At 46.2% G+C, this 72,089-nt stretch overlaps 1 protein-coding gene and 1 long non-coding RNA gene across 2 annotated transcripts; one reads left to right on the plus strand and one right to left on the minus strand.

The window, feature by feature from the left end:
* The first annotated feature begins 4,979 nt into the window (after nucleotides 1–4,979).
* agpat2 (1-acylglycerol-3-phosphate O-acyltransferase 2 (lysophosphatidic acid acyltransferase, beta)) lies at nucleotides 4,980–28,571 on the plus strand. Its single transcript, XM_070862810.1, is given in 7 exon segments — nucleotides 4,980–5,511; nucleotides 5,514–5,544; nucleotides 9,431–9,564; nucleotides 12,783–12,958; nucleotides 23,810–23,905; nucleotides 25,805–25,877; nucleotides 26,804–28,571. Coding segments are annotated over 7 exon segments (804 nt in total). The 5' UTR covers nucleotides 4,980–5,369; the 3' UTR covers nucleotides 26,956–28,571.
* Nucleotides 28,572–52,922: 24,351 nt separating this feature from the next.
* Nucleotides 52,923–64,165, minus strand: LOC139232502 (uncharacterized). Its single transcript, XR_011588020.1, has 3 exons — nucleotides 64,101–64,165; nucleotides 59,361–59,529; nucleotides 52,923–53,499 (listed from the first exon to the last, which is right to left on the minus strand). It is a non-coding gene; the product is annotated as an uncharacterized lncRNA (long non-coding RNA).
* Nucleotides 64,166–72,089: the final 7,924 nt, after the last annotated feature.

Raw genomic sequence — 72,089 nt, forward strand, 5'->3', positions numbered from 1 at the left:
TCCCAAGTCTCTCTCTCTGCCCCACTCTCCTCCCAGTTTCTCTCTCTCCCCCATTCTCTCTCTTCCAATCTCTCTCCAATCCCTGGCTCTCCCCCACTCTCCCCATCTCACTCTCTCCCCAGTCTCTCTCTCTCCCCCCACTCCCTCTATCTCGCTCTCTCCCCAGTCTCTCTCTCTCTCCCCCCCACTCCCTCTCTCTCTCCCCGCCCCCCCCCTCCAGTCTCTCTCTCCCCAGTCTCTCTCGCTCTCCCAGTCTCTCGCTCTCCCAGTCTCCCTCTCTCCACCCACTCTCTCTCTCTCCCCAGTATCTCTCTCTCCCATTCTCTCCCCCGTCTCTCCCCCAGTCTCTCTCTCTCCCCCCAGTCTCTCTTCCCCACTCTAATTCTCCCCCAGTATCGCTCTCCCCAGTCTCTCTCTCACCCCCACTCTCCCTCTTTCTCCCCCACTCTCTCTCTACCCCAGTCTCTCTCTCTCCCTCAGTCCCTCTCTCTTTCCCCAACTCCCCCACTCTCTCTCCTCCAGTCTTTTCCTCTCCCCAGTCTCTCTCTCCCCCAGTATCTCTCTCCCCAGTCTCTCTCTCTCTCGACCTCATTCTATCTCTCCCCAGTCTCTCTCTCTCTCTCTCTCTCCCCCCCGACTCTCCCTCTCTCTCTCCCGTCTCTTTCTCGCTCCCCCACTCTCCTTCTCTCCCCCACTCTCCTTCTCTCCCTGCATTGGTGATCATTTTCCAACAGTCTATCGACTCTGGATCAGTTCCTATGGACTGGAGGGTAGCTAATGTAACACCACTTTTTAAGAAAGGAGGGAGAGAAAGCGGGTAATTATAGACTGGTTAACCTGACATCAGTAGTGGGGAAAATGTTGGAATCAATTATTAAAGATGAAATAGCAGCGCATTTGGAAAGCAGTGACAGGATCGGTCCAAGTCAGCATGGATTTATAAAAGGGAAATCATGCTTGACAAATCTTCTAGAATTTTTTGAGGATGTAACTAGTAGAGTGGACAAAGGAGAACCAGTGAATGTGGTGCAATTGGACTTTCAAAAGGCTTTTGACAAGGTCCTACATAAGAAATTGGTGTGCAAAATTAAAGCACATGGTATTGGGGGTAATGTACTGACGTGGATAGAGAACTGGTTGGCAGACAGGAAACAGAGAGTCAGGATAAACGGGTCTTTTTCAGAATGGCAGGCAGTGACTAGTGGGGTGCTGCAGGGCTCAGTGCTGAGACCCCAGCTATTTACAATATACATTAATGATTTAGATGAAGAAATTGAGTGTAATATCTCCAAGTTTGCAGATGACAATAAGCTGGGTGGCGGTGTGCGCTGTGAGGAGGATGCTAAGAGGCTGCAGGGTAACTTGGACAGGTTAGGCAAGTGGGCAAACGCATGGCAGATGCAGTATAATGTGGATAAATGTGAGGTTATCCACTTTGGTGGCAAAAACACGAAGGCAGAATACTATCTGAATAATGGCAGATTAGGAAAAGGGGAGGCGCAACGAGACCTGGGTGTCATGGTACATCAGTCATTGAAAGTTGGCATGCAAGTACAACAGGCGGTGAAGAGTGCAAATGGTATCTTGGCCTTCATAGCGAGGAGATTTGAGTATAGGAGCAGGGAGGTCTTACTGCAGTTGTACAGGGCCTTAGTGAGGCCTCACCTGGAATATTGTGTTCAGTTTTGGTCTCCTAATCTGAGGAAGGACGTTCTTGCTATTGAGGGAGTGCAGCGAAGGTTCACCAGACTGATTCCCAGGATGGTAGGACTGACATATGAGGAGAAACTGGATCGACTGGGCCTGTATTCACTGGAGTTTCGAAGGATGAGAGGGGATCTCATAGGAATATATAAAATTCTGACGGGACTGGACAGGTTAAATGCAGGAAGAATGTTCCCGATGTTGGGGAAGTCCAGAACTGGGGGACATAGTCTAAGGATAAGGGGTAAGCCATTTAGGACTGAGATGAGGAGAAACTTCTTCACTCAGAGAGTTGTTAACCTGTGGAATTCCCTGCCGCAGAGAGTTGTTGATGCCAGTTCATTGGATATATTCAAGAGGGAGTTAGATGTGGCCCTTACGGCTAAAGGGACCAAGGGGTATGGAGAGAAAGCTGGAAAGTGGTACTGAGGTGAATGATCAGCCATGATCTTATTGAATGGTGGTGCAGGCTCGAAGGGCAGAATGGCCTACTCCTGCAAGTATTTTCTATGTTTCTACGTTTTTCCCACTCTCTCCCACCTCCGATTTCCTCTCGTTCAGAAGTCCGCGAAAATGTTTGTGTAGATAATCACAGCGATATTCTCGGCAAATATCCTGGAGATAATCCAAAAGCCTTGGAAGCAGCTCCAGTTCCAGGCTCGAGCAACAATGAGCTCCACGCAGATCGTGGTTCGGCCACACTTCCGGCTCCCTCCCTCTATGCCCATCCCTCCCTTTCTTTCTTCCCTCTCTCCCTCCCTCCTTCTCTCCCTCCGCCCTCTTTCCTCCCTCCCTTCCGTCTCTCCCCTCCCCTCACTCCTCCCTCCATCCCTCTCTTTCCTCCCTCCCTCTCCTATCCCCTCCCACACTCGACATATATGTAATACACAGATCCCTCCAGGCTGCAGAAAATGCAGGTGGGCTGGGAGTCCGTGAAATGACTTAAAATCTTATTGCACGGTACTTCCCCATACAATACCTTCCAAGGCCAAGTCCCCAATAAGTAAAGGGAATACTCCCGCATAGGGAGCCCTCCATTTGAGAGCACACCTCCTCCGGATGGCAATATGGTGCGCCAAGGTGTGTCTGGACGGCAGACGAGGATGGCAAACTGGAGGGTGTGCAAGAGCAGCCCATAAAGGAATCCCCTCCATGCAGAATGGGAAGGCACAGAAGATATTTTCCGTATGCAGCGCAAATTGTGAGATGCCAGCTCCCGAGGCTAAGGTTGTACTGAGATTGTGGCGGATAGCATGCTGTGGGATGGGGTTCAGGACACTCGTGTTGAAGGCAGAGTCTCGGTTAAGGAGATCTTCGAAGTGCTCCTTCCAGCGAGCACTGACTGTCTCTCTGTCCTTAATGAGTGTCTCCCCGTTCTTGGCTAGGAGTAGGGTGGGGCCTTGGGTGCTTGGGCCGTAGGTGGTCTTAACTGCGCTGAAGAATCCTGGGGCCAATATTTATCCCTCAATCTACATAAGAAAAACAGATTATCTGGTCATTGTCACATTGCTGTTTGAGGGAGCTTGCTGTGCGCAAATTGGCTTCATTGGCTGTAAAGCGCTTTGGGACATACGATGATCATGGAGGATGCTGTAGAAATGCAAGTCTGCAGCTTTCTTCTTCATTATCAACCACACTGCCTATTTTTGTATTATCTACAAACTTATTAATCATACCCCCTATATTCAAGTCTAGATCATTGATGTATACCACAAAAAACAAGGGACCTAGCACTGAGCTCTGCAGAACCCCACTGGAAACATCCTTCCAGTCACAAAAACACCCTCAACCATTACCCTTTGCTTCCTACCTCTGAGCCAATTTTGGATCCAACTTGCCACTTTGCCTTGGATCACATGGGCTTTTACTTTTGTGATCAGTCTGCCATGTGGGACCTTAATCAAAAGGTTTGCTAAAATCCATATACACTACATCATATGCACTGCCCTCATCAACCCTCCTGGTTGCCTCCTCGAAAAATTCAATCAAATTAGTCAGACACAACCTTCCCTTAACAAATCCGTGTTGACTGTCCCTGATTAACCCTTGTCTTTCTCAATGTAGATTTATTCTGTCCTTCAGGATTTTTTCCCACAATAATTTTCCCACAACTGAGGTTAGGTTGACTAGCCTGTAATTATTCGGCCTATCCCTTTCTCCCTTCTTAAACAAAGGTACCACATTAGCAGTCCTCCAGTCCTGCGGCACCACACCTGAAGCCAGAGAGGTTTGGAAAATGATGGTCAAAACCTCTGTTATTTCCTCTTTTGCTTTGCTTAACAACCTGGGATTCATTTCATCTGGGCCTGGGGACTTATCCACTTTCAAAGCTGCTAAACCTCCTCTCTCACTATGTTTATTTCATCTAATAGTTCACACCCCTCCTCCTCGATAGCAGTGTCTGCATGGCCCCTCTCTTTTGTGAAAACAGACGCAAAGTATTCATTAAGAACCATACCCTCATCTTCCGCCTCCACATAGATTAACCTCATGGTATCTAATAGGCCCTACCTTTTCCTTAGTTATCCTCTTGCTCTTAATATATTTACTGAACATCTTTGGGTTTTCCTTGATTTTACTTGCCAAGAATTTTTCATGCTCTCGCTTTGCTTTCCTAATATTCCTTTTGATCTCACCCCTGGACTTCTTACACTCTAGAGATTCTGCAGTATTTAGCCCTCGACATATGTCATAAGCTTCCCTTTTGGGGTTCGACATTTATTATTCCCATCCTTTTTGTTTAAGGGCACGTTTGGCCTGAACCCTCCGGACCTCCTCCTTGAATGCCTCCCACTGCTTTGACTAATTTACCTTCAAGTAGCTGTTTCCAGCCCACTTTAGCTAAATCACCCAATTGAGAACTTTTATTCCTGGTCTATCTTTGTCCTTTTCCATAACTACCATAAATCTAATGGAACTTTGGTCTCTAGCACCAAAATGCTCTCCCACTGATACCCTTTCCACCTGCTCAACTTCAACTATTTTAAATAAACTGTGAATGAACTGACAAATTAACAAATTAAACTTTAGACATTAGACAGTCAAATGAAAATTTGGTTGCCAGGGTGACGACGCACTCCAGTCCCTGCGCGCCCACCTGTTACGGAAGTCCGCGAGCGTGCCGGTGGCCGCTCCCGTCTCCAGGGACACCACGCGCTACGTCCAACTTCGTTCCCGCGCTGGGAACGTTCTGTCAGCCCTGGGCCACGTGACCTGCGCCCGTTAACTGTGAGCCACGTGGTCGCCGCGCCTCCTGCCCGTGATTGATAGGTGGATCCGCGCATGCGCGGCAGCCACTCCCGGAAGGAACCTCAAGCGGCGGCGGCGGTGGCAGAGGTAGACCAGGAGAGAGAGAAAGGCGGCGGCGGCGGCGGCGGCGGCGGAGAACGGCTCCAGGAGAGGCCGAGACTCCGGGACAAGCCCAGGCCCCGCGACCGAGAGAGCGGATAGCGGCTCCGGAACAGGCCCAGGCCCAGGCCCAGGCCCCGCGACCGGGAGAGCGGACAGCGGCTCCGGGACAGGCCGAGGCTCCGGGTCCAGGGAGAGCGGACCCCGGGACAGGGACAGGGAGAGGCCGAGGCTCCGGGACAGGCCCAGGCGGCGGGCCTGAGTTACGGGAGGCGCTTCCCCTGCGGAGGGTCCCGGACCGAGGCCCAGGCCCGGCCATGGCCCCGCTCTGGCTGCTGCTCCCCATCCCGCTGCTGTTGCCCCTCCTCTGGCTGTTGAGCGCCGGCTTCCGCTATTATTGCAAGATGGGCTTCTACTACTCGTGGATCATGGCGCTGGCCGTGCCCGTTATCCCGCTCTGCCTGCGGAAGGCCGCGATGTGGACACAATGAAGTGGTGGGGGAAGAGAGAAGGAAGGATTGGGGAGGGAGAGTAGGGAGGAAGGATTGGGGGGAGGGGGAAGAGATAGGGAGGAAGGATTGGGGGGGAAGAGATAGGGGAGGAAGGATTGGGGGGGGAAGAGGTAGGGGAGGAAGGATTGGGGGGGGAAGAGATAGGGGAGAAGGATTGGGGGGGAAGAGATAGGGAGAAAGGATTGGGGGGGGAAGAGATAGGGGAGAAAGGATTGGGGGGGAAGAGATAGGGGAGAAAGGATTGGGGGGGGAAGAGATAGGGGAGAAAGGATTGGGGGGGGGAAGAGATAGGGGAGAAAGGATTGGGGGGGGAAGAGATAGGGGAGAAAGGATTGGGGGGGGAAGAGATAGGGGAGAAAGGATTGGGGGGGGAAGAGATAGGGGAGAAAGGATTGGGGGGGGAAGAGATAGGGGAGAAAGGATTGGGGGGGGAAGAGATAGGGGAGAAAGGATTGGGGGGGGAAGAGATAGGGGGAGGAAGGATGGGGGGAGGAAGGATGGGGGGGGAAGAGATAGGGGAGGAAGGATTGGGGGGGGAAGAGATGGGGGAGGAAGGATTGGGGGGGGGAAGAGATAGGGGAGGAAGGATTGGGGGGAAGGATTGGGGGGGGAAGAGATAGGGGAGGAAGGATTGGGGGGGAAGGGATAGGGGAGGAAGGATTGGGGGGGAAGGGATAGGGGAGGAAGGATTGGGGGGGAAGGGATAGGGGAGGAAGGATTGGGGGGGGAAGAGATAGGGGAGGAAGGATTGGGGGGGGAAGAGATAGGGGAGGAAGGATTGGGGGGGGAAGAGATAGGGGAGGAAGGATTGGGGGGGGAAGAGATAGGGGAGGAAGGATTGGGGGGGGAAAGAGATAGGGGAGGAAGGATTGGGGGGGGAAGAGATAGGGGAGGAAGGATTGGGGGGGATAGAGGAGGAAGGATTGGTGGTGGGTGGGGGAAGGATTGGTGGTGGGTGGGGGAAATAGAGGAGGAAGGATTGGTGGTGGGTGGGGGAAATAGAGGAGGAAGGATTGGTGGTGGTGGGGGGGTGGAGGAGGAAGAGATCCTGGGTTAGGGTCCTGTATCCGAGCAGTTCGGGCTCTGGACCAGTGACGAGCCATTCAGTGTAAATCCCACTGTGGGTAAGTTGGTAATTTAAATTGACTAAATCTGGTCACCAATGGGCTGGCACCAGGTGAACTAAGCTGGATTGCTGTTAAAACCAAACTGGTTCACTGATGTCCTCCAGGGAGGTGCCTGCCAGCCTTGCCCGGTCTGGGTCTTAAGTGACTCCAGTTTCACGCTGCACGGTTGACTAGGGAGGGCCAGTAACTGTGGCGTTACCAATGATACATCACAAGAACAAATCAAAAAAAGATAATGAGGTCAAAAATGTTGATGAATAAAGAAATCTCATGGTGCAGACAGTAGAGCTAGAGACAGTGCACAAGCATTGTTGGTTAGAGTAGTGAGTCATGAAGACACTCGGCCCTGGCTGAGATTGGAGAAAGTTAAATACAGTGAAATTCACAGCAAGGATAGAGTGGCGAGTGAAGGGTGATATTATTCTCCTTTGAGAGTCGCAGGACATTCAGACTGATCAACCAGTGACTAGTCATTCCTAAATGGCCAAAGTGAACATTAAACTCATCCTCAACATTAGTTCCAGGAAGCCCCCATACGTATGATGTATTAGCAAGTATTAAAATGAAGATCAATCTTTGATTAACTTGACCTATTGTACAAATTGAACCTAAAGGGTAGCGCAGTCTGTGGTATGTACATTACACAATCCCTTCGGTATTATAAAAGCAAAATAAAAACTGAAAATACTTAGCAGGTCAAGTAGCATCTGTGGAGAAACAGAGTTAATGTTTCAGGCCGATGACTTTTGTCAGATCTGGTATTGGTCTTCCACTGTGTCGACAAAAAGAGACATGCATTTCTATAGCGTCTTTCGTGACCACTGAACGTGCCAAAATGCTTTATAGCCAATGCAGTATTTTTGGAGTGCAGTCACTGTTGTAATGTAGGAAACGCAGCAGCCAATTTGCGCACAGCCAGCTCCCACAAACAGCAATGTTATAATGATCAGATAACCTGTTTCTGTTTAGATTTGAGATATAAATATCGGCCCCAGGATACTGGGGACAACTGCCCTGCTCTTACTTGGGGTTCCATGGGATCTTTTACATCAAACCCAAGAGCCCTGTCTGCTCTTTTGGGTGAACGTCCCATCTGAAAGATGGCACCTCTGACGGTGCAGTGCTCCTTTAGCACTGCACTGGAGTGTCGGCCTAGATTTTTTTTTGGTGTGCGTTTAAGTTCCTGGAGTGAGACTTGAACCCACAATCTTCTGACACAACTGGCACACTGTTGGTCAGTATCTGTCAGGTAACATGGGCAGTTGCTGTCACATGATAAAGGTGACTCATGCTGTAAATCAGCTGATTGCACATTTTGAAGTTGAGCTCTTCCAGACTTCTCTCCCGATTCAATATTCACTTGGCATACTACATTTTTTTCTCTTTGTATTCTGTAGCTTGAGATAAGGGAAGGAATAAACAGCTGGGAGATGGAACCAATTATTGCTCTTCTCCCATCCCAAGAATAATCATAACCGCCCACAATCAGGAATGATGGGATGCTGGCCTGTGCATCTTAAAATGAATGCTTGATGTCAAATGAGGGGCTTTGATATTTATTCAGTCAGTGGATTCCCCGTGATCGGCAGCCTGTCATTCTGACCATCTGCCCTAGCTGCTCCTCTTTCTCACTCACTCTCTTTCCTATCCCCCGACCTGGGTCGACCCCCCCAGCTCGGGTTGATCCCGGCCCGGGACGTCCCCCCTCTCTTCCCCCCCCCTCCCCGGTCCGGGTCGACCTCGCCCGGCCCCGGGTCAACTGCCCCTCCCTCCCCGGCCCGGGTCGCCCCTGCTCCTCCTCCCCAGGCCCGGGTTGACCTCACCCGGCCCAGGTCGACCTCGCCGGTCCGGGTCGAACCCCCCCCCCCCCCCCCCCCCCTGCCGGTGTCACACCACCTCCCTCCCTTCCCCCCAGGTCCTCCCTCCCCTTCCCCCGGGTTAAACCCCCTCCCTCCCCTGGGTCAGCGCTCCCTCCCTCCCCCGGGTCAGTGCCCCCCTCCCCCAATAACACTGTACTTTCCCTTGATCTGTGCTCCACTATTGGTTGTTTGATCAGTCACTGTGCTCTTGTACTTCATAGCTCTGCCTAGCTCCTCTGCTCTACTTTTAAATCTCTTTGCATCACCCCTTCCAACCGCTCGGTTTTCTCTGGCTAATGTAAAATGCTTCAAGAAGCTTTCCTGCATATGGACAAATGTTATAGAAAATTAAATCCAGCAAAGATTTGTCTCCTCTTGTGTTCAGATGTAGGCAGCAGCAGTGAAACACTGCACTAACCTTACTTCGCTCTCATTTTATATATTTGTCTTTAATCTAATTGAAAGTACAGTCAAGTTGTTTGCCATTTTTTTTTAAGGGATTTACTTTTTGTTGCACTCAATGTATTGAATCTGTTATGTGAACACAACCATTTGCAGTGTCCAGTGATGCTGTTATCTTTATAAGTTGTTTTTTGTGCCAGTCAGCAATTAAATGAGACCTCACTAAGAACATAATTAAAATTCATAAATGTCATTGTTATGTTTGTCAAAACATTAGTCAGTGTTTGCATTACCCTGAGAAGCTCCTGTTTAATCGGGGTGAGGGTTACTTGCAGTGTAATTGGAGAGTTGTCTATTGACAGGGTTATCCACTGTCTGACTGTAGAATTGGTTTGGGATTTCCCTTCAATCTGGCAATTTGATACGTTCCATGGCAAGTTGAAATTCTGTTAACCATATTCCTTGCTTTTTATTCTAGGATAGTCCGTAGTGTGTTGCAACACATCAAGAATTTGTATGGCATTAAACTTGAAGTGAAGGGGTTGGAGAATCTGGATGTCAAGGGTCCATATGTCGTCATCTCCAATCACCAGAGCTCTCTGGATCTGATGGGTAAGGGTAGACAGTGCGAGCGAGTAGCCTGTCTCCATCGCGGAGTATCATTGCTCAATGTCAGTGTGTTTGGTGTTGGCAGTGGGGTGTTTGCAACAGTAGTGCTGGATAAAGAAGGCTGCTTCAAATGGATCGTTGTGGCTGGTGTAAAATCCAGCCTTTGGCTGTCCTGAAGTAGCCTATTTGTATTGTATCTGTCTTTTCGTAAACTAGAGACCATCCAAAAGTCGGCTGCCCGTGTCCTAACTTGCACCAAGTCCCGCTCACCCATCACCCCTGTGCTCGCTGACCTACATTGGCTCCGGTTAAGCAGCGCCTCGATTTCAAAATTCTCATCCTTGTTTTCAAATCTCTCCATGTCCTTGCCCCTCTCTATCTCTGTAATCTCCTCCAACCCCACAACTCCCGAGATGTCTGCGCTCCTCTAATTCTGCCCTCTTGCATCCCTGATTATAATCGCTTAACCATCGCTGGCTGTGCCTTCTGTTGCCTAGGCCCTAAGATCTGGAATTCCCTGCCTAAACCCCTCCTCCTTTAAGACACTCCTTAAAATCGACCTCTTTGACCAAGCTTTTGGTCAGTGCCCTAATTTCTCCTTTATGTGGCTAGGTCTCACATTTTGTTCTATAACACTCCTGTGAAGTGCCTTGGGATGTTTTACGGCGTTAAAGGTGCCATATAAACACAAGTTGTTAAATGTTCCCTCAATCATGAGTTGATTAATATGGAACTGTTTCTGGCTAATTGGTCATTTGTCACATGTAAACCTAAACTGACAAGCTGTTCAGCTTTAGGTGGCAGTACTGTTGTGCCTGATCCTGTCCTCATTGGATAAAACTGAGGAGCAAGAACCCTGGCTGATTCCCCTTCTCCCCCCATCAAGCCCAGGCATGTTGTTCAGTGCCACTTCAACTGAGATCAGCCAGCTAGGTGAAGAGCAGAAAAGTTAAGCCTTTGACCCACCTGTCTGAATGGTGCATTTACACACTGAGACATTTAGAAAGCTCCAAAATATCCCTCTTAAACTTCCTTCAAGGGGAGTGGGACTAACTGGATTGCTCTTTAAAAGAGCCGGTGCACACTGTGGGCCGAATGGCCTCCTTCTGTGCTGTACTATTCTATGATTCTGATTTAGCCTGCCTGAGACTCTGAAGCAATGGGCCTCTGCGGTGGCGATAAGCACATGAAGGACAGCAATCCTGGTTAGTCCCTGCTCAATCCTATATCTGTCTATTTGTAAACCAGTGTTCTGGTACAACAGTAGGTTCAGAGTTCAGACCAAATGTAATGTTTGTAAGTGAAGATTTGAAATGGGCCTGGACAGTTTTTGCAAGTAGCAGAATGGTCAACTGCTTCTGGAGTTGCAGAAAAGTTCATCTTCCTTAGTTTTTAGTGAAGGTGCATCTTGCCAAGACTTCTTCGGCAGCAGCTTCCAAACCGACAACCTCTGCCACCTAGAATGACAATGGCAGCAGGCGCATGGGAACACCATCACCTGCAAATTGCACACCATCCTGACTTGGAAATATATCGGCCGTTCCTTCATCGTCGCTGGGTCACAATCTGGGAATTCCCTAAGTGGGAGCACCTTCACCACACGGACTGCAGCGGTTCAGGAAGGCGGCTTACCACCACCAATTAGGGATGGGCAAGAATAAATGCTGGGCTTGGCCAGCGATGACTACATCCCATGAATGAATAAAATAAATAAAAAGGTGAGACTTTAAGGGTATCTGTGGCGATGAGGAAGAACCATTATTATAGATAAAAATTCTAAAGGATACCTATTTTTAAATGAGATTTAAAAAGTGGGATGATGTGCCTCTCAAAACTGAAGGAGGTTAGGGAGTCACAAACCATAATTATCTAAAGCATTGGAAATAAGAATTGTGCGGAGGATTGGAGGTGACAATTTTTTCACTGCATTTAGCAGAGGAATCAGCTGGGAAATGCTGGACTATCTCGCTTGTGTGTAAACGTAGAGTCCATAATGGGGATGAATGAACATTTGAAAAGGCATGGATTAATTGAGAGCATTTAGCCTGCGTTTGTAGAGAGCATGTTGTGCGTGAGGAGCCCAATCAAATTTGATTGTGACTGGATAAGGGGCACGCGATGGACGTCTTTCAGAAAGCCATTGACAAGGTGCCACATAGGCCTATGAAAATTGAAGGCATGTCGTGAATGAATATAGTCGCGTGTTTGGAGGGATAGCCAGAGCAGAGAGAAAGCGTGGGGTAAATGGGTGCTTTTCAGATGAGCAGAATGTGTGTGCTGTTTGGCCCCAATCATCTGTTAGAGCTGCTTATGTTTCCAATGTCTATAAATAATTTGTGCATGGGCACAAGAGGTATGATATTGGTTTATAAATGATGCCAAATTAGGAGAGCTGGTATACTGAGGAAGGCTGCGAAGGATTTCTGGTGGGACATGGACTGCTTAGCGGAGTAGGCAGAGAGCAGTGCCACATTACGGAGTAGGTGAGGGGGAATTTACTCAACACTAAAGCTCTTGCAGCAGATTGGGAGGTACAGATTTTTAAAGTAGGGCCGCAGATCGAAAAGCGCATTGATTTATACACAAGAACAGAATATAAAAATAAAGTGTTCTTGAGTTTGTACAAGGTATTATTTAGGCCACAGTTGAAGTGTTATGCAGTTCTGCGCATTCAATTATAGGAAGGATGTTACAGTCCTGGTGAGTATTCACCAAAATTCTAGCAGGAATGAGAGATTCTAGCTTTGAAGAGCAGCACAAATATTTGGGCTTGTTTCACTGGAATAGAGATGGTTGAGGGGAAATCCAATAAGAGGCATCCAAAATAAAAGGTTTTGAACAGCCAATAGTGAAAGATCGTTTCCACTGGCTCGTCGATCAGGAACAAGGAGGCATAAACTATCGTAACAAAGGGAAAAGCTGGAATGTTTCCTCATGCAGGCAAACAAGAACATGGAATGCTTTTCTACAAGTGGCTACAGCAGAGACTTTAATAGCATTGAAGGGTATTGTAGAAGCAGAAACAGGGAAATGGGATTAGAATAGACAGCACCGGCTGCTGAGTAACATGGGTGTTTGGCTGGCTGGCCACCTCCTGTGCGGCAATTTCTATGATTAAGGCTTATTTATTTCTTGCTGTACTGTAAAATGCCACCTGCCCATCACCTGATATCTAGTCTCCTGATGTAAAGAAATAATCGTGATAACTCTTTATTTCCAAGGTATGATGGAAATCCTTCCTGATCGTTGTGTGGCGATTGCGAAGAAGGAGCTGATGTACGCTGGCACTGTCGGATTGGTATGCTGGCTCACTGGCGTTATCTTCATCAACAGGCAGAAAAAGAGTGATGCTAAAAGTGTGATGGCTGAGGCTGCTCAGACCATGCTGAAAGAGAATGTGAGTGAATAAGACAACTTGTTAAATTGTCTCGTCCTTGCATTGCTTTGCTTGATTCCAATTGTATAGTGAGAACCACCACAAGCACATTAAACCTGCCTGTGTTTCAAAGGTAAACTCGCCGTGAACAATTCACAGATGTGGATGACCTGCTTGAAGTCAATGATTGCAACTGAATTACAACAAAAGAAAATGGAACGGTTTAAAAGTGAAAGGGACCATTGGACATAAAAGCTTTTTGCCTTTGCAATTCCTTCCACTGTTGTGCCATCGATATACTAACCATCCAGTACAGACTCGTCATGCCTTATGTCAGTACATTCCTCACAGGGACCGTTCATGGTGCAGCTATTCCCCACTGGCACACACACCTTCCTCCCACCTGCCCCCATATCCCAACCTAAACCCAGCAGAAGGCAACGTTCACATTTAAAGTTAAAGTATTTACAGCACAGAAACAGGCCGCTCGGCCCAACGGGCCCATGCTGGTGTTTATGCTCCACACGAGCTTCCTCCCACCCTTCAGTGAACCGAATCAGCATATCCTTCTATTTCTTTCTCCCTCGTGCTTTTCTAGCTTTCCCTTAAAGAGGGCTTGTTGAGCTACTGAATGAGAACTTTGCATCTGTCTTTACCAAGGAAAATGATGTTGCCAAAGTCGTAGTGAAAGAGGAGATACTGGATGGGATAAAAATTGATTAAAAGGAGGTACTAGAAAGACTGGCTGTACTTAAAGTAGATAAGTCACTGGGACCAGATGGGATGCATCCTCGGATGCTGAGGGAAGTAAAGGTGGAAATTGCGGAGGCGCTGGCCATAATCTTCCAATCCGCCTTGTATATCGGGGGTGGGGGGGACGGGGTGGTGTGGTGTCAGAGGACTGGAGAACTGCAAATGTTACACCCTTATTCAAAAAAATGATGTAAGGATAAGCCAAGCAACTACAGGCCAATCTGTTTAACCTTGGTACTATTCCAAATATTCCAAAGCACCCTTAGCTGGCCTCCCATATTCTACCCTATGTAAACTTGAGATCATCCAAAACTTGGCAAGCCGTGTCCTAACTCGTCACAAGTCCTGACATCCATCACCCCCGTGCTCGCTGACCTCCATTGGCTTCCGGTTAAGCACCTCCTCGATTTCAAAATTCTCATCCTTGTTTTCAAATCCCACCATGGCCTCACACTTCCCTATCTCTGTAACCTGCTTCAGCCCCACAACCACCCCACCCCCCCACCCCCCCCCCGAGATGTCCGTACACCTAAGATTCTGCCCTCTTGAGCATCCCTAATTATAATTGTTCAACTGTCGTTGGCCATGCCTTCAGCTGCCTGGGCACCAAACCCTGGAATTCCCTTCTTAAACCTCTCCACATCTCTCCCTTACTCCTTGAAGACACTCCTTACAACCTACCTCTTGAGTGTAATGGTAACAAAGTGGTGATATTGGACTAGTAATCCATAGGCCTGGAATAATGATGATGAAGGCCCCAAGAGGCCTTTAGGGAACAGTGACCATAATATGATAGAATTTTATATTGAGTTTGAAAGTGATTTAGTTAAATTCCTAAACTAGGGTCTTAAATCTAAACAAAGCATACTATGTAGGGATGAGAGGCGATTTGGCTACGGTAGATTGGGAAACTTCTTTTAAAAGGTATGACAGTAGACAAGCAATGGCGAGCATTTAAAGAATGAATACATAATTTACAACAAACATACATTCCTTTAAGGCACAAACCCCACAGGAAAAGTAATCCAACTGTGGCTAACAAGAGACGTTAAAGTTAGTATTAGGTCAAAGCAAGAGGCTTGCCAAAAAAGAAAAATAGAAACATAGAAAATAGGTGCAGGAGTAGGCCATTCGGCCCTTCTAGCCTGCACCGCCATTCAATGAGTTCATGGCTGAACATACAACTTCAGTACCCCATTCCTGCTTTCTCGCCATACCCCTTGATCCCCCTAATAGTAAGGACTTCATCTAACTCCTTTTTGAATATATTTAGTGAATTGGCCTCAACAACTTTCTGTGGTAGAGAATTCCACAGGTTCACCACTCTGAGTGAAGAAGTTTCTCCTCATCTCGGTCCTAAATGGCTTACCCCTTATCCTTAGACTGTGACCCCTGGTTCTGGACTTCCCCAACATTGGGAACATTCTTCCTGCACCTAACCTGTCTGAACCCATCAGAATTTTAAACGTTTCTATGAGGTACCCTCTCATTCTTCTGAACTCCAGTGAATACAAGCCCAGTTGATCCAGTCTTTCTTGATCGGTCAGTCCCGCCATCCCGGGAATCAGTCTAGTGAACCTTCGCTGCACTCTCTCAATAGCAAGAATGTCCTTCCTCAAGTTAGGAGACCAAAACTGTACACAATACTCCAGGTGTGGCCTCACCAAGGCCCTGTACAACTGTAGCAACACCTCCCTGCCCCTGTACTCAAATCCCCTCACTATGAAGGTCAACATGCCATTTGCTTTCTTAACCGTCTACTATACATACATGCCAACCTTCAATGACTGATGGACCATGGCACCCAGGTCTCGTTGCACCTCCCTTTTCCTAATCTGTCACCATTCAGATAATAGTCTGTCTCTCTGTTTTTACCAACAACGTGGATAACCTCACATTTATCCACATTATACTTCATCTGCCATGCATTTGCCCACTCACCTAACCTATCCAAGTCGCTCTGCAGCCTCATAGCATCCTTCTCGCAGCTCACACTGCCACCCAACTTAGTGTCATCCGCAAATTTGGAGATACTACATTTAATCCCCTCATCTAAATCATTAATGTACAGTGTAAACAGCTGAGGCCCCAGCACAGAACCTTGCGGTACCCCACTAGTCACTGCCTGCCATTCTGAAAAGTATCCATTTACTCCTACTCTTTGCTTCCTGTCTGACAACCAGTTCTCAATCCATGTCGGCACACTACCCCCAATCCCATGTGCTTTAACTTTGCACATTAATCTCTTGTGTGGGACCTTGTCGAAAGCCTTCTGAAAGTCCAAATATACCACATCAACTGGTTCTCCCTTGTCCACTCTACTGGAAACATCTTCAAAATATTCCAGAAGATTTGTCAAGCATGATTTCCCTTTCACAAATCCATGCTGACTTGGACCTATAATGTCACCTCTTTCCAAATGCGCTGCTATGACATCCTTAATAATTGATTCCATCATTTTACCCACTACTGAGATCAGGCTGACCAGTCTATAATTCCCTGTTTTCTCTCCCTCCTTTTTTTAAAAAGTGGGGTTACATTGGCTACCCTCCACTCAATGGAATGTTGGAAAATGACTCAATGCATCCGCTATTTCCAAGGCCACCTCAAGTTCTCTGGGATGCAGTCCATCAGGTCCTGGGGATTTATCGGCCTTCAATCCCATCAATTTCCCCAACACAATTTCCCGACTAATAAGGATTTCCCTCAGTTCCTCCTCCTTACTAGTTCCTCCTCCTCTGACCCCTTTTATATCCGGAAGGTTGTTTGTGTCCTCCTTAGTGAATACCAAACCAAAGTACTTGTTCAATTGGTCTGCCATTTCTTTGTTCCCCGTTATGACTTCCCCTGATTCTGACTGCAGGGGACCTACGTTTGTCTTTACTAACCTTTTTCTCTTTACATATCTATAGAAACTTTTGCAATCCGTCTTAATGTTCCCTGCAAGCTTCTTCTCGTACTCCATTTTTCCTGCCCTAATCAAACCCTTTGTCCTCCTCTGCTGAGTTCTAAATTTCTCCCAGTCCCTGGGTTCGCTGCTATTTCTGGCCAATTTGTATGCCACTTCCTTGGCTTTAATACTATCCCTGATTTCCCTTGATAGCCACGGTTGAGCCACCTTCCCTTTTTTATTTTTACGCCAGACAGGAATGTACAATTGTTGTAGTTCATCCATGCGGTCTCTAAATGTCTGCCATTGCCCATCCACAGTCAACCCCTTAAGTATCATTCGCCAATCTATCCTAGCCAATTCATGCCTCATACCTTCAAAGTTACCCTTCTTTAAGTTCTGGACCATGGTCTCTGAATTAACTGTTTCATTCTCCATCCTAATGCAGAATTCCACCATATTATGGTCACTCTTCCCCAAGGGGCCTCGCACAACGAGATTGCTAATTAATCCTCTCTCATTACACAACACTCAGTCTAAGATAGCCTCCCCCCTAGTTGGTTCCTCGACATATTGGTCTAGAAAACCATCCCTTATGCACTACAGGAAATCCTCCTCCACTGTATTGCTTCCAGTTTGGCTAGCCCAATCTATGTGCATATTAAGTCACCCATTATAACTGCTGCACCTTTATTGCATGCACCCCTAATTTCCTGTTTGATGCCCTCCCTAACATCACTACTACTGTTTGGAGGTCTGTACACAACTCCCACTAATGTTTTTTGCCCTTTGGTGTTCTGCAGCTCTACCCATATAGATTCCACATCATCCAAGCTAATGTCCTTCCTAACTATTGCATTAATCTCCTCTTTAACCAGCAATGCTACCCCACCTCCTTTTCCTTTTATTCTATCCTTCCTGAATGTTGAATACCCCTGGATGTTGAGTTCCCAGCCCTGATCATCTTGGAGCCACGTCTCTAATCCCAATCACATCATATTTGTTAACATCTATTTTCACAGTTAATTCATCCACCTTATTACGGATACTCCTTGCATTAAGACACAAAGCCTTCAGGCTTGTTTTTTAACACCTTTTGTCCTTTTAGAATTTTGCCGTACAGTGGCCCTTTTTGTTCTTTGCCTTGGGTTTCTCTGCCCTCCCTTTTCCTCATCTCCTTTCTGTCTTTTGCTTTTGTCTCCTTTTTGTTTCCCTCTGTCTCCCTGCATTGGTTCCCATCCCCTTGCCATATTAGTTTAACTCCTCCCCAACAGCACTAGCAAACACTCCCTCGAGGACATTGGTTCCGGTCCTGCCCAGGTGCAGACCGTCCGGTTTGTACTGGTCCTACCTCCCCCAGAACCATTTCCAATGCCCCAGGAATTTGAATCCCTCCCTGCTGCACCACTGCTGAAGCCACGTATTCATCTGCGCTATCCTGCGATTCCTACTCTGACTAGCATGTGGCACTGGTAGCAATCCCGAGATTACTACTTTTGAGGTCCTACTTTTTAATAAAGAGCAGTAAGCCTGAAGATTGGGAGGATTTTAGAATTCAGCAAAGGAGGATCAAGAAATTGATAAAAGGAGAATAGAATATGAGAGTGAACTAGTGAGAGACATAAAAGCAAACTTTAAAAGCTTCTATACGTATGTAAAAAGGAAAAGATTAACGAAAGTAAATGTGGGTGCCCTACAGGCTGAGACAGGAGGAATTATAATGGGGAATAAGGAAATGGCAGAGAAATTAAACAAATACTTTGTATCTGTCTTCATGAAAGAAGACACACAAAGCCTTCTGGAAATAGTGGAGAACCAAGGGTCTAGTGAGAACGAGGAACTGAGAGAAATTATTAGTAAAAAAATAGTACAATAGAAATTGATGGGACTGAAAGCCGATAAATTCCCTGGACCTGATGGCCTAAATCCTAGGATTTTGAAAGAGGTGGCTATAGAGATAGTGCATGCATTGGTTGTCCTCTTCTAGAATCTATGGAATTTTGGAACGGTTCCTGCAGATTGGAATGTAGCTAATGTCACCCCACTATTTAAGAAAGGCGAGAGAGAGAAAACAGTGAACTACAGACCAGTTAGCCTGACATCAATCATAGGGAGATTTATAAGAGGAAATCTAGAGTTTTTTGAGGTTGTAACTAGTAGACTCTAAGGGGAAACAATGGATGTGGTGTATTGGATTTTAAGGCGGCATTTGATAAGGTGCCACACAAGAGGTCATTAAACAAAATTAGGGCTCATGTGATTGGGGGTAATATATGAGCACGGATTAAGGATTGGTTAACCATCAGAAAATGGAGAGTAGGAATCACTGGGTCGTTTTCGGGTTGGCAGGCTGTACCTAGTAGGGAACCGCGAGGATCGGTGCTTGGGTCTCAGCTATTCACAATCTATATCAATGATTTGGATGAGGGGACCAAATGTAATATATCCAAGTTTGCTGATGATACATAGCTAGGTGGGAATGTAAGTTGTGAGGAGGATGCAAAGAGGCTTGAAGACAGGCGAAGTGGAATGAAATATGTGTAGAAATGTGTAGTTATCCACCTTGGTAGGAAAGGTAGAAAAGCAGACTGTTTTTTAAATGGTGAGAGATTGGGAAATGTTGGTGTTCAGAGAGACCTGGGTGGTGGTGTACACATCACAAAGTTAACATGCAGTTGCAGCAAGCAATTAAGAAAGCAAATGGTATGTTGGCCTTTATTATCAGATCAGCCATGATCTTATTGTATGGTGGAGCAGGCTCGAGGGGCCAAATGGCCTACTCCTATTTTTTGTTATTCCAAGAGGAGTTGAGTATAAGAGTAAAGACATACTGCAATTATATAGGGCCCTGGTGAGACCACACCTGGAGTATTGTGTACAGTTTTGGTCTCCTTACCTAAGGAAGGATATATTTGTCACAAAGGGAGTGCAACTAAGTTTCACCAGACTGATTCCTGGGATGGAGGGATTGTCCTATGAGAAGAGATTGAGTAGACTGGGCCTATATTCTTGAGTTTAGAAGAATGAGAGGTGATCTCATTGAAACATACTAGGAAGAAGTACTAGGTAAACTAATGGGACTAAAGGCTGACAAGTCCCCTGGACCTGATGGCCTGTATTCTAGGGTCTTAAAAAAAAAAAAAGTGGCTGCAGAGATAGTGGATGAATTGGTTAGAATCTACCAACATTCCCTGGATTCTGGAGAGGTCCCAGCAGATTGGAAAAGCGAAGACAAAAAGCAGGAAACTATAGACCAGTTAGCCTAACATCTGTCATTGGGAAAATGCTGAAATCCATTATTAAGGAAGTTGTAGCAGGACATTTAGAAAATCATAATACAATCAAGCAGAGTCAGCATGGTTTTATGAAAGGGAAATCATGTTTGACAAATTTGCTGGACTTCCTCGAGGATGTAACGAGCAGGATGGATAAGGGGGAACCAGTGTTTGTGGTGTATTTGGATTTCCAGAAGGCGCCACATAAAAGGTTACTGCCCAAGGTAAGCACTCACGAGGTTGGGGGTAATATATTAGCATGGATAGAGCACTGGCTAACTAACAGAAAACAGAGTCGAGATAAATGAGTAATTTTCAGGTTGGCAAACTAACTAGTGGGGTGCCACAGGGATCTGTGCTGGGGCCTCAACTATTTGCAATCTATATTAATGATTTGAATGAAGGGACCGAGTGTAATGTAGCCAAATTTACTAATACACAGATAGGCAAAGAATCTGCAAAGGGATATAGACAGGCTAAGTGAGTGGGCAAAAATTTGGCAGCTAGAGTATAATGTGGGAAAATGTGAGGTTATCCACTTTGGTAGAAAAAATAACAAAGCAAGTTATTATTTAAATGGAGAGAGTACAACATGCTGCAGTACAAAGGAATCTGGGGGTCCTTGTACATGAAACACACAGTTAGTATGCAGGTACAGCAAGTAATTAGGAAGGCAAATGGAATGTTGGCCTTTATTGCAAGGAGGATGGAGTATAAAAGCAGGGAAGTCCTGCTACAACTGTACAGGGTATTGGTGAGACAACATCTAGAATACTGTGTACAGTTTTGGTCTCATTTAAGGAAGGATATACTTGCACTGCAGGCAGTTTAGAGAAGGTTCATGAGGTTGATTCCTGAGAGGAAGAGGTTGTCTTATGAGGAAAGGTTGGGCCTATACTCATTGGAGTTTAGAAGAATGAGAATGATCTTATTGAAACGTATAAGATTCTGCAGGGGCTTGACAGGGTAGATGCAGAGAGGATGTTTCCCCTCGTGGGGGAATCTAGAAATAGGGGGCATTGTTTCAGAATAAGGGGTCTGCCCATTTAAAATGGAAATGAGGAGGAATTTCTTCTGAGGGTCGTGAATCTTAGAAATTCTCTGCCCCAGAGAGCTGTGGAGGCTGGGTCATTGAATATATTTAAGATGGAGCTAGACAGATTTTTGAATGATAAGGGAGTCGAGGCTTACGGGGAGCGGGCTGGGAAGTGGAGTTGAGGCCAAGATCAGATCAGCCATGAGGGGCCAAAATGGTCTACTGCTCCTAGTTCATACAAAATTCTTAGTGCTTGACAGTGTAGATGCTCTGGCTGGCAAATCTAGAACCAGGGGTCACAGTCCCGGAATAAGGGGTCAGCCATTTAGGATTGAGATGAGAAACTTCTTCACTGAGCGTGGTGAATCTTTGAGTCTATTCAAGACAGAGATCGCTAGATTTTGGATATTGAATAGCTTGAGGGGCCAAATGACCTCCTACTGCTCCTAATTGTTATGTTCTAATGTTGTTGTAATGATCCAGAGACGCGAGTTCAAATCCCACCATGGCAGCTGGGGAATTTAAATTAATTTAATTAAATAAATCTGGAATAAAAAGCTAGTGTCAGTAATGGTGACCATGAAACTATCGGATTGTCATGAAAACGTATCTGGTTCACTAATGTCCTTCAGGGAAGGAAATCTTACCCGGTCTGCCTATATGTGACTCCATACTCGCACCAATGTGGTTGACTCTTAACTGCCCTCTGAAATGGTCTAGCAAAAGCCATTCTGTTGTAACAAAACCGCGACAAGAAACAATAAGAATAATAAAACCGGATGGACCACTCTGCATCGACCTCGGCAGCGGCTACAGACACACCAACGGCACATCCAGCCCAGTCGACCCGGCAAAGTCCTCCTCCCCCACACCTGGGGACTTGTGCCAAAATTGGGAGAGCTGTCCCACAGACTAGTCAAGCACCAGCCTGACATAGTCATACTCACAGAATCATAGCTTTCAGCCAATATCCCAGACTCCTCCATCACCATCACTGGGTATGTCTTGTCCCACGGGCAGGACACACCCACCAGGGGTGGTGGCACAGTGGTATACAGTCGGGGGGAGTGGTCTTGGGAGTCCTCAACATTGACTCTGGACCCCGTGAGGTCTCATGGCTTCAGGTTAAGCATGGGCAAGGAAACCTCCTGCTGATTACCACCTCCCTCAGCTGATGAATCAGTACTCTTCCATGTTGAACACCACATGGAAGAAGCACTGAGAGTAGCAAGGGCACAGAATATATTCTGGATGGGAGACTTCAATGTCTATCACCGAGTGGCTCTGTAGCACCTCTGCTGACTGAGCTGGCCGAGTTCTGAAGAACATAGCTGCCAGACTGGGCCTGCAGCAGGTGGTGAGAGAACCAACACGAGGGAAAAACCTATTTGACCTCGTCCTCACCAACCTACCTGTGGCCCCTTATCGGTTAAGAAACTGTCTACCTGTCTTAAATTTATTCAATACCACAGCTCTCTGAGGCAGCGAATTCCATAGATTTACAACCCTTAGAGAAGAAATTCCTCCTCATCTCAGTTTTAAATGGACGGCCCCTTATTCTAAGGTTATGCCCCCTAGTTCTAGTCTCCCCTATCAGTGGAAACATCCTCTCTGCATCCACCTTGTCAAGCCCCCTCATAATCTTATACGTTTCAATAAGATCACCTCTCATTCTTCTGAATTCCAATGAGTAGAGGCCCAACCTTCTCAACCGTTCCTCAAATCAACCCCCTCATCGCTGGAATAAACCTGGTGAACCTTCTCTGAACTGCCTCCAAAGCAAGTATATCCTTTCTTAAATATGGAAACCAAAACTGTACACAGTATTCCAGGTGTGGCCTCACCAGTACCCTGTATAACTGTAGCAAGACTTCCTTGCTTTTATGCTCCATCCCCTTTGCAATAAAGGCTAAGATTCCATTGGCCTTTCTGATCACTTGCTGTACCTGCATACTAACCTTTTGTGTTTCATGCACTAGGACCCCCAGGTCCTGCTGTACTGCAGTACTTTGCAATTTTTCTCCTTTTAAATAATAACTTGCTCTTCAATTTTATTTCAACCAAAGTGCATAACCTCTCACTTTCCAACATTATACTCCATCTGCCAAATTTTTGCCCACTCACTTAGCCTGTCTCTGTCCTTTTGCAGATTGTGTGTCCTCCTCATGCATTGCTTTTCCTCCCATCTTTGTATCGTCAGCAAACTTGGCTACATTACACTCGGTGCCTTCATCCAAGTCATTAATATAGATTGTAAATAGTTGAGGTCCCAGCATTGATCCCTGCAGCACTCCACTAGTTACTGATTGCCAACCCGAGAATGAACCATTTATTCCGACTGTTTTCCGTTTGTTAGCCAATCCTCTATCCATGCTAATACATTACCCCCAACCCCATGAACTTTTATCTTGTGCAGTAACCTTTATGTGGCACCTTGTCAAATACCTTCCTAAAGTCCAAATACACCATATCCACTATTTCCCCTTTATCCATCCTGTCCGTTACATCCTCAAAGAATTCCAGCAAATTTGTCGAACATGATTTCCCTTTCATAAATCCATGCTGACTCTGCCGGACTGAATTATGCTCTTCCAAATGTCCTGCTACTGCTTCTTTAATAATGGACTCCCAACATTTTCCCAATCACAGATGTTAGGCTAACTGGCCTTGGTATGGTCTACTCCTGCTCCTATTTCTTATGTTCTTATTATGTCATGCTATCTCGGGCAAAATTCCCAGGCACCGATCCTGAAGGGCTGGTTGTCGATAAAAATTTCTGCAGTGGTCTCGTTTGGGAGGCTGACCACCTCCATTCCAACGAGTGTTTTTGGGTGCTATTTGATAAATCTTACTCATTTATGCCATAAACTTTTAGCTTGGCAATATTCTGTACTGAAGTCACCTTTGTTTCCCTCCAGGTCAGGTTGTGGGTGTTTCCAGAAGGGACCAGGAATCATGACGGTAACATGCTGCCATTTAAGCGTGGGGCTTTCCACTTAGCTGTGCAAGCACAGGTAAAATCGGCCGTGTGGGAGTATTTTATTCACTAGGGTCGAGGTTACAGGTGCCTTAAAGTCTGCAGGAGTGGTGCAACATGAGTGAGCACCAGGGTACATGTCAATGGCCTGGTGAAAACTCACTTTATGCAGGGGAGTTTGACCTCAGCCACACTCTGTCCAAGCTGCATACTGGAGCCTTGTGGAACCTAGCTAAGATCAGGCATTCTTTGTAGTTGGGGGTTCAGCTTGTCTCCCTTCCCCCCCCCCCCCACCTAATGGGGCGTCTGCTTCAGACCTTGTGTCAACCAAACAAGCTTCAGTTTAGCATTTGTCCAAACCTGTAGTTTAGTCTAGCTGTGAGCACATGTCCAAACCTGCTGTATTACGCACACAAGGGAATACAAGCCATTTTTATGCAACCTGTCCTCATAATTTAAACCCTTTGCACCTTGGTATCTTCAGGTGAATCTGCCCTGCAGCCCCTCCCCTTCTGATGCTAATGTGCTTCCTGAGGTGCTCCCATCCACTCCACTTATTGTGCCTCCTAACTTGGTGTCATCTGGAAGCTTGGATAAGCAATTCTCTATTCTTTAATCTAAGTCATTAATAAATATGGTGAAAACTGAGGCACCTGTACAGAACTCTGGGGGGCACCACAGACTACATCCCACCAATTAGAGTACATTCCCTTTGTCCCAACTCTGGCTTCCGATTACCGACCCATGTCTGTTAGAATTGAAAAGAGGTGAACAAGCCACTAGAGAACTTGCCAAACCAGTGGGAAGAGAACAGTTCATGGTCAAATGTACAGAAAAGCAGCTGTTTATTGACCTGAATTCATGTTTTTATAAAGTTTGGAGGGAATGTGAAAAATCCTAGATGATGTGCAAAGGTCATCTGCTTCGGGCAATGAAAAGAACTTGCATTTATATAGTGCCTTTCACGTCCTCGGGACGTCCCAAAACACTTTGCAACCAATGAAATACTTTTGAAGTGTAGTCACTGTTGTAATATATGAAATATGGCAGCCAATTAGTGCAAAGCAAACTCTCAGTAACAGCAATGAGATAATGACCAGATAATCTGTTAGTGATGTTGATTGAGGGATAAATATTGGCCAGGACAACAGGAAGAACTCCCATGTTTCTCTTGAAATAATGGCCATGGGATCTTTTAGATCCATCTGAGAGGGCAGACGAGGCCTCTGTTTAATGTCTCATTCAAAACAGGGCCCCTCCGATAATGCAGTGCTCCCTCGGTGCTGCCCCTCCGACAGTGCGGTGCTGCACTGTAGTGTGGCCTCGAGGTTTGTACTCCAGTCTGTGGAGTGGAACTAGAAGCCATGACCTTTTGACTCAGACCAGCGTGCTACCCACTGAGCCACGGCCAATCCCTGAATGCATTTAGAAAGACAAGTGAGGAAAAATAACTCCAAAGTATCTGGGGGTGAAGTGAATTGGTTAGTGGGAGTCAGCTCGAGTCTGAACCTTTAAACACGGTGTTCCGGTGGAAGGTGAGGTGCTCCCCAACATCATGTTGAGATCACTGAGCAGTGGCGAGACCTGATAATCCGTTTCATCGTCACTTAACTTCTTTCCGTTTAGAAACTGTTTTACTCGTCTTTAGTCTTTCTAATCTCAGCTGCTGCCTTTTTCCAGTTCTGATGAAAGATCACATCTGAAATGCTTCCCCATCTTTTCTCTCTGATACGGATACACTTGCTGTCAGTTCCAGCATGTACTGTGTTTTTTTTTAAATTTTGGATTTGACATACACGTCATCTCGGGGTGTTAGTCCAGGGACGCTGGGTGCCTGATACCCCAGTAGATCCTTTGTGGGGGGAGGGGGGGAAGCAATAGCCCAATCCACATTAATTATTGAATGCTCAGTTTAATCAGATCTCTTGTGTTTCAGGTCCCAATTATCCCAGTGGTGTTCTCCTCTTACAATGATTTCTACAACAGGTCAGAAAAAAGGTTTACCTCTGGTATGTATCTGAAATTGAGCAGGGCATTTAACTCTTGACTCGCTTGAAGAATGGCCGATTTCATTCCTGTCCTTGCTCCAGACTCTCTCGTTTGTCCCTTCTCATTTACTATAAGCATGCAGGCTCTTCATGTGCGTTTCCATATACCCTGAGCCTGTTTTCACTCTCTGCCCTTACCTGAGACCACCGTGAACTCGTGCCACTCATAACTCTTCATTCAGTACAGAATGTTTCTACATCCACTGTGGTCTGAATGAGTTTGATCTTTGGTGATCCCTCCCTTAATGTTCTCCCAAATAACTGATTCAGTTCCCTTTACACATCTTCCGCTCTGTGTTTTCGAGCCGAGTTCTCCTCCGTCCATGTTTTCATACTGCAGGGACACTGCTCGTTTGGTCCTTGATGCTTTTATATAATGTCTGGCTCTTCTACGGACTATTTTCTCAACATCTAGAATTAATTGATGTGTAAATTTAAATAACGTGGTCAATATGATCGGGTGCGTGCTGCCTGAAAGGGAGCAATTTCAATTGTAACTTTCCAAAGGGAATTTGATAGAAAGGAAACATTCACAGGGTTATGGGGAAAGAGCAGAGGAGTGAGACTAATTGGACAGCTCTCCCAAAGAGCTGGCACTGGCCCGAATGGCCTTCTGTGCTGCCAGATTCTATGAACGTTTCCCCATGCAACTCCAAGGTCTGACTGGGCCAGCATAGACATCCATGTGTTTGCAATGAATTATGCAACCTCTGCTCCCAACTTTGAGGGTTGATTAGGCCAATCAATTATGGCCTGCCTCCCAGAAAGGTGAATGGAGAAACGAGCCCCACTCCCTTCCAGCTGCATAAGGGGGGTAGCAAATATCTTCTCTCTGCTCACCACCCCCAGTGAGTGGTCGATGTGATGTTTTGTTTCTTTATTTCCAGGTAAGTGTACAGTTCAGATTCTTCCTCCAAGGGAAACCCATGGGTTGACAACAGACGATGTGCCAGAGCTAACGGAGAGATCACGGAATCTGCTAATGACCACGTGGAATGAAATCTCTGCTCCTTTCCTCAAAGTGAGTGGAACCCAATGAAGTCACCGTTCACCGATCTTTCCGTGGAGTGTTTGCGTCAGTGATGTTTGTGCTGAGGTCTGATCCACCGATGCTTCAGAGCGTGTAAGAGAGTTTTACACAATGAATTTTCATGAAACATTAGAAATTCTTCATTGATCAGCAAGATGCTGTCACTTGGGCCATGAGGTAATCTCTTGCTGGACAGCGTGGGCAGGCGATCCCAACCAATGGACTTGGTGCCTGAGGTGGGATCTCCTGCTTATAACTAATAGGAAGGAGGCAGATGCTCTGTGAGCTGTTTAACTGCTGCCAGTTCTACCACCCAGGTACTCCCTCCCTCCCTCACTCGGGCTGTTTATCCTTCATAATACGAGTACTGTCGTCTTCCTGTTGTGTGCGTAAGCAAGTTCCAGCATTAACGGTTGATCACAGGTTAACATGTAGATTGAGAAACTAGACTGAAAACTATTGCTGCCATTTGCAATGGTACACTGTACACCATTCACCATTGTATACCGTACACGTACACCATTGTACACATTGACCATTGTACACATTCACCTTTCACGATGGTACACATTGACCATTGTACATCATTCCCCATGGTGCACATTCACCATTGTTCACCATGGTACACCATTCACCATTCCATCCACGAATAAATCATCAAAACATCAGAATTTTTTGCTTTAATGCACAGAACTAGATGATTTTTGTGTCGACGCAGAGCCTATTTACATATTCCGCACCCTTTCCTGATCAGGCCTCAATTCCCTTTCCTGATTCAATTGTTGCTTATCCAGGGAGTTAGTGAGCCTGTAATTGAGGCAGAGTTACTGCTCCAATTAGTGCACTCTCCTTGATCCATCAATATTGGTCAAATGCTTTTATCCAAAATGTATTTCTGTTGTTGAGTTAGCTACAGTGTATTTGTTGAGGTGAAGATGTCTTAAGCTTCACAGGCGGCAATTTCCACTATTGAGGTATTTGCTGTTTTCATTCCTGAGCTAAGGCCACAGCGAGTTTCAGCACCAGGGCCGGGGACCTGATGTAAATGACGAGTCTCAGTATTTACAACAGTCTAAGTGTACAGAATTAACCTGCGGTAAACGTGTGGAAACGCGAGTGCAACATTAATGACACTAGAAATACCGCCCCCCCCTTCCCTCCCCCTCCGGTCTAGCGCTGCTCACAAAACATTTATGGCACTAGAAATACCCCCCCCTTCCCTCCGGTCTAGCATTTCTCACAAGGCCAAATAATGTGGAGGTCACTCGGCCTAGAATGGCCACTCCGAGTATCAGTGTTTAGGGCCATGAATATATCTGTTATGCAGCTTATTTTTCCTCTCTTGCTTTTGAATGTCTTTCTGTACCATTTGAAATTGTCTTGATGAAATATTAAATAATGCTGCATGTAAATGTAATTTGCATTGCTTTGGGCTTTTATGTGAAAATATTTGATCCTTTTTAAAATTGCCATTTTCAATCAACTTTTGAATAAATATTTAGCTGCAAGATCATCTCTTGCGCCTTCTCCCTCTTTCACCCCTTTTCCCATTAACAATTTAGTTTCTGTCTTAATTCTATGTGACTGTGGAATTTCACGAAGAATAAAATCATTTGGGCGATGAAGTTTCAAGAGTTGGGCATAATTATGAAACATTTAGAAGGATATTAGCAAAGCTTGCCTGAAATGTTGTCATATTTGATGTGAAATAAAAGACCAGCAGTGTTTCAAAACAATAAATTTCCTCCTTCACCCTATTTCAACAGTAACGTCCTCTTGCATATACTTGACTATAGTGAACTGGGTCAGATTCTACACACTGAAAGCTCGTTCACACATTGTGGTTACACTAAACTTGGGGAGGGGGTGGGGTGAGGAGGCAAAGACAGCAAACTCCCTTCACAGGACCAGCAATTGGTGTCCATTGATAATCCCACTGAAACGAGGTGTGACTGCGATTACAAAATAAGCATTTGCTCTGGTTTGTGACTCATTTCTGGGGTTGCTAGTTAACCTGATAGGATGTAATATTGGGGTGTAATGCAGGGGCTTGGGGATTGGGGTGTAATGCGAGGGAGGGGGAATTTAGGTGTAATGTTGGATGTGTAATATGGAGTGGGAGATTGGGGAAGGGGATTTTCTTTCTCCCTGGGATGTGGGCTTCACTGCTCAATTAACATTTATTGCCCATCCCTAATTGTCCTTAGGAAGATGGTGGCGAGCTGCCTTGAACCGCTGCAGTCTGTGTGGTAAAGATGCTCCCACAGTGCTGTTGGGGAGGGCATTCAGGATTTTGACCCAGTGACTAAGGCCGATATATTTCCAAGTCAGGATGGGGTGTGACTTGGAGGGGACCATGGAGGTGGTGATGGTCCCATCTGCCTGCTGCCCTTGTCCTAGATGGTAGAGGTTGCAGGTTTGGGAGGTGCTGTCGACAAAGCCATGGTAAGTTGCTGCAATGCATATTGTAGATGGTACATACTCCAGCCACGGTGCGCCGGTGGTGGAGGGAGTGAATGTTGAAGGTGGTGGATGGGGTGCCAAACAAGCGGGCTGCTTTGTCCTGGATGGTGTTGAGCTGCTTGTGTTGGCGCTGCACTCATCCAGGTAAGTGGAGAGTATGCCATCACACTCTTGACTTGTGGATGGTGCAATGACTGGGGAGTCCTAAGGTGAGACACTCGCCGCAGAATACCCAGCCTCTGACCTGCTCTTGTAGCCACAGTATTTATGCGGCTGGTTCAATTAAGTTTCTGGTCAATGGTGATCCCGAGGATGTTGGGGGATTCGGCGATGGTAATGCCATTGAATGTCAAGGGGCAGTGGTTGGACGCTCTCTTGTTGGAGATAGTCAGTATGTGGTGCAAATGTTACTTGCCACTTAATTAGCCCAAGCATGAATGTTGTCCAGGTCTTGCTGCATGCAGGCATAGACTGCCCCATTATCTGAGGTATTACAAATAGAACTGAACACTGCAATCATCAGGGAACAACCCCATTTCTGACCTTGTGATGGAGGGAAGGTCATTGATGAAGCAGCTGAAGATGGTTAGGCCTAGGATACTGCCTGAAGAACTCCTGCAGCGATGTCATGAGGCTGACATGATTGACCTCCAACAACCACAGCCAGCTTCCTTTGTCAGATATGACTCCAGCCAGTCAAAGGTTTTACCCCTGATTCCCATTGACTTCAGTTTTACTAGGGCTCTTTGATGCCACACTCTGCCAAATACTGACTTGATGTCAATGGCAGGCACTCTTACCTTACCTCTGAAATTCAGCTCTTTTGTCTATGTTTGGACCAAGGCTGTAATGAATTCGGGAGCTGAATGGTCCTGGCAGAACCCAAATTGAATGTTGGTGAGCACTGTCAACAACACCACCCATCACTATGCTGATGATTTTAAAGTAGACTCATGGAGTGGTAATTGGCCAGATTGGATTTAGAAACCTAGAAATTTACAGCGCAGAAGGTGGCCATATCAGCCCATCGTGTCCACACCGGCCGACAAAGAGCCACATGGCCCTCGGTCAGCAGACCTCAGGGTTACATATAAACCAATGAACAATGGCGGACAAGTAAAGAGCATTCAGCCCAACCAGTCCACCCCCCACAACTGCGATACTCCATGTATCGCAACATATTTTACACTTCACCCCACCCGGAGCCATGTGATCTCCTGGGAGAAGCAAAAAACTAGATAAACACCCAGGCCAATTGGGAAAAATCTGGAAAATTCATCTCTAACCCATCCAGGCGATCGAAATTAATCCAAAAAAATCACTGGCTGTATTAGATTCCTTGAAGTACTTACCATCGTATTTGTGCCAGCCAACAAGACATTATCCAGTCTAATCCCACTTACTAGCTCTAGGTCCGTAACCCTGCAAGTTACAGCACCTCAAAGTGACCATCCAAGCAGCTTTTAAATGTGGTGAGGGTTTCTACCTCTACCACCTTTCCAAGCAGTGAGTTCCAGACTCCCACAACCCTCTGCGTGAAGAAGCTTCCCCTCTAAACCTTCCACCAACCACCTTAAACCTATGCCCCCTCGTCATTGACCTTTCTACCAAGGGAAGTAGGCCCTTGCTATCCACTATAGCCAGGCCCCTCAAAATATACACCTCAATCAGTCTCCTCTCAGCCTCCTCTGTTCCAAGGAGAACAAATCCAGCCTATCTAATCTGTCCTCATAGCTAAGATTCTCCATGCCAGGCAGCATCCTCGTAAATCTCCTCTGCGCCCTCTCCAGTGTAATACGGCGACCACAACTGCACGCAGTATTCCAGTTATGGCCTAACCAGTGTATCATACAATTTAAACATAACCTCCCTGCTCTTGTATGCTATGCCTCAGCCAATAAAGGCAAGCATTCCATATGCGTTCTTAACCACGTTATCCACCTGGCCTACTTTCAGGGATCTGTGGACAAGCACTCCAAGGTCCCTTTGTTCATTTGCACTTCTAAGTGGCCTACCATTTAATAAGTATACCCTTTCTTTATTAGCTCTCCCCATGTGCATTACCTCAAACTTCTCCGAATTAAATTCCATTTGCCACTGCTCTGCCTACCTGACCAATAGATTGATATCCTTCTGCAGTCCATGACTTTCCTTTTCAGTATCAACCACACAGCCAATTTTAGTGCCATCTGCACTTCTTAATCATACCCCCTATATTCAAATCTAAATCATTTTTGTATACCACAAAAAGCAAGGAACCCAGTACTGAGCCCTGCGGAACCCCACTGGAAACATCCTTCCAGTCACAAAAACATCCATCAACCATTACCCTTTGCTTCCTACCTCTGCCAATTTTGGATCCAACTTGCCACTTTGCCCAGGATCCCATGGGCTTTTACCTTCGTGACCAGTCTGCCATGTGGGACCTTATCAAAAGCCTGCATTTTTTGGACAGGACATACCTGGGCAGTTTTCCATATTGTCGAGTAGATGCCAGTGTTGTAGATGTACTGGAATAGCTTGGCTTGATGCACAGCTAATTCTGGAGCACAAGTCTTCAGCACGGCAGCCGGGATGTTGTCAGGTCCCATAGCCTTTGCTGTATCCAGTGTGCTCAGCCGTTTCTTGATATCACGTGGAATGAATCGAATTGGCTGAAGACTGGCTTCTGTGATGGTGGGGACCTCAGGAGGAGGCCAATATGGATCATCCACTCGGCACTTTTGGCTGTAGATGACTGCAAATGCTTCAGCCTTGGTTTTTTCACTCGCATGCTGGGCTCCGCCATCATTGAAAATGGGGATGTTCATGGAGCCTCCTCCTCCAATCAGTTGTTTTATGGTCCACCACCATTCACAACTGGATGTGGCAGGACTGCATTAGCTTTGCTCTGATCCAACTCTGATCCGTTGATTGTGAGATTGCTTAGGTCTGTCTATAGCATGCTGCTTCCGCTGCTTAGCATGCGTATAGTCCTGTGTTACAGCTTTCTTAGGTTGGCACCTCATTGTCAGTTACACCTGGTGCTGCTCCTGGTATGCTCTTCTGCACTCCTCATTGAACCAGAGTTGGTCCCCTGGCTTGATGGTAATGGTAGAGTGAGTGATATGACAGGCCATGAGGTTATAGATTGTGGTGGAATACAATTCTGCTGCTGCTGATGGTCCACAGTGCCTCATGGTTGCCCAGTTTTGAGCTGCTAGATCTGTCCTGAATCAATTCCATTTAGCATGGTGGTAGTGCCACACAACATGATGGATGATGTCCTAATTGTGAAGATAGGACTTTGTCTCCACAAGGACAGTCCAGTGGTCACTGCTACCAATGATGTCATGAACAAATGCACCTGCGACAGGTAGATTGGTGAGGACAAGGTCAAGTAGGTTTTTCCCTGGTGTTGGTTCCCTCACCACCTGCTGCAGGCCCAGTCTGGCAATTATGTCCTTCAGGACTCGGCCAGCTCGGTCAGTAGTGGTGCTACCGAGCCACTCTTGGTAATGGACATTGAAGTCCCCCACCCAGAGTACATTCTGTGCCCTTGCTACCCTCAGTGCTTCTTACAAGTAGTGTTCAATATGGAGGAGTACTGATTCTGAGGGAAGGCGGTAGGTGGTAATCAGCAGGAGGATTCCTTGCCCATGCTTGACCTGAAGCCATGAGACTTCCGGAGTCAATGTTGAGGACTCCTAGGGCCACTAACTCGGGATTGTATACCACTGTGCCGGCATCTCTGGTGGGTCTGTCCTGCTGGTGGATAGGACATACCCAGGGATGGTGATGGAGGAGTCTGGGACATTGGCTGAAAGGTATGATTCTGTAAGTGTGACTATGTCAGGCTGTTGCTTGACTAGTCTGTGGGACAGCTCTCCCAATTTAGGCACAAGTCCCCAGATGTTGGTGAGGTCTTTGACATTGTTTCTTGTAGCGGTTTGTTACAACTGAGTGGCTCGCTGGGCCATTTCAGAGGGCAGTTATGCGTCAACAACATTGGTGTGGATTTGAAGTCACATATAGGCCAGACTGGGTAAGGACGGCAGATTTCCTTCCCCAATGGACATTAATGAACCAGGTGGGTTTTTATGACAATCTGGTAGTTGTATGGTCATCATTACTGATTCTAGCTTCGCTAGATTGATTCCTGGGATGCGAGGGCTGTCCTATGATGAGAGATTGTGTAGAATGTGCCTATACTCTGGAGTTTAGAAGAATGAGAGATGATCTCATTGAAACATAGAAGATTCTGATAGGGTAGATGCAGAGAGGCTGTTTCCCCTGGTTGGAGTGTCTAGAACCAGGGGGTCACAGTCTCAAGATAAGGGGTCAGCCATGTAAGACTGAGATGAGGAGGAATTTCTTCACTCAAAGGGTTGTGAATCTTTGGAATTCTCTGCCCCAGAGGGGAATGGATGATGAGTCATTGAGTATATTCAAGGCTGAGATAGATAGATTTTGGACTCTAGGGGAATTCAAGGGATATTGAGATCGGGTGGGAAAGTGGAGTTGAGGTCAATGATCAGCCATGATCTTATTGAATGGCGGAACAGCTCGAGGGGCCGTACAGCGTACCCCTGTTCCTATTTCTTATGGTCTTAGCTTTTTATTCCAGGTTTATTTAATTAACTGAATTTAAATTCCCCACCATCCGTGGTGGGATTTGAACTCATGTCTCTGGATCATTCGTGCAGACCTACGGATTACTAATCTAGCAACATAACCACTATGCTACCGTCCTTCGACTCCCCCTCCCACCTTCCCAGAAGGAGCCCATGCGGCCCATCGTGTCTGCGCCGGCTGAAAAAGATCTATCCAGCCAATCCCATTTTCCAGTTCTCGGTCCGTAGCCCTGTAGGCTACGTCATTTCAAGTGCACATCCAAGTACTTTTTAAATGCGATGAGGGTTACTGCCTCCACCACCCTTCCAGGCAGTGAGCTCCAGAACCCCAATCTCTTAGTTTTTAAGAGTTATGTATATTTGGGAGGGTGTGATAGGAAGCCTTTGCAACGTCTCTGAGCTGTTGGCATGGAATGAGACACTTGGTTTGACATTGATCTCCTCGCCCTGGGATTTCTCTTGGGGCCAATGTGAATGATGAGACAAAAAGCAAAGTGAGTGTTTTCAGATCATTGAGTATTTTACTTCCTTATTCCACTAAAATTACTTTTGTATTTAAATTTAACTCCAGGTCTCTTAATATTAAGAAACAAATTATACTTTTATTGTAAAATTATGGAACAAAATGTTTTTGTTGTAATGTAATTTACGATAATATCTTTTGACAAACAGAGAAATATAAATATGCCCATCATTCCCACAACTCCATGTTTGAATCGGGTTTCCGTCCCTGCCACAGTACTGAAACGGCTCTCACCAAAGTCACAAATGACATCTTTTGCAACTGTGACAAAGGTAAATTATCCCTCCTCATCCTTCTCGACCTGTCTGCAGCCTTTGATACGGTTGACCACTCCATCCTCCTCCAACGCTTCTCCACCGTCCATCTGGGTGGGACTGCACTCGCCTGGTTCCATTCTCATCTATCTAATCATAGCCAGAGAATCACCTGCAACGGCTTCTCTTCCTGCTCCGGCATTGTTACCTCTGGTGTCCCCCAAGGATCTATCCTTGGCCCTCTCCTATTTCTCATCTACATGTTGTCCCTTGATGACGTCATCTGAAAACCCAGCATCAGTTTCCACATGTACGCTGACGACACCCAGCTCTACCTCACCACCACTTGTCTCAACCCCTCCACGGTCTCTAAATTATCAGACTGCTTGAGCAGAAATTTTCTCCAATTGAATATTGGGAAGACCGAAGCCATTGTTTTTGGTCCCCGCTACAAACTCCGCTCCCTAGCCCCTCTCGCTAACATCTGTCTGAGGCTGATCCAGATTGTTTGCAACCTTGGTGTCATATTTGACCCTGAAATGAGCTTCCGACCATATATCCGCGATATAACTAAGACTGCCTATTTCTACCTCCATAACATCGCCCTAGCCTCAGCTCATCCGCTGCTGAAGACCTCATCCATGTCTTTGTTACCCCTTGACTTGACTATTCCAACACACTCCTGGCTGGCCTCCCACATTCTACCCTCCGGCAAATTAACTGTGCAAATAGATGTTAACAAATATGATGTGATTGGGATTACGGAGACGTGGCTCCAGGATGATCAGGGCTGGGAACTCAACATCCAGGGGTATTCAACATTCAGGAAGGATAGAATAAAAGGAAAAGGAGGTGGGGTAGCATTGCTGGTTAAAGAGGAGATTAATGCAATAGTTAGGAAGGACATTAGCTTGGATGATGTGGAATCTATATGGGTAGAGCTGCAGAACACCAAAGGGCAAAAAACGTTAGTGGGAGTTGTGTACAGACCTCCAAACAGTAGTAGTGATGTTGGGGAGGGCATCAAACAGGAAATTAAGGGTGCATGCAATAAAGGTGCAGCAGTTATAATGGGTGACTTAATATGCACATAGATTGGGCTAGCCAAACTGGAAGCAATACGGTGGAGGAGGATTTCCTGTAGTGCATAAGGGATGGTTTTCTAGACCAATATGTCGAGGAACCAACTAGGGGGGAGGCCATCTTAGACTGGGTGTTGTGTAATGAGAGAGGATTAATTAGCAATCTCGTTGTGCGAGGCCCCTTGGGGAAGAGTGACCATAATATAGTAGAATTCTGCATTAGGATGGAGAATGAAACAGTTAATTCAGAGACCATGGTCCAGAACTTAAAGAAGGGTAACTGAAGGTATGAGGCGTGAATTGGCTAGGATAGATTGGCGAATGATACTTAAGGGGTTGACTGTGGATGGGCAATGGCAGACATTTAGAGACCGCATGGATGAACTACAACAATTGTACATTCCTGACTGGCGTAAAAATAAAGAAGGGAAGGTGGCTCAACCATGGCTATCAAGGGAAGTCAGAGATAGTATTAAAGTCAAGGAAGTGGCATACAATTTGGCCAGAAATAGCAGCGAACCCGGGGACTGGGAGAAATTTAGAACTCAGCAGAGGAGGACAAAGGGTTTGATTAGGGCAGGGAAAATGGAGTACGAGAAGAAGCTTGCAGGGAACATTAAGACGGATTGCAAAACTTTCTATAGATATGTAAAGAGAAAAAGGTTAGTAAAGACAAACGTAGGTCCCCTGCAGTCAGAATCAGGGGAAGTCATAACGGGGAACAAAGAAATGGCAGACCAATTGAACAAGTACTTTGGTTTGGTATTCACTAAGGAGGACACAAACAACCTTCCGGATATAAAAGAGGTCAGAGGGTCTAGTAAGGAGGAGGAACTGAGGGAAATCCTCAATAGTCGGGAAATTGTGTTGGGGAAATTGATGGGATTGAAGGCCGATAAATCCCCAGGGCCTGATGGACTGCATCCCAGAGTACTTAAGGAGGTGGTCTTGGAAATAGCAGATGCATTGACAGTCATTTTCCAACAGTCCATTGACTCTGGATCAGTTCCTATCGAGTGGAGGGTAGCCAATGTAACCCCACTTTTTAAAAAAGGAGGGAGAGAGAAAGCAGGAAATTATAGACTGGTCAGCCTGACCTCAGTAGTGGGTAAAATGATGGAATCAATTATTAAGGATGTCATAGCAGCGCATTTGGAAAGAGGTGACATGATAGGTCCAAGTCAGCATGGATTTGTGAAAGGGAAATCATGCTTGACAAATCTTCTGGAATTTTTTGAGGATGTTTCCAATAGAGTGGACAAGGGAGAACCAGTTGATGTGGTATATTTGGACTTTCAGAAGGCTTTCGACAAGGTCCCACACAAGAGATTAATGTGCAAAGTTAAAGCACATGGGATTGGGGGTAGTGTGCTGACGTGGATTGAGAACTGGTTGTCAGACAGGAAGCAAAGAGTAGGAGTAAATGGGTACTTTTCAGAATGGCAGGCAGTGACTAGTGGAGTACCGCAAGGTTCTGTGCTGGGGCCCCAGCTGTTTACACTGTACATTAATGATTTAGACGAGGGGATTAAATGTAGTATCTCCAAATTTGCGGATGACACTAAGTTGGATGGCAGTGTGAGCTGCGAGGAGGATGCTATGAGGCTGCAGAGTGACTTGGATAGGTTAGGTGAGTGGGCAAATGCATGACAGATGAAGTATAATGTGGATAAATGTGAGGTTATGCACTTTGGTGGTAAAAACAGAGAGACAGACTATTATCTGAATGGTGACAGATTAGGAAAAGGGGAGGTGCAACGAGACCTGGGTGCCATGGTACATCAGTTATTGAAGGTTGGCATGCAGGTACAGCAGGCGGTTAAGAAAGCAAATGGCATGTTAGCCTTCATAGCGAGGGGATTTGAGTACAGGGGCAGGGAGGTGTTGCTACAGTTGTACAGGGCCTTGGTGAGGCCACACCTGGAGTATTGTGTACAGTTTTGGTCTCCTAACTTGAGGAAGGACATTCTTGTTATTGAGGGAGTGCAGCGAAGGTTCACCAGACTGATTCCTGGGATGGTGGGACTGACCTATCAAGGAAGACTGGATCAACTGGGCTTGTATTCACTGGAGTTCAGAAGAATGAGAGGGGACCTCATAGAAACGTTTAAAAATCTGACGGGTTTGGACAGGTTAGATGCAGGAAGAATGTTCCCAATGTTGGGGAAGTCCAGAACCAGGCGTCACAGTCTAAGGATAAGGGGTAAGCCATTTAGGACCGAGATGAGGAGAAACTTCTTCACCCAGAGAGTGGTGAACCTGTGGAATTCTCTACCACAGGAAGTTGTTGAGGCCAATTCACTAAATATATTCAAAAAGGAGTTAGATGAAGTCCTTACTACTAGGGGGATCAAGAGGTATGGCGAGAAAGCAGGAAGGGGGTACTGAAGTTGCATGTTCAGCCATGAACTCATTGAATGGCGGTGCAGGCTAGAAGGGCCGAATGGCCTACTCCTGCACCTATTTTCTATGTTTCTGTGTTTCTAAACTAGAGCTGATCCAAAACTTGGCTGCCGGTGTCCTATCTCGCACCAAGTCCTGCTCACCCATCACCCCTATGCTCACTGACCTACATTGGCTTCCGATTAAGCAACACCTTAATTTCAACATTCTCATCCTTGTTTTCAAATCCCTCCATGGCCTTGCCCCTCCCTATCTCTGTAATCTCCCCCAGCCTCAGAACGCCCTCCCGAGATATCTGCACTCCTCTAATTCTGCCCTCTTGAGCATCCCTGATTATAATCGCTCAATCATTGGTGGCCGTGCCTTCTGTTGCCTCGGCCCCAAGCTCTGGAACTCCCTGCCTAAACCTTTCTGCCTCTTTACCTCTCTTTTCTCCTTTAAGATGCTCCTTAAAACCTACCTCTTTGACCAAGCTTTTCTCACCTGCCCTAATTTCTCCTTAGGTAGCTGGGTGTCAATTTTTTTTTCTTATAATACCCCTGCGAAGCAGTTTGGCACATTTTACTACATTAAAGGTGTTATATAAATACAAGTTGTTGTTGTTGTTATAAAATAACAAACAGTACAAACCCAGGGGCCTGGGCAAGTTTCCAGAAAGAATACTCCACTTTTAACCTGCAGTCTGTAAGGTGCAAACTCCCTGTCCTGATTGGCTGAGAAATGTAGATTCCTCAAAAAATTTGTAGAGGCCTGAAATTCTGTCTGGTGTAGGTTTCTCAGGTTTTTGGTGATGTTGCCATCTAATTCCAGCATTCATTCTGTATCCATTGTACAGAATCATTTTTGGATAGTTTTATGATGGTGAAGACCATCGCTGCATCTCGCTCAGTGAAGATCACCGATTCATCATGTGATCTCAATACTCATTTGCACGGTGCATGTGAACTTTAACCTTTTTGTGTGTTTGTTGGGAAGATGAAAAGCAGAATTCTCTCTGATCAAGGCGAGGGCTGTATATCTCTGGTTACTTAGTGCCGGTCGATGTTTAAATAAATATATCATGAAGTAAAATAATGGGACTAAAGGCAACAAGTCTCCTGGACCTGATGGTCTCAAAGAAGTGGCTGCAGAGATAGTGGATGCATTGGTTGTAATCTACCAAAATTCCCTGGATTCTGGAGCAGTCCTAGCAGATAGGAAAACCACAAACTGCAAATGTAACGCCCCTATTTAAAAAAGGCAGACAGAAAGCAGGAAACTATAGACCGGTTAGCCTAACATCTGTCGTTGGGAAAATGCTGGAGTCCTTTATTAAGGAAGCAGTAGCGGGACATTTGGAAAAGCAGAATTCAATCAAGCAGAGTCAGCATGATTTTATGAAAGGGAAATCATGTTTGACAAATTTGATGGGGTTCTTTGAGGATGTAACGAGCAGGGTGGATAAGGGGGAACCAGTGGGTGTGGTGTATTTGGATTTCCAGAAGGTATTCCATAAGGTGCTATGTAAAAGGTTACTGCACAAGATAAAAGTTCACAGGGCTGGGAGTAATATATCAGCATGGATAGGGGATTGGCTAACTATCAGAAAACAGCGAATTGGGATAAATGGGCAAACAATAATTAGTGGGGTGCCACAGGGATCGGTGCTGGGGCCTCAACTATTTACAATCTATATTAATGACTTGGATGAAGGGACCGAGTGTGATGATACAAAGATGAGTGGGAAAGCAAATTGTGAGGAGGACACAAAAAATGAGTGGGCAAAAATTTGGCAGATGGAGTATAATGTGGGAGAATGTGAGGTTATCCACTTTGGCAGAAAAAATAGAAAGCAAATTATAATTTAAATGGAGAAAAATTGCAAAGTGTTGCAGTACAGAGAGACTTGGTAGTCCTTGTGCATGAAACACAAAAAGTTAGTCTGCAGGTACAGCAAGAAATCAGGAAGGCAAATTGAATGTTGGCCTTTATTGCAAGGGGGATAGAGTATAAAAGCAGAGAAGTCCTGCTACAACTGTACAGGGTATTGGTGAGGCCACACCTGGAGTACTGCGTGCAGTTTTGGTTTCCGTATTTAAGGAGGGATATACTTGCATTGGAGGCTATTCAGAGAAGGTTCACTAGGTTGATTCCGCAGATGAGGGGGTTGACTTATGAAGGTGGGTTGGGCCTATACTCATTGGAGTTCAGAAGAATGAGAGGTGATCTTATCGAAACATATAAGATAATAAGAGGGCTAGACAAGTTGGATGCAGAGAGAATATTTCCACTCATAAGGGAAACTAAAACTAGGGGGCATAGTCTCAGAATAATGGGCCACCCATTTAAAACTGAGATGAAGAGGAATTTCTGCTCTCAGAGGGTTGTAAATCCTGTCCCATAGAGCTGTGGAGGCTGGTTCATTGAATATATTTAAGGCGGAGATAGACAGATTTTTGAGCGATCAGAGAATAAAGAGTTATGGGGAGCAGGCAGGGAAGTGGAGCTGAGTCCATGATCAGATCAGCCATGATCATATTACATGGCGGAGCAGGCTCGAGGGGCCAAATAGCCAACTTCGGCTCCTATTTCTTATGTTCTTGTTACCTGTATTGTGTATGAAAGACAACAAATAGGCACTGGAGAAACCTTTAATTACTAATATATTGTGTGTAAGGTTTTTTTTAATAAAGTTAGTGCATGTGGCTAAAACGGTGTTGTCATCGCAACACTTGTGGCTAGTCAACAATTTCTATTGGATAAAACTGAAGAAGCCCTCCTATCCACAGTATTCCCTTCGGCCCATCCAATCAGCAGTGGCGGTATAATGGAGCAGTGCCTGAGAGTGGGGGCAGAACGGGGGTTGGGGGGGCGGGTGAGGGGTGAGGGGGGAAACACAAGGAGTGACATCACGATAGCTGGTAACTGATTGGTTGGTAACGGTCACATAGTTTCTATTTCCTATTCAGGTTCGGGGCCGGTGAGTATCACTGGGTCTTTTTGCCTGTTTGTCTTGTAGTCTTTAACTAAGGGCAGGGGGGTATACTAAAAACTTTAGTTAATGAATTAATCTAGTAAATAGAGGCATGGCAGGGCAGCTCAGTCCTGTGGAATGCATATCCTATGCGGTGTGGGAAGTCCTGGACGTTTCTCCTGGCCTGGACGACCATGTGCAGCAGCTCGAGCTCCGGGTTTCGGAACTTGAGCAGCGGCTGGAGTCACTGCGGTGCATCCGCAAGGCTGAGAACTTTGTGGATAGCTCGTTTCTTGAGGTGGTCACCTCACAGTTTAAGAATGTGCAGGCAGAGAGGGGAATGGGTGACCACCAGACAGAAGAGGAGTAACAGACAGGTAGTATAGGAATTCCCTGAGTACATCTCGCTCTCCAACCACTATTCTATTCTGAGTAATGGAGGGAGAGAGTGAACAGCCAGAGGTTATGGTTCATATCACTACCAAAGACATAGGTAGAAGGATCAACCGTGTGGCCCTTCTCTGTACCCCAATAACTGAATATCATTCTCCGTACCCCAAAAACTGAATATCCTTCTCTGTCCTCCAATAACTGAATATCCGTCTCTGTCCCCCAATAATTGAATATCGTTCTCTGTACCCCAATAACTGAATATCATTCCCCGTACCCCAAAAACTGAATATCCTTCTCTGTCCTCCAATAACTGAATATCCGTCTCTGTCCCCCAATAACTGAATATCGTTCCCTGTACCCCAATAACTGAATATCATTCTCTGTACCCCAAAAACTGAATATCCTTCTCTGTCCTCCAATAACTGAATATCCGTCTCTGTCCCCCAATAATTAAATATTGTTCTCTGCCCCCCAATAACTGAATATCCTTCTCTCTACCCCAATAACTGAATATTGTTCTCTGTCCCCCAATAATTAAATATTGTTCTCTTCCCCTCAATAACTGAATATCCTTCTCTCTACCCCAATAACTGAATATTGTTCTCTGCCCCCCAATAATTAAATATTGTTCTCTGCCCCCCAATAACTGAATATCCTTCTCTCTACCCCAAAAACTGAATATTGCTTTCTGTCCCCCGATAACTGAATATCCGTCTTTGTCCCCCAATAATTAAATATTGTTCTTTGTCCCCCAATAACTGAATATCCTTCTCTCTACCCCAATAACTGAATATCGTTCTCTGTCCCCCAGTAACTGAATATCATTCTCTGTACCCCAATAACTAAATATCATTCCACGTACCCCAATAACTGAATATCTTTCTCTGTACCCCAATAATTGAATATCATTCTCTATACCCCAATAACTGAGCATCCTTCTATGTATCCCAATAACTGAATATCCTTCTCTGTACCCCAATAACTGAATATCCTTTTCTGTACCCCAATAACTGAACATCCTTCCCCGTGCCCCAATAACTGAATATCCTTCTCTGTACCTCAATAACTGAATATCCTTCTCCGTGCCCCAATAACTGAATATCCTTCTCTGTCTCCCAATAACTGAATATCGTGCTCTGTACCCCAATAACTGAATATCCTTCTCTGTACCCCAAACACTTAATATCCTTCTCCGTACCCCAATAATAGACTATACTCCCCTGTACCCCAATAACTGAACATCGTTCTCTGTACCCCAATAACAATATCCTTCCCTGTACCAATAACTGAACATTATTCTCTGTGCCCCAATAACTGAATATCCTTCCCTGTACCCCAATAACTGAATATCCTTCTTCGTGCCCCAATAACTGAATATCATTCTCCGTACCCCAATAACTGAACATCCTTCACCGTACCCCAATAACTGAATATCTTTCTCCGTGCTCCAATAACCGAATATCCTTCTCTGTCTCCCAATAACTGAATATCCTTCTCTGTACCCCATTAACTGAATATTCTTCTCCGTGCCCCAATAACTGAATATCCTTCTCTGTCTCCCAATAACTGAATATCCTGCTCTGTACCCCAATAACTGAATATCCTTCTCTGTACCCCAAACACTTAATATCCTTCTTCGTACCCCAATAATAGACTATACTTCCCTGTACCCCAATAACTGAACATCGTTCTCTGTACCCCAATAACAATATCCTTCCCTGTACCAATAACTGAACATTATTCTCTGTGCCCCAATAACTGAATATCATTATCCGTCCCCCAATAACTGAACATCCTTCCCTGTACCCCAATAACTGAATATCCTTCTCTGTGTCCCAATAACTGAACATCCTTCACTGTACCCCAATAACTGAATATCCTTCTCTGTACCCCAATAACTGAATATCCTTCTCTTTAGCCCGTACAATAACTGAATATCCTTTTTGGAATAAGGAGACTAAAATTGCACACTATGCAGCAGGTGAGGTCTCACAGGGTTAAATACAGTTTTGAAATTACATCTGGATTTATGATACAGCTTTGCTACCGATCCCAACGTTCAGTTTGCTTTAACAGCCTGGGAACATTGTGCTGATGGTTTTAGTGACCTGTTCACTAAAAGCCCAAGATCTCTCTCCTGCTGCGACACCTCAAGTACACACCGATTTAGCACATAATCCACATTAACATTCCCTCTGCCCAGTCTCAAAGCCTTACATTTCCACGTGTTAAATTGCAATTCCATTTTTTGAGCTGGTTAAGATCCTTTTGAATTTGTGCTCTTTGATATTCATCATTTGCCACTGCTCCCAATTTGTATCATCTGCAAATTTAGACACAATTCTTCCCTCTAAATTATTTATAATGTTAAGAGTTCAGCTACTGTGGACATTTAATAATGCTGTATTTGTCATTTTATTATTAAGGAGTCCATTATTAAGGAAGTAGTAGCAGGACATTTGGAAAATCATAATTCAATCAAGCAGAGTCAGTATGGTTTTATGAAAGGGAAATCATGTTTGACAAATTTGCTGGAGTTCTTCGAGGATGTAATGAGCAGGATGGATAAGGGAGAATCAGTGTTTGTGGTGTATTTGGATTTCCAGAAGGCATTCGATAAGGTGCCACATAAAAGGTTACTGCACAAGATAAAAGTTCACGGGGTTGGGGGTAATATTAGCATGGATAGAGGGTTGACTAACTAACAGAAAACAAAGACGGGATAAATGAGTAATTTTCTGGTTGGAAAACAGTAACTAGTGAGGTGCCGCAGGAATCGGTCCTGGGGCCTCAACTATTTACAATCTATATTAACAACTTGGATGAAGGGACCGAGAGTAATGTAGCCAAGTTTGTTGATGATACAAAGATGGGTGGTAAAGCAAATTGTGAGGAGGACACAAAAAATCTGCAAAGGGATATAGTCAGGCTAAGTGAGTGGGCAAAAATTTGGCAGATAGAATATAATGTAGGAAAATGTGAGGTTATCCACTTTGGCAGAGAAAATAGAAAAGCAAATTATAATTTAAATGGAGAAAAATTGCAAAGTGCTTCAGTGCAGAAGGACCTGGGGTCCTTTGCATAAACCACAAAAAGTTAGTATGCAGGTACAGCAAGTAATCAGGAAGGCAAATGGAATGTTGCCCTTTATTGCAAGGGGAATGGAGTATAAAAGCAGAGAAGTCCTGCTACAACTGTACAGTGTATTGATGAGGCTAAACCTGGAGTACTGCGTACAGTTTTGGTCTCCATATTTAAGGAAACAAATACTTGCATTGGAGGCTGTCCAGAGAAGGTTCACTAGGTTGATTCTGCAGATGAGGGGGTTGACTTATGAAGATAGGTTGAGTAGGTTGGGACTATACTCATTGGAGTTCAGAAGAATGAGAGGTGATCTTATCAAAACATATAGGATAATGAGAGGGCTCGACAACGTGGATGTAGAGAGGATATTCCCACTCATAGGGGAAACTAAAACTAGGAGGCATAGTCTCAGAATAAGGGGCTGCCCATTTAAAACTGAGATGAGGAGTAATTTCTTGTCTCAGAGGGTTGTAAATCTATGGAATTCTCTGCTCCAGAGAGCTGTGGAGGCTGGGTCATTGAATATATTTAAGGCAGAGATAGACAGATTTTTGAGCGATAAGGGAGTAAAGGGTTATGGGGAGCGGGCAGGGAAGTGGAACTGAGTCCATGATCAGATCAGCCATGATCTTATTGAATGGCGGAGCAGGTTCGAGGGGCAAAATGGCTGACTCCTGCTCCTATTTATTATGTTCTTATGTTCTGGGTGAAAGAAACAACTATTTGAGACAATTAAATTTAATTTAATTCTCGGATGTAGGGAAGCTCCAGTAGAGCTGGATCAACATGTGATTGGGATTGATTGATCCCCTTCCTCAAACCACTCAGAGGTTGAACAATGAGCTTATTTGTTGGTTAGTTTCCACCATTTCTGTTCCAATTATTTTAACCCAAATCCTGGCCATTCCAAGGCTCTTTAACATAACTCTGCAATGACTACTGTATTTATCACAGGTTCTGATGATGGCTGGAGTCCAGTGTGGCCCAGAATTGGGTTGTTTGCATCTATGCTCCACTATGGTATTAGTCTGTGGGGTCTCTGAGTCCTTCAAGAGGATTATTTAAAGCTCCAGCTCCACATTGACTTGTGTATACTCTCTCAGAACAGTTCTTAAAATAATGGAAGAATATATTTTTCTCCTGGTAATGTTCTCCTCTCCTCAGGTAGTTCCTCTTGTTGGGGGATGGTCTTTCTTACCTAATGCTTCCTATTTTGATTTTTTTAATTGGGTACCCAATTGATCATTAATTTGTTAAAATTCTAGCACTGTGTGTTTTTATCTACACCGGAAATGCCATAAATGTAATGTGTTCCTCTGACAATTGAAGCATAATCTGCCTACTGGCCAGCAATTGCTTCCTAATTCTGCTCCCATCTCCACCAATGTAGGTTGATTTGTCCATAGGCTATATATTTGCAAAACCCCACCAACTATTATTTTATGGCTTCTCTCTTCTCCAGATTAATTTTATATTGTGTCCCATAAAATGCCATCAATTGGCCCTTCCTCATCCCCTGTTATTTTTTGATGATGTAACTAGTAGAGTGGACAAGGGAGAACCAGTGGATGTAGTGTATTTGGACTTTCAAAAGGCTTTTGACAAGGTCCCACACAAGAGATTGGTGTGCAAATTTAAAGCACGTGGTATTGGGGTAATGTATTGATATGGATAGGGAACTGATTGGCAGACAGGAAGCAAAGAGTAGGAATAAACGGGTCCTTTTCAGAATGGCAGGCAATGACTAGTGGAGTACCGCAAGGTTCAGTGCTGCGACCCCAGCTATTTACAATGTACATTAATGATTTAGACAAAGGAATTGAATGTAATATCTCCAAGTTTGCAGATGACACTAAGCTGGGTGGCAGTGTGAGCTGTGAGGAGGATGCTAAGAGGCTGCAGGGTGACTTGGACAGTTTAGGTGAGTGGGCAAATGCATGGCAGATGCAATATAATGTAGATAAATGTGAGGTTATCCACTTTGGTGGCAAAAACAGGGAGGCAGACTATTATCTGAATGGTGACAGATTAGGAAAAGGGGAGATGCAATGAGACCTGGGTGTCATGGTACATCAGTCATTGAAAGTTGGCATGCAGGTACAGTAGGCGGTGAAAAAGGCAAATGGCATATTGGCCTTCATAGCGAGAGGATTTGAGTATAGGAGCAGGAAGGTCTTACTGCAGTTGTACAGGGCCTTATTGTGCATTTATAATATTGTGTAAAATTTTGGTCTGTTAATCTGAGGAAGGACATTCTTGCTTTTGAGGGAGTGGAGCGAAGGTTCTTCAGACTGATTCTAGGGATGGCAGGACTGACATATGAAGAAAGATTGGATTGACTAGGCTTATATTCACTGGAATTTAGAAGAATGAGAGGGGATCTCATAGAAACATATAAAATACTGACGGGACTTGACAGGTTAGATGCAGGAAGAATGTTCCCGATGTTCGGGAAGTCCAGAACCAGGAGTCACAGTCTAAGGATAAGGAGTAAGCCATTGAGGAACGAGATGAGGAGAAACTTCTTCACTCAGAGAATTGTGAACCTGTGTAATTCTCTACCACAGAAAGTTGTTGAGGCCAGTTCGTTAGATATATTCAAAAGGGAGTTAGATGTGACCCTTATGGCTAAAGGGATCATGGGGTATGGAGAGAAAGCAGGAATGGGGTACTGAAGTTCAGCCATGATCATATTGAATGGTGGTGCAGGATTGAAGGGCCGATTGGCCTACTCCTGCACCTATTTTCTATGTTTCTATGTTATTGTAACCGCCATTTAATTCCCTCATTTTTTGAGTATTGACTTAAATTTGCTATTCTGTCCTCCTCCAATAGAGGGCCAGTATTAATGAGCTCTGAAAATGATTAAACAAAACCTCCCCATCTGTGGCTCATTTCCGCGGGTTTCTAGGGTGTATGATATTTAGTTCAGAATTTGTTTTTACATACTTCCAATGTGAGGCTTTTTTCATCAGGAGCAAATATTGGGATAGGACAGGCATTTTTTGCCAGCCCTGCCCACATCCACATCCCGTGAATGAATTAAAAAAAGGAAAATCAGGAGGAGTTTTCCTGAAATCGCCCAGTATGCTCTCAGTCTGTGCCTGGATATTACATTTGGAAAATTGGCTGTTAAATATTTTGAACTTCTTCACAATAAATGCTTTACTGACCAGTGACTAGTGGGGTACCACACGGATCAGTGCTTGGGCCCCAGCTATTCACAATATATATATAAATGATTTGGATGAGGGAACCAAATGTAATATTTTCAAGTTTGCTGACGACACAAAACTAGGTGGGATTGTGAGTTGTGAGGAGGAAGCAAAGACGCTGCAAGGCGATTTAGATAGGTTGAGTGAGTGGGCAAACACATGGCAGATGCAGTGTAACGTGGATAAATATGAAGTTATCCACTTTGGTAGGAAAAACATAAGGACAAAGTATTATTTAAATGGTGATGGCTTGGGAAGTGTCGATGTACAGAGGGACAGGTGTCCTTGTACACCAGTCATTGAAAGCAAACATGCAGGTGCAGCAAGCAGTTAGGAAGGCAAATGGTATGTTGGCCTTCATTGCAAGAGGATTTGAGTACAGGAGCAAGGATGTCTTACTACAGTTATACAAGGCCTTGGTGAGACCGCACCTGGAGTATTGTGTGCAGTTTTGGTCTCCTTAGCTAAGAAAGGATATACTTACCATAGAGAGAGTGCAGTGAAGTTTCACCAGACTGATTCCTGGGATGGTAGGACTGTCGTATGAGGAGAGATTGGGTCGACTAGGCATGTACTAGGGGAACAAAGAAATGGCAGACCAATTGAACAAGTACTTTGGTTCGGTATTCACTAAGGAGGACACAAACAACCTTCCGGATATAAAAGGGGTCAGACGGTCTAGTAAGGAGGAGGAACTGAGGGAAATCCTCATTAGTCGGGAAATTGTGTTGGGGAAATTGATGGGATTGAAGGCCGATAAATCCCCAGGGCCTGATGGACTGCATCCCAGAGTACTTAAGGAGGTGGCCTTGGAAATAGCGGATGCATTGACAGTCATTTTCCAACAGTCCATTGACTCTGGATCAGTTCCTATCGAGTGGAGGGTAGCCAATGTAACCCCACTTTTTAAAAAAGGAGGGAGAGTGAAAACAGGGAATTATAGACCGGTCAGCCTGACATCGGTAGTGGGTAAAATGATGGAATCAATTATTAAGGATGTCATAGCAGCGCATTTGGAAAGAGGTGACATGATAGGTCCAAGTCAGCATGGATTTGTGAAAGGGAAATCATGCTTGACAAATCTTCTGGAATTTTTTGAAGATGTTTCCAGTAGAGTGGACAAGGGAGAACCAGTTGATGTGGTATATTTGGACTTTCAGAAGGCTTTCGACAAGGTCCCACACAAGAGATTAATGTGCAAAGTTAATGCACATGGGATTGGGGGTAGTATGCTGACATGGATTGAGAACTGGTTGTCAGACAGGAAGCAAAGAGTAGGAGTAAATGGATACTTTTCAGAATGGCAGGCAGTGACTAGTGGGGTACCGCAAGGTTCAGTGCTGGGGCCCCAGCTGTTTACACTGTACATTAATGATTTAGATGAGGGAATTAAATGTAGTATCTCCAAATTTGCGGATGACACTAAGTTGGGTGCAGTGTGAGCTGCGAGAATGATTCTATGAGGCTGCAGAGCGACTTGGATAGGTTAGGTGAGTGGGCAAATGTATGGCAGATGAAGTATAACGTGGATAAATGTGAGGTTATCCACTTTGGTGGTAAAAACAGAGAGACAGACTATTATCTGAATGGTGACAGATTAGGAAAAGGGGAGGTGCAACGAGACCTGGGTGTCATGGTACATCAGTCATTGAAGGTTGGCATGCAGGTAAGCAGGCGGTTAAGAAAGCAAATGGCATGTTGGCCTTCATAGCGAGGGGATTTGAGTACAGGGGCAGGGAGGTGTTGCTACAGTTGTACAGGGCCTTGGTGAGGCCACACCTGGAGTATTGTGTACAGTTTTGGTCTCCTAACCTGAGGAAGGACATTCTTGCTATTGAGGGAGTGCAGCGAAGGTTCACCAGACTGATTCCCGGGATGGCGGGACTGACCTATCAAGAAAGACTGGATCAACTGGGCTTGTATTCACTGGAGTTCAGAAGAATGAGAGGGGACCTCATAGAAATGTTTAAAATTCTGATGGGTTTAGACAGCTTAGATGCAGGAAGAATGTACCCAATGTTGGGGAAGTCCAGAACCAGGGGTCACAGTCTAAGGATAAGGGGTAAGCCATTTAGGACCGAGATGAGGAGAAACTTCTTCACCCAGAGAGTGGTGAACCTGTGGAATTCTCTACCACAGAAAGTTGTTGAGGCCAATTCACTAAATATATTCAAAAAGGAGTTAGATGAAGTCCTTACTACTAGGGGGATCAAGGGGAATGGCGAGAAAGCAGAAATGGGGTACTGAAGTTGCATGTTCAGCCATGAACTCATTGAATGGCGGTGCAGGCTGGAAGGGCCGAATGGCCTACTCCTGCACCTATTTTCTATGTTTCTATGTATTCACTAGAGTTTAGAAGAATGAGAGGGGATCTCATTGAAACATATAAAATTCTGACTGGGTTGGATAGACTGGATGTGGGGAGGATGTTTCCCCTGGCTGGGAATTCTAGAGCAAGGGGGCACACTCTCAGGATACGGAGTAGGAAATTTAGGACCGAGATGAGGAGAAATGTTTTCACTCAGAGCGTGGTGATCCTGTGGAGGCCAATTCATTGAATATATTTAAGAGGGAGATATATAGATTTCTAGAAATAAAAGGCATCAAGGGGTATGGGGAAAAAGCGGGAATATGGTATTGAGATAGAGGATCAGCGATGATCATACTGAATGGCGATGCAGACTCGAAGGGCCGAATGGCCTACTCCTGCACCTATTTTCTATGTTTCTATGTATTCACTAGAGTTTAGAAGAATGAGAGGGGATCTCATTGAAACATATAAAATTCTGACTGGGTTGGATAGACTGGATGTGGGGAGGATGTTTCCCCTGGCTGGGAATTCTAGAGCAAGGGGGCACACTCTCAGGATACGGAGTAGGAAATTTAGGACCGAGATGAGGAGAAATTTTTTCACTCAGAGGGTGGTGATCCTGTGGAGGCCAAGTCATTGAACATATTTAAGAGGGAGATATATAGATTTCTAGAAATAAAAGGCATCAAGGGGTATGGGGAAAAAGCGGGAATATGGTATTGAGATAGAGGATCAGCGATGATCATACTGAATGGCGATGCAGACTCGAAGGGCCGAAGGGCCTTCTACTGCTCCCATTTTCTATGTTTCTATGGGCCCAAGTTTCCACAGGATAAAAAACGGGCGCCCCTTCGAGCTGGGCGCCCGTTTTTCGCGACTAAAACGGCGCCAGAAAAAAAACGCGCTATTCTCGAGCGCTTTGCAGCTCCTTGTCTGTTTGGCGCGGCGCCCAGGGGGGCGGAGCCTACACTCGCGCCGATTTTGTAAGTGGGAGGGGGCGGGTAATATTTAAATTAGTTTTTTCCTGTCGGCAACGCTGCGCGTGCGCGTTGGAGCGTTCGCGCATGCTCAGTGTGAAAAAAAACATTGGCACTCGCCATTTTTGTAGTTCTTTGTAGCTGTTTAATTTTTGAACATTTTTTAATAAAATCACATTGCCATCAGCACATCAGCACTGAGGCTACCCTTCTCACTGTCTCCTTCCCCTCCCTCCCCTCCGCGGCAACAAACGGCTCTCTCCTTCCCCTCCCTCCCCTCCCCTCCGCGGCAACAAACGGCTCTCTCCTTCTTTTCCCTCCCCTCCCCTGCATGGCAACAAGCCGCTGTCTCCTTCCCCTCTCTCCATGGCAACAAGCCGCTGTCTCCTTCCCCTCCCTCCCCTCCCTCCACGGCAACAAGCCGCTGTCTCCTTCCCCTCCCTCCCCTCCCTCCACGGCAACAAGCCGCTGTCTCCTTCCCCTCCCTCCCCTCCCTCCACGGCAACAAGCCACTGTCTCCTTCTTTTCCCTCCCCTCCCTCCACGGCAACAAGCCGCTGTCTCCTTCCCCTCCCTCCCCTCCCTCCACGGCAACAAGCCGCTGTCTCCTTCCCCTCCCTCCCCTCTCTCCACGGCAACAAACCGCTTTCTCCTCCCCCCCACCCCCCCTCCCGCTCAGCGGCATGAACGGCTTTCTCCCCGCCCCCCCCTCCCGCTCAGCGGCATGAACGGCTGCAGAATTCTCCCTGGCTGAAGCACTTTCACACAGGTAGGAAGATGGTTTATTTAATCTTTTCTTTGCTTATAAATGTTTATTCAGGTTGGATTTATTTATATAATATTTGTATAAGTATAAATAAGGATTTATTATAGAATTTAATGACTTCCCTTCCCCCCCCCCACCTCGTTCTGGACGCCTAATTTGTAACCTGCGCCTGATTTTTTAATGTGTAGAACAGGTTTTTTCAGTTCTACAAAAATCTTCACTTGCTCCATTCTACTTTAGTTTGGAGTACATTTTCACTGTGGAAACTTTCAAATCAGGCGTCAGTGGCCGGACACGCCCCCTTTTGAAGAAAAAATTCTGCTCCAAAGTAGAACTGTTCTACCTGACTAGAACTGCAGAAAAAAAAATGTGGAAAATTGCGATTTCTAAGATAGTCCGTTCTCCACCAGTTGCTCCTATCAGGCGCAAATCATGTGGAAACTTGGGCCCTATGTTTCTAATAAATCCTCAAAACCAATTCAGATTTGAAATTTTCCACAGGCTTCATTTGTCAAGTCAGGTGTGAAGAATTAATTTGACAAATTTGCTATTTTTTGGTATATTGCATATTATACCCAACTTACTCATTAAAAGCCGTATCGACCTATATTAACACATAATCGATGCAGCACCCATTACCAAACTAGTGAGGGGCTCTTATCATCACTTCTGACACTGCAAAATGCTTCAGAATTTAAAAAAAATCTCTGAAATGCACAGCTTCCTGTTACAATTCGGACAATTCGCTCTCCACCTTTATGGTCAGTGTAAAGGGATATAGCTATATACACCTTGTATAAATCAAGATGCACAAAGTAATGTGGGAGGCAGTGTAGTTGGCGTAATAACAAAACCTTCATGTTGTTGTTAAGTCCAGTAAATAGTAACTCTGGACCTTTCTGACTGATGGACAGATCACACGGAGCCTGTATCTCTCAGCTTCTAAACAATCAATCATGTTTATTCTGAAATATAAACACCAACAAAAGCTTGCATTTAATAAAAATAAATGTGTCAAGGCGCTTCAGAGAGAAATAAATGGATGCCAAACCAAGAGGTGGCTTTTAAGGAGCGTCATAAGAGAGGAGAGGGTTAGGGTTGGGGTTAGGCAGGGAATTCCAAAATTACCAGAAGCATTTAGGGTTGGGATTGGGGTTAGGGTTGGGATTGGGGTTAGAGATTAGGGTTAAGGGGGAAATTCCAAAATTACCAGAAACAAGTTAAATATAAAATCTGTCTCAAATGTAATGAGTCTTCAATCATTTCTTGTAACTTTGAACATACTTCTGTGAGGAAAAGGTTATCACAGAATAATTCAGCACAGAAGGAGACCATTTAGCCCATCATGCCTGTGCTGGGTTATGCATGAATCTGGTGTTCAGACGCCTTCATTCCACCTCGCTGCCTTTAAGGCCTGAACTGAACTAACTAAAAGTGGAGATTTGTGAAGCATTTTTACCCGCATTCCATCTTTAAGCTAAAACCTTTTTCCTTTCAGTCATTCTCAGCAGGCAATCCTGAGGGAAGAAATAAAGCAAATAATATTATTGCAACCCCGAAGGGGATAACGCTGATCATTTTGGTAGATTTTATGGATGGAAATCTCTACAATAGAAAACATGAAGTGTTAAGGTGAGACATCAGTATTAATAACTTTGCACTGAATAATTAGCATATTAAGAGCATTGCTTCATTGCACAGCTCTGGTTCTACCTTGGCGTTTAGAAATCTGTATCTTTCATTTTGCAAAGGAACTGATTTAAACTAAGAACCAAAGCAAAGAGAAAATAAATTGATAAAATACTCAATTTTTGTCACACTCTTGGGTTATTTATTTAGTGAAGAATTTTGCTCCAAATAGGAAGTGAGTTCTAAGTAAGAATCATCCAGAAATCTTTGCCTTTCTTGTGTAATTTCAGGTCTGTTTACTAAAAGTAGCAAACAGCCCATGGTTGTTGCACAAGTAAAATCTACAGCGTGACTTCCATTCAGCCACAATCATCTGTCTAGTTGTGCACAGTGATGAAGAATCTGCGGTGAAAGTGTCAGCAACTGTGCATTATTACTCACGGTACGAGTTTGAAGTGTCACAGCGCGTACCAAAAGTAATAATGGACTGTCACCAACATACAATTCATTATCCTTTCTCAGGTCTGACCGGTTTTGGCCTTAAATAACATATTGGCCAAAGGTTTTCAAACACCTGCAGGAGAATATTTGTTTTGATCTCTTCGAGCACTGCTCCAGAACGCAGTACCGCCAACCCTTGTCAGAAACACAACCCATGCTCAGGCGGATCCAAAGCTTTGTTCACTGGCAGGAGATCCTTTGGAGAGATGCTGCACATTTGCCATGTGGAAGTGCATTAACTCTTCATTTCATTCATATCCCTTTCTACATTCTTACCATTTCATTGTAACTGTTAAACCCAAGATAATACTTGGTCATTTGCAGATGTTTGTGAACATTTCTGGACTTAGGCTATGCCAGCCCCAAGGCCTGTATTCCCAGACCACCAACACACAGGTCCCCAACTCCCAGGCCCCCAAACCCCAGGCCCCCAACTCCCAGGCCCCCAACCTCCCAACTCCCAGGCCCCCAACTCCCAGGCCCCCAACCCCCAGGCCTCCACCTTCCAGGACCCCAACTCCCAGCCCCCAACCCTCCAATTCCCAGGCCCCCAACTCCCAGGCCCCCAGGGCCCCAACTACCAGGCCCCCCATCCTCAGGCCCCCAACTCCCAGGCCCCCAACTCCCAGGCCAACCTACCCAGACCAAGGCTCCAAGGCCAGTATTCCAAAGGCAGCAAAAAAAGAGGGCCAGCACTTTAAAAAAACTATTTGTTTTTGGCATGTGGGCATGGCTGAAATTATTGTATCCCTAGTTGTCCTGAGGAGGGGGTGGTGGACCTTCTCCTTGAACCACTATGGTCCATGTGGTGATGTTGTTCCCACGATTGTGTTAATTAGGGAATTCAGGATTTTGACCCAATGACAATGAAGGAATGGTGATATATGTTCAAGTCAGGCTGGTGTGTGACTTGGAGGTGATGGTGTTCCCAGGCTCCTGCTGCTCTTGACCTGCTTGGTTGTAGAGGTAGCAGGGTTTGGAGGTGCTGTCAAAGTAACCTTAGCGAGTTGCTGCAGTGCAGCCTGTAGATCATACACACTGCAGCCACAGTGTGTCAGTTATGGAAAGAATCACTATTAGAAGATGGGTTCCACCTGAACTGAAGGATGATGCAGCAGTGTGGGAGCTGTACCAACTAGAGATAACATAATGGTAATAGAAAAAAGGGATATAATTAACATTAAGATAGAAACTTAATCCATATGGATTGAGATAAAGAATAAGGGATCGATCATGTTAATAGGGATATTCTACAGATCACATAATAGTGCACAGGAAATGCAGGGAGTAATATGTAAGCAAATCTATGAAATTAATGAAAGACAGAATAATAATCATGAGACATTTCAACCAATCCCAAATAAACTGGCAAGAAGAGATAGTGAATGCGGAAAAGGGAATGAAGTTTTTACAGTGTGTACAGGACTCCTTTCTTACCCAGTATGTAAAAAGCCTAACACGAGAGGAATCACTGCTGGATCCAGAATGGGAGCAGATAAGAGAGTAAGCATTGGGGAAAATCATGGCAATAGCGATCACAACACAATAAGGTTTAAGATAATGATGGAGATGGACATAAGTAAGGCAAAGACCAAATTAATAGATTGGTAAAAAAATAATTTTGAGGGGAAGAGAATGGAATTGGGGAAGCAAACTGGAAAAAATATTGACAAACAAAGAGATAGCCCAGAAGTGGGAAATATTTTAAATGGTTATCAATAGGGTTCAGGACAAATATATTACTCTAAAAAACAAGAAAAAACTAGCCAATAATGAAACACGTGGATGAATAAAGAGATAAAGGTTAAATTGAAACTAAAGAAATAGGCACACACAAAGTACAGACAATAAAGGGGAAGATGACAAAAGAAATATGAAGAAGTTTAGAAAGAAGTTAAAAAAAATCAGGAAATCAAAGTGGAACTACAAGATTAAATTATCAAGGAATATAAAAAGAAATAGTAAAGTATTCTACAGATACAAATAACAAAAGGAAAATCAGGATAGTGACTAAAGGATACACACGATAAACTGACAGGTAATCATAGAATCATAGAAAATAGGTGCAGGAGTAGGCCATTCGGCCCTTCGAGCCTGCACCACCATTCAATAAGATCATGGCCAATGACAGTGAAATGGCAGAAATATTGAATATTAACTTTGCCTCAGTATTTACCAAGAGACTAACAAGGTGGGCAATGCATTAGAAGAGATCAAAAAAGATATAAAGACATTTAAGATAGAAAGAGGGGAGATCATTGATAAACTAATCAAACTTAGAGAGGATAAAACCCCTGGTCCGGATGGATTGTATCCACGCATATTGAATAAAGTTATGGAGGCGATAGCAGATGCACTATTACATATATGTAAAAATTAATTAGAAAAGGGAATAGTGCCAGAGGTCTGGCGAACAGCGAATGTTATGCCGATATTTAAAAAGGGACATAGAACAAGCCCAGAGAACTTTAACATTGCTGGCAGGAAATATAATGAAATCCTTACTAATAAATCCATAATAGAGCAAACCAAGCACTGGGGTTCATTTCTAGAGGGATAGAATTCAAAAGCAGGTATGTTAAAGAACATTGGTTAGACCACACTTGCAAGGACTGGATTTTCGGTTGGAGGCATTTTCAGGCGATAATGGCGGCGGACGGTAAATTTTGTGCCGGGAAATGGTTTGCGTCTGCAGCCACAAAATTCAGTAGCTGGGCCCTGAATGTGGAGCGGAGCACCGAGGGAGGCGTTCCACACCTCTCTTAGGGTGCTAGGCCGGGTAAGCAACTGAAAATCATGAGCGAAAGAACCGGCTTCGTAGTGCCCTAAGAGAGGCCTCTCTGCAAAAAAAATCGACACGCAAAACTCAGAAAACATTCCCAATATTGTACTGACCCCAAATAAAGATAAATTGCAAAAACCAAAAAAATACCACACTTACCTCATTCAGTCATTCCTTCCCTCGACACTCCCGGGCGGTACTGCTCAGCGCATCCGCAAAACCAGCACCAATCTCCCGGCGGGGTGCTGGAAGCTGGCCTCCCGGGCGGAACACATTTAAAGACCCATTACTACTCCTCTGGGGCGCTAACAGAGATGAAATTAAAACGAAAATCCAGCCCTTGGAGTACTGGTCTCCACATTACTAAAAGGATATAGAATCACTGGAGAAAGTGCAAAGAAAGATTTACAAGGATGATACCAGAAATGAAAGGGTACAACTATCGGGAAAGACTGAACATGCTGGGGCTCTTTTCTCTAGAAAAAAAGTGTTCGATAGGGAAGACATGGAGAAGATGTTTCCACTTGGGGAATTCAAAACTCAGGCCATCAATATAAGGTAGTCACTAACAAATCCAATAAGGAATTCAGGAGAAACTTCTTTACCCAGAGAGTGGTGAGAATGTGGAGCTCGTAACCACAAGTTGAGGCGAATAGCATTGATGCACCGGTTGGGCCAAATGGTCTGTCTTTGTACTGTACATTCTATGTAGCAAACATTAAAAGGAGTTGCTATGCACCATACTTTGTTATCACCATTCCTATCATATTAAATTACACATAAACGTGATAAGAACATAAAAAATAGGAGCAGGAGTAAGCCATTCGTCCCTTGAGCCTACTCCACCATTCATTAAGATCATGGCTGATCTTCTACCTCAACTCAACTTTCCTGCACTATCCCCAATATTCCTTGATCCCTTAATATTCAAAAAGCTATCGATCAGTGTTTAATAGAGTGTTTAATGTTAAAATAACTGCCAGAATCACCATCTTACCTGAATCGTAGTTATCAGCACCTTCCAAGGTTATTCCCATCACTTTCTATTGTGGTATCACAGGATCTAAGGATGGGGAGACCCACCAGAGCCTAGGCAATCTTGGGAGTTGAATACAATCTTCTCCTTGTCAATAGTTTTGACATAATTTAGCAACATTTTGACTGGTCAATGATAGCCTGCGTGACGGAGATCATATTTTGTTGTCCTTCCTCATTGCACTTGACTTTTCTGTTGCCTTCACATTTTCCTCTGCATCTCTCCATCACCTGCATGGAATCTCTGTCTTGTTCTTACCTCTCTCAGTGCAGTCAGTACATCTCAGAAAGTTGTTGCTCCCACACCCTTTTTGTCACCTGTTGTGCCCAGGGCTCCATCTTTGCTCCCCACCTATTCATGATCTATACATTAACTCTTAGTGATATCATTTTTGGCAAGGTGCCATCTTATACATGTACACAAATTATACCTAAAACTACCCACCTTCTCCCACTATCATGCCTCCAATACTACCTGACTTCCACGTTGTATAGCTGAACACTGACAAATCTGGTTTGGTTTTCACCCACACCCATGTGATTCTGGCATCACTTTCATCAACCCCCCTGTTTGTTCAGGATGTCCCCTAAAAGACGATGGCCGAGAAAGTGGACCTCACTATGGCCATAAATGGGCGCAATGAGAGTGAATGGACCAATTGAAAGACGTCCAACCCAATATTGCATTGGATAATTTTTCAGGCATCCTTGGCGGGCACTTAAGTCAGGCATTAGGACCCTTACATATGTAAACTAGGAGTTAATACATGGTTTAGGACCCATCTGTGAAATTGGATGAGTGGAGCAGGAGTGGGGGAGAGCAGGAGTCAGCCGGCCCTGCTCAAGATTTCTGCCACCAAGTGGTAAGTAAAATAAATTATTAAAAGCATTCTTGTGGAGCCAGGTGTAAACTTCCAAACTGCAGAGAATCTTGATCACCTCCTTGGGACCTTCGCCAGTGAGATGAGAGGACCCTTTATAAGATGGGCGATCTGCCTGTGGAAGTGCAACAGGCCCTGGCAGCTCAACAGACGTTACTGAGTCCCAAAGCCCACTTTAGGGCCGGTTTCAAGCCTCCCGGTTGGGTGCAGTAGTGAGCCACTGGTCATTTGCCCAAAAACAGGCCTGAACCTATTTCTAGGCCTGTTTATTTGCCCAAGCTTCAGTCTTCCTGTTTGTTGTCCACCTCTTCCCTTGTAACAAGTTGTAACAAGTTATACTTGAGCTGCAATGGCTGTTGTTGAAAAAATTCTGCTAAACAGTCTAATGTAATTTCAGTGCAGGAACAGACAAATGAAATTGTAATGGTTGGACAGTAACTAAGTGCAATTATTGCTGCACACAAAACAATGAATGAATTTGTGTTCTGGACCTGGATAATTGTAGTTCAATGAGGTAAACAATTATGGATAGAAGTGATAAAAGGTTTACCCAGTTTGATAACAGAAATACGGCAACGTATCAGCATTTTCTGATGATAAACATGGTCCGTGACTGTGAACATCAGCATCAGCTCCAAGTGTAGAACCTGACCTCTTCTGTCTGTCTCAGCTCCACCATTCCTCTGTCCATCTCTTCCATTCGGACAAATACCTGCCTCCTGTGGATAATTTATAACATAAGAGAACCTAGACAGAAAATGCCATTCAGCCCATCAATCTATTTCCATCCAGTATAACCATCAACCCCCCACCCCCACTATACCCATTAAACTCCCCCACTATACCCATTAAACTCCCTCACTATACCCATCAACCCCCATCCCCCAATATACCCATCAACCCCCCCCCGCTATAACCATCAACCCCCATATACCCATCAACCCTCCTGCTATACCCATCAACCCCCCTCCCCCACTATACCCATCAATCCCCATCCCCAATATACCCATCAACCCCCCTCCCCACTATATCCACCAAACCCCCTCTCCCACAATACCCACCAAACCCCGTCTCCCACAATACCCATTAAACCCCACTCCCCCACTAAACCCATCAACTCCCCCCACCACTATTTCCATCAACCCCCCTCCCCCACTATACCCATCACACCCCCTCCCCGCTATATCCATCAACCCTCCCTCCCCCGCTATACTGATCAGCCCCTTCCCCCCCCCACCCCCCCCCCCACTATACAAATCAAACCCCCCCACCCCCTCCGCTATCACCTGATACTCCATCAATTCTTTGCTCTGGGAGGCTAATCTACTATCCTCTGGGACCAACACAGTTTCTAACCTTTGACGATGGTCAAGGCTTACTAATTTTGTGTTTCAATCCTTTTCAGACAATTCATTGCAATGCGTCATCCTTATGAAATGAAGTTAAATCACCCAATTGTTATAACAGTGGTGTCTGACTCAAACCTAAGGGTTCGATGGGAGTATATACATACACATGATGTGCAGAGCATGTTTAATGGAAGAATATCTTGCGTCAGCTGAATGCAGAGAAAAGGAAAAAGGCATTGAGGAGAGATTAATATAAGTTAAGTCCTGGTGCATGACACTGACATTAAGTCCATATCAATTGTCAATTTCGCTCAGAGGCCAAAGTAACAGGTATGAAAAATCACCCATGTGCAGCAGTGGTGCTGGTGTTGGGGACAGAGATGGTGGTTGGAACAATGCAGGCTGTTGGATGCAGACGTTTCAGGTATAGTACCAGATGGAGGAGGAGGTTATAGAGAAAGGAAGGCTCCCGCCGGGGGTACAGGCTCCCCGCTGGGGTACAGGGGGTACGGGCTCCCCGCTGGAGTACAGGGGGTATGGGCTCCCCACTGGGGTACAGGGGATACGGGCTCCTCGCGGGGATACAGGGGTACAAGCTTCTCGCTGAGGTACAGGGGATACGGGCTCCCCATGGGAGTACAGGGGATACGGGCTCCCCGCGGGGATACAGGGGGTACGGGGTCCCCGCTGGGGTACAGGGGATACGGGCTACCCGTGGGAGTACAGGGGGTACGGGCTCCCCGCAGGGATACAGGGGGTACGGGCTCCCCGCAGGGGTACAGGGGGTACGGGCTCCCCACTGGGGTACAGGGGGTACGGGCTCCCCGCTGGGGTACAGGGGGTACGGGCTCCCCGCGGGGATACAGGGGATACGGGCTCCCCGCTGGGGTACAGGGGGTATGGGCTCCCCGCTGGGGTACAGGGGATACGGGCTCCCCGCAGGTGTACAGGGGATATGGGCTCCCCGCAGGGGTACAGGGGGTATGGGCTCCCCACTGGGGTACAGCCTCTCCACTGGGGTACAGGCTCCCTGCTGGGGTACAGGGGGTATGGGCTACCCGCTGGGGTACAGGCTCCCTGTTGGGGTTCAGAGGGTACCAGCTCCCCCCTGGGGTACAGGCTCCCCCTGGGGTACGGAGGTACAGGCTCCACCCCTGGGGTATAGGCTCCCCCTGGGGTACAGGGGTTATGGGCTACCTGCTGGGGTACGGGCACCCCGTTGGGGTTCAGGGGGCACCAGCTCCCCCCTGGGGTACAGGGGTTACAGGCTCCCCCCTGGGGTACGGTGGTACAGGCTCCCCCCCTGGGGTACAGTGGGTCCGGGTTCCTCCTCTTCCTGTGGGATATTGAAGTTGCATGTTCAGCCATGAACTCATTGAATGGCGGTGCAGGCTAGAAGGGCCGAATGGCCTACTCCTGCACCTATTTTCTATGTTTCTATGGCCCAAATGGCCATTCTTGTGTCAGCTGAGACAGTGAGTGGTGACATATTTATTCTATCACAAGGGAATTATATAACAGCGTAAGATCCTGTCCTAGCCCAATATCCACAGGTACATATTTTGCAGCAGAGGCAATTGTCTAGTGGTAACGAACAGGACCCGGACTTTCTTCTTTCCCAGTTAGGGACTCCTTGCAGCCTCCCAGCAATGTCCTTTCATGGACAACAATCAGACAGAGCTCTGCATCAGACCTGGGACATTTCTGTACGGTCCAGCTTCACTTATTTTACCTTAATCGGAGAATTCAGTTCCCTTTTGACATTCTGCTATTGCAACTTTTCAGAATAAACAAGGGCGTTGCCCTTCCTCTCAGGGGAAGGAGCGGAGCGCTAATGGCGGGAATTTTCCAGCGCTCGGCGGAGCGCCGGTAATGGGGAGAGCGCTGCGAACTCTGCAATGGGGCGAGGGGCCACCAATTCTCCAACGGGGAGCGGGGTGCTGTGGCCCAGGAATGCCGGGCTGCAACATCGCGGCATGAACTCCGCGAATTCAAGGCAAATATTGCTACCGAAGTTCGGCTCCGGGGCGAAAATGGTTCGCTGCACACGACGATGACAGTAGGTTTGCGCCTTCACTACCTCCCGCGGAATTTCACGGGAGGCGGTTCCTGGCCCGGGGTCGCTAACGGGAGGTGCAAACACGCGAATTTATCCCCCTTTGTGCTTTAAAGGTTTGGGGCGACAACTGATGTTGCTTTTCGCTGGCTTTAGTTGAATTGTTAGATTAATGGAACTTGTCCAGATTCCAGTTGAAGCAATTCCAGTTTTGAAGTAGATTTGTTTGACCTGGAGAAGTTGGGATAAATCCTGCCCCGGGTGCTATCCGGATTGTGACAATCCCCAAACTTTCAGAGCGAACCCGACAGCAATGAATCGCCGGAAAAGGGAGACATTCTTGTTTCAATGAAACACGGGAGTGTCTGGTTCCCCAGTTCCCGTGCGATTCCGGACATTTGTTAACCTCATTTTTCCGTGTTTCCTCCATTAACAGCGGAATTTCATTTCTCTGCCTTTCCTGATGGAACAACACCGTCGATTTTCTTTTCAACTCCGCTCTCAATGCGGGTCTGTGTGTGTGTCTCTCTCTCTCTGTCTCCGTGTGTGTGTGTTTGTCTCTCTGTCTCCGTCTCTGAGTGTGTGTCTCTCTCTCCGTCCGTGTGTGTGTGTCTGTCTCTCTGGCTCTGTCCTTGTGTCTGTGTCTGTGTGTGTGTCTGTCTCTCTCTGTCTCTGTCTGAGTGTGTGTGCCTGTCTCTCTGTCTATGTGTCTCTCTGTCTCCGTCTGTGTGTGTGTCTCTCTGTCTCTGTCCTTGTGTCTGTGTGTGTCTGTCTCTCTGTGTGTCTGTATGTGTGTCTGTCTCTCTGTCTGAGTGTGTGTGCCTGTCTCTCTCTGTCTATGTGTCTGTCTGTCTCCGTCTGTGTGTCTGTATGTCTCCGTCTGTGTGTGTGTGTGTCTGTCTCTCTCTGTGTCTGTCTCTCTGTCTCTTTCTCTCTCTATGTGTCTCTCTGTCTCCGATTCTGATTTGTTTTCAGATTCTCCAGCAATGTTCGGATCCATCGCAAAAACGGATTTAAAACGTCCTGAGAAAAGGCCGATTGGCGAAGTCTGAGCGGAAACAGCCACAATATGGCCCTGGTCTCCTCCAAACACGCAGCGAGTGCAGAAACTACATTGAGATCCCTTCTTTATTTCTAAATCGATACTTTATTTCCTACACCCTTTTACCCCACACACCGTCGCTCCGCCTCCACTCCGCCACTGGTGGATCGATCGGCGCAATGGCGCCGCTACTTGTTAACTTGCTGCAATTTAAATTCTTGTGATGAAAATTGGCTATGAATTTAAAAGCTGACCCCGTTTCTGCCCCATTCCCTAACTAACAGGTTTTTCAGACTCCTGCGAAGTTTAACTCTTATCATAAAGTTGCAGAATATCCCCGAGCGAGCTCAAGGTTCCCACAATCTCACACCCAGCTCATCCGCCGCCTCCTGGGCTGAACATGTGCTCGGCTCAGTCACCGTCTCCATTCGCTTCTTCCGTCTCCAGTCTACTGATAAGCAAAGGTTCAGTGAATGTAGTCTGGGGCAGGAAGCTTCAACCAGAGTTACAGACCCTCAAAACACTTACATCCCAAAATGTTTTACATCATAAAGAGTTCTATTTATCAATAAACCTTTGTCGCTGGATTACAAACATGAAAGATTTTAAATCTATTTTTATAAAGTCAAGCTCTTCCTGTGAATCCGATTTAAAGGAAGTTATTCAAGTAACAAGTCCGGAGTCCGAAGTCCGAAATTCACTCGATAAATCCATACTGCCCAGATTACCTGCGCTGGGAATCCCCACAACTGCACTTTCAGCATTTTAAACATTTTTTTACGGCCAAAACCCAATTGTGGCGAATGAAGAGAGAAAGTTAATAAAGTTGAAAGTGTTTCCTACCCACGGTGTGTCAGCTCCCCAGCCTGGCTCACTGCGGCGTTCACTGCATCCACTCGCACATTTTATGCTTTTCATCCGGTGACAATTGGTTTATAAATCAGAGCTGGCCGACAATCCGGACCGGAATTCCGTTACCTGTTGGGATTGATAAAGAGTTCTTGTAATAAATAGTCATCCTGCTGCGGCTAATCTTCGCCTCACAGCAAACCCTGGGCTGATGGATTTCTGCACATTCACCGCAGCCTTTCCGCTCTGGAACAATTTTTTTTTCACTGGACGATTTTCAATCCACACAATTTTCTTTAATAAACTTTATCCTTTAATACCCCCGTTCACTGGTGATTTTTAACCTTTTAATTTAATTCTCAAAAATGTGCACCTAAACACACACTCACACACTCTCATTCACACATACGCTCATTCACACACCCACATACTCTCATTCATTCACACACACTCACTCACACACATACTCATTCATTCACACACACTCACTCACACACACACACACTCACTCTCATTCACACACTCGCATTCACACACTCACTCTCATTCACACACTCACACACAGACACTCACTTTCATTCACACACACACACACACTCATTTACACACTCACACACACCCACTCACTCATTCACACACAACCACTCTCATTCACACACTCAAATACACTCACACACTCACACAACTCACCCTCATTCACACACTCACATACACTCACACTCTCAAGCACACGCACTCACTCTCATTCACACTCTCCCTCTCATTCACACACTCATATACAATCACTCTCATTCACACACTCACTCTCATTTTCACACTAACACACACACTCACTCTCATAGACACACACACTCACTCTCATTCACACACATGCACTCACACACTCAAACACACACACTCTCACATACTCACATATATTCGCAAATACACATTCTCATTCACACATACACACACATTCAAACACTCAAATTTACACACACACATACACCAACACTGACACACTCATTTTCATTCACACACGCACACTCACACACATACACTCTCACACACACACACACTGATACACACACATACACTCACACATATACTCACACACAAATACATGTACATATACACATAGAATGGGCAGAGATCTGCCCTGTACACTAGTGGCCCTGATGGTATAGGATGGAGATACTCCTAGCACTAGTGCGCTGGAACAAGGACACGGGGCTAGGACAGTCCAGGAAGCAGCTCACCAGAGCAAGTGTTTGCTCCCTCGCCCTGCTGCAGAGCACGGCTGAAGACTTTGAGGACCCGTGATACACAAGAAGACTGATGGCAATGCACATGGAGTTCCTAAGTGCACTGGGCCACCTTCCAGTGAGCTTGTGCACAATGTCAGAGGGCATCGAGGAGTCCAGCTCCAACTTGTGTGCTGTCTCAATGCACAGTGGAGTGAGCGGTCAGTACTTTGAGCACTGCAAGGGGGCCCACAGTCATGGAGAACTCTGGTGACAGCACGGACTGTTTTGTTGGAAGCTCAGACTACTGGCACCTTGGCTCTGGGGTTCAGCTCCTCTGGCTTACAAAGCCTGAAGGAGAGTGGGTATAGGGACTTCAAGAGGCCCCAGCATGCTTGTACTCTGTTCTCACACAGAGCAGTGGGAGTGCTGAGGCTCAATCCCTGAGAGTGGCATTGGCTCCATGGAGGAGGCACCTGCTATCGTCTCAGGATGACAGCACACCTGCTCCCGCACCAGCCAGCTGGGCCAGACTGCAGCCACTGAAGCCGAGAGCCAGCTGTCTACAGTTGACTCTTTAAGCCAAAGTTCCTCGAGGTCGCCCACCACGGACATTTCAAATGCCCTCAGGGAAAGGTCAGCAGCTTCCACCTCCCAAGCTGTAGCCACTGATGAACCACCCTGTTGGTAACCAAGCACAGAGAAAAGACTTTGGATAAGGGTGACTTTTAGTTCTCGATGTTTATTATAAGCATTTCTCAAATGAAAATTGCTGAACTATGGTGGAGGAGTAAACTTTGTTTTTTGGAATACTATTTGTCTTCATAATCTTATTGCAGCACCGGTGAATTTGTACCGATTGAGGGCATTGAGATGGTGGGTGTAACGAGTAGGTGGAAAGGAAGGAATGAGTGTTGGCGCACTAGGGAAGGGAGGAAATCTTCATGAAAAACACTCTTCAATGATTTTCTGCCTGACAGCTCTGGCAGGAGGCCGCACTGCAGGACTGTCCCCTTCCTGTTGTTCCTGCTTCAGAGTTTCATCCTGTGGTGGCTGTTATGTATTTGCTTCATGGTTTCTTTGCTTAAGAATTCATAGCAACACATTGCTATGAGCAATAGTTTAACAATCACACTGCACATTACAGTTCATCCACCAAGCTCACAACCACCTGCCCCATCGTGGATCCCCTGAACCCAACTGGCTCGGGTTTTATTGAGTCTTGTGAACATCACATGACTGGCTAAGCCACTCCCAACTCAACAGCTCCACAAACCTGTGAGCATACTCATAGGTGCATATATTACAGTGGCACTTGGGATTTTACCCTTAGAAGTGCAAAATTGTTAACCATGAATCGTGACATCTGTATTACAACACGTTTCCATTGAAAGAAAGAAATTGCATTTATATAGCACCTTTCACGACCTCAGGACATTCCAAAGCATTTTAAAGTCATTGAAGTACTTTTGAAGTGCAGTCACTGTTGTAATACAGGAAATGCAGGAACTATTTTGTGCACAGCGAGCTCTTACAAACAGCAATGTGATGAATGACCAGATAAAGACGGTTATTTCGGGAAAAAGGCAAACACAGGTACTAAGTGTTAATAAAATTCACCTGTTTAAAAGACTGGATTTAGCTGGCAATCTTGAGATAATTGCTGATTACCATGAGTTAACTGTGCCTGGAGGCACTATATCAGAGGCCTGCATGTTTATCCTGCACGCACACACCTCCACTGAAGTGTGCACCAAGGGAGAGGGCTCACAGGTTCTCAGAGGCAGCACTGGAGTCCTGGTGGAGGAGGCACAGTGGAGGAGAGATGTCCTGCACCCATAGTGGGGGAAGGAACCCATAAAGCCAACTAATGTGGTGGCAGTGGGAGGAGATGGCAGAAGAGGTCACAGCCAGGGGCTTTGCCCCCAGTCACATGGTTCCAGTGCCACACAACATTTAATGATTTAACAGGAGTGGTCAAGGTAAGATCCCAGCCCACAAAACACATTTCTCAACAACTGCACCAGCATCACATCAACACATTTTATCCACCATATAAGTAGACACTGACATTCACACAACCCAGGCTATTGTATCTTTCACAGGCCTACTCGCACCTCTGAGACATCTCACTGCTCTTCAACCATGTGAGGCATCACGCCCGTACACACCTGACAATGCACTCTTTCACAATTACCACACTTTTTCTTCCAGGACAAGATAGCAGGACCTGACCGGGGAGGAGAAGCACGACTGCCTGAGATCACTTCCTTGAGGAGGCAGTGCTGGTGGTAATTGGGGGTGGATTGACCACAGTCAGAGCAGGGGGCATATCACCTAGAGGTAAGTGGCCACTCCAGCTTCCTTACATATCCACAACTATTCCTGATCCCTAATCCCCCAAACCTATCCTCACACACATCCTCCTATAGCATTCACACGCGCTGCACCCTAACACTTCTAGCTTTATCATTGCAGGCTCCCAGAGGAGGAGGAGCAGAGTGACGAAGACGGCACGGTGTCAATCGTTACCACTGTTGCAGGCACCAGCTTAGAGACCGGCGCCTGCGTAACTTAAAGTCTCTGGTAGAGGAGGGGGCATCACAGCGTGATGCAGCGGGCACAAGTGGGCAGCAGCCATGTCGGGTGGAACGGACACCACAGATGCCAAGGGGGCAAGGTCACCGAGGGGGCACGGTCACTGAAGGAGTAAGGTCGCCGAGGGGGCAAGGTCACCAAGAAGGCACGGTCACTGTGGGGATAAGATCGCTGAGGAGGCACGGTCACCCAGGGGGCAAGGTCATCCAGGGGGCAAGATCACTGAGGGGGCAAGGTCGCTGAGGGAGCAAGGTCACCCAGGGGGCAAGGTCATCCAGGGAGAAAGATCACTGAGGGGGCAAGGTCGCTGAGGGAGCAAGGTCACTGAAAGAGCACTGTCGCTGAGGGGATACGGTCACTGAGGGAGGGGGCAAAGTCACTGAGGGCACGGTCGCTGAGGGGGCAAGGTCACTGAGGGAGGGGGCAAAGTCACTGAGGGGGCACGGTCGCTGAGGGAGGGGGCATGGTCACTGAGGGAGGGGGCAAGGTCACTGAGGGGGCAAGGTCACTGAGGGGGTAAGGTCACTGGGGGAGGGGGAAAAGTCACTGAGGGGGTACGGTCGCCGAGGGGGTAAGGTCACTGAGGGGACAAGGTCACTGAGGGAGGGGGCAAGGTCACTGGGAGAGGGGGCAAAGTCACCGAGGGGGCAAGATCGCCGAGGGGACAAGGTCACTGAGGGGGCATCATCGCTGAGTGGGCACAGTCGCTGAGTGGGCACGGTCGCTGTGGGGACATGGTCGCTGAGGGGGCAAGTTCGCTGAGGGGACATGGTCGCTGAGGGGGCAAGTTCGCTGAGGGAGGAGGCAAGGTCGTTGAGGGGGCAAGGTCACTGAGGGGACACAGTCGCTGAGTGGGCACGGTCGCTGAGGGAGGAGGCAAGGTCGTTGAGGGGGCAAGGTCACTGAGGGGACACAGTCGCTGAGTGGGCACGGTCGCTGAGGGGACATGGTCGCTGAGGGAGCAAGTTCGCTGAGGGAGGAGGCAAGGTCGCTGAGGGGACATGGTCGCTGAGGGGGCAAGGTCGCTGAGGGGACATGGTCGCTGAGGGGAAAAGGTCGCTGAGGAGGCAAGGTCATCGAGGGGGCAAGGTCGTCGAGGGGACATGGTCGCTGAGGGGGCAAGGTCGCTGAGGGGACATGGTCGCTGAGGGGGCAAGGTCACTGAGGGGGCAAGGTCGCTGAGGGGACATGGTCGCTGAGGGGGCAAGGTCGCTGAGGGGACATGGTCGCTGAGGGGGCAAGGTCGTTGAGGGGACATGGTCGCTGAGTGGGCACGGTCGCTGAGGGGGCAAAGTCGCTGAGGGGACATGGTCGCTCAGGGTGCAAGGTCGCTGAGGGGGCAAGGTCGCTGAGGGGACATGGTCGCTCAGGGTGCAAGGTCGCTGAGGGGGCAAGGTCGCTGAGGGGACATGGTCGTTGAGGGGGCAAGGTCGCTGAGGGGACATGGTCGCTCAGGGTGCAAGGTCGCTGAGGGGGCAAGGTCACTGAGGGGGCAAGGTCGCTGAGGGGACATGGTTGCTGAGGGGGCAAGGTCGCTGAGGGAGGAGGCAAGGTCGTCGATGGGGCAAGGTCGCCGAGGGGACACGGTCGCTGAGTGGGCACGGTCGCTGAGGGGACACGGTCGCTGAGGGGGCACGGTCGCTGAGGGGACATGGTCACTGAGGGGACATGGTCACTGAGGGGGCACGGTCACAGATTGGTTTTGCTGCAGAGAAGTCGGACAACGACCTCTCAGGGCGAGCTTCAGAAGAAGACTAATGGGTGCTTGGCGCAATGACAGACTGCCTGGAAGTTTACGGGTCATGGCTAGGGGGATGGAGGAGTTTCCCGCCACCTTGGTCCATGGCCTGACACAGAGCCTAGAACGCATGAGAGGATGGGTGGAGCATGGAAAAGCTGGCCAATTCGATGCTTTTATAATGAGACAGTCATCCGTCCCACAGATCTTTGAGCCCCAGTGCAATGTGCAGGGCTGCGAATGATATCCTCTGATGCCATGGTTCATAACTGAGAAACTCCCAGGCACCAGCTGAGCACGTACAATGAGAGCTGCTCATTTAATGCTACTGGAACCTTCCAGGCTATCAGTATCATCTCACAATCCCCTGTGCACTTCTGCATAAGGGTGGTATCTGCAGCTCGAAACGCGCTGAGGAATGGCTACATATCGTTCCCTATTGCCAGAGACAGACAGCACTAAGATTGACCAGGATTGCAGGATTCCCCATGGTCCAGGGAGCCATTGTCGCACACATGTGGCTATGCAAAGCTCGCATTTAAACTCAGAGGCTTTCAGGAATAGAATGGGATTCCATTCCTTCAATGTGTAGCTCATGTGCGACCACCAGCAGCAAATCATGCAGGTGAATGCCTGCTATCCAGCAACTTGTGGAGCCCAGCAGTTTGCACTGTCTGATCATTGCCGCTCGCACCAAACACCAAAGTGCTGCAATGGAAGCTCAGGCAGCTGTCACGGGGCCTCTCGGCTCTTCAGTTGAAAGTGTCTCAGCTGCCCAGTGATCTGTCTTCCAGCAGATCACTTGGCTGGCTGCACAGATTTTTTTTTTTTATTTGTTGCCAATCTTTCCAATTCTTTGTCAAATCACAAACGCCAGAGGTCACCTTGCACACATCAAGGATCACTCTGCGCCAATGCTCTTAGCCAAAAGGCCTAGAGCCACTGCACCGTTCCTGGAAGTACTGCAATACCAGGTTCGTGCCATGGAGGTGGATGGGTCAGGCCCCCCACACACCTCCGTGGAGGTGGATGGGTCAAGCCACCCCACCCACCTCCTATTTTGCTGGCTGCACAGATATCCCGAGGCGTGGTGTGGGAATCATGGAGTAGGAACCTATTGGCCTCTCTCCGGAAAGCAGCATTCTTGCTCCATCCCAAGTCACTCCACCATTGCCCTTGTCAGCCAGGTAGCAAGATCTTTCCAGTGTGAAGTTAGGAATACTTTTACATGCAAAGGGTGGGAGGATATTTGGAACTCTGCTGCAAACAGCAGTTGCTGCTGGGTCAATTGTTAATTTTTTTAACTGAGATTGATAGTTTTTTGTTAACCAAAGGTATTGAGGGTTATGGGGCCAAAGGCAGGTATCTGGAGTTCGGTCACAGATCGCCATGATCTGAATGAATGGCGGAACAGGCTTGAGGGGCTGACTGGCGCCCTCCTCTTCCTATGTTCCAGCTCACACAGTGCTCACACATGGGTGTGTGTGGGACAGGGATGGGCTGGGGGTGCAGAGGTGGGGGTAGGAGTGGGGGTGGCGTTGAGGCAGTGATCGGGAAAAGGGACGGCAAGAGAAGGCCTGCAGCGGCCCATTCCGACTCAACATTCTGGTAACTAACTTTTGGTAGCTGCTTTCAGAGGCCCCTTTAAGAGCCTTGATTTTCCTGACGGCTACATTCAGGGAAATTCAATTTTGTGTCGGGAGCCTCAGACAAGCAGATTGAGATGGCGGGCGTCACGCTTCCTGTCTGCCATATTCCTGCCTTCAATGTTCAGTTAGTGCCCGAAAATCCAGCCCGTGTCAGTGTATGTTTCGGCCAATAACATTTCAAAAGATTAAATTCATCAGTGAAAGCCACAAGTGGCAGAAAAAACTGGGATAAATATTAAGAAACAACAACTTGCAATTGCAAAAAACATCCGATACTTCAGAGAGGACTAAAGATTGAATGCAGCAATAGAACTTCACCTGTGAATCAGCCCCTTCCTGTTCTCAGATGCATTTGGTAATAATTTTTAAATGCTTAATTTGAGAGGAAGGTGCGGAATTCACGTCTTCGTTTTAACCCTTTGCATCCCATGATGTTGGCAGCTTTCGATGAGGTCAACATACAAATATAAATCTGCAGCTCAGCACGACTTTCAAAGCTGCAAAATCCTGTCCGTGCTGCTACAGGAAACACCCTTCAACACACATTGTCCCTTCAATAGATTGCATATTAGAGTCTCACCGACTCCCAGAAATGTTTCCATTTGTGCTGATCTACTTTGGGAATTTCATCACTTTTTGCCAAACATACACTTTTAAACTGAAGTTTCTTTGGAGGGCAGGGGTGAATGGTTTGAAATGAAAACAACATAAAAAAACCTCCCAGGACATAACACTGACTGATGAGTTCTAACTTTAAATACTTTGCACAGAAGGT

Source organism: Pristiophorus japonicus, chromosome 20, assembly GCF_044704955.1.
Source record: "Pristiophorus japonicus isolate sPriJap1 chromosome 20, sPriJap1.hap1, whole genome shotgun sequence".
Lineage (NCBI taxonomy): Eukaryota > Metazoa > Chordata > Chondrichthyes > Pristiophoridae > Pristiophorus > Pristiophorus japonicus.